Source organism: Peromyscus maniculatus, chromosome 5 (assembly GCF_049852395.1).
Source record: "Peromyscus maniculatus bairdii isolate BWxNUB_F1_BW_parent chromosome 5, HU_Pman_BW_mat_3.1, whole genome shotgun sequence".
NCBI lineage: Eukaryota > Metazoa > Chordata > Mammalia > Rodentia > Cricetidae > Peromyscus > Peromyscus maniculatus.
In genome coordinates this window covers 16016544-16088632 of record NC_134856.1, presented here as the reverse complement: position 1 = coordinate 16088632, position 72089 = coordinate 16016544, and the positions used below count along the sequence as shown (strand labels likewise).

Sequence of the window (72089 nt, the reverse complement as noted above, 5' to 3'; positions counted from 1 at the left end):
ACCAGTTTCTCCCCACCTACTCCAAACTTGTTGGGTAGAACAGAGTAATGATTCATACACTTATTACTATAACAACAAAGTGGGTCATAGATCAAATGTTCATGAATGTAGTTTTGACAGTGCTGGGCTAGTGATTTAAAGGTATATAGTTATGAATGAATGAACTGTAATTATTTTAATACTCAAAAGGACTCTGAGTCCCTAATAGCTGACTTGAAATTGTTATCAAGGTAAGGGAAAGAGGACCAATAACTGTATTCCACTGTTAAGAATATGACTGTTTTCCTTTCTGGAAAAATAGCTCCAAGAGAGGCTTTAAATGTGGAAATATCCAATTTGTTCATGGTTTCCTGTTGCTTGCCTTTGTTCTTTTAAAGGAAGATTTAATAATTTTTATTTTATATGTATGAGTGTTTTGCCTGAGTGTGTGTATGTGTACCACGTATGTGCCTGGGTCCAGAAGAGGTCAACAGCCCAGGAATTTGAGCTATAGTTGTGAGCAACCATGTGGGTGTTGGGAACTGAACCTTGGTCTTCTGGAAGAACAATAGGTGCTCTTAACCACTGAGCCATCTCTCTACCCGCTTGTCTCTGTACTTGAGACAGTCTCCCTCTGTAGCCCCATGGTCCTCCTGCCTCAGCCTTCTGAATGCTGGGACTCTAGGGGCATGCCCCCGTGCCCATGCAGCTATTTCAATGCAAGTGAACAAACTGCTGTTTGCATGTAGCACAGATCCAAGGAATGCACAGAGGAAAATTGTCTATACACAATGATGTGTCAATTCCCTCTCTTTCCTAGTGATCTAATCATTTATTGGCTAATGTTCTGGGAACAGAAAGCCATCGTTGCCCAAGGTTGGAAGTTATGGCAGAAACTCAAATCATCCTCCTAAAATCCTTTTAGAATAAGAAAAGTTTTGCTTTAGCCCATAGTTGGACAGCTAATAACTGCATTCCCTGCTACCCTTGCAGCAAGCTGAGAGAGGAGCTGAGTGCTAGGGCTGGCAGAACACAGTGTTAGACAGAGGGTGTGTCCTTGATATCACTGAGGTACTATTTTAGTTCTGGGCCCTACATGGGAATAAAGTGTTCTCATATTTAAACCATGGCTTTTGGAGCACTCGTGGCAGAAGGTTACATGGTTAGAGGTTGGGCCTCATGGGTCACAATGACCCTACTTCTGGCCCTAGCTCTCTGCTTCTGCATCAGTGCCCTGTGATAAGCTGCTGTTGCAGGTTTCTGCTACCATGTCCTCACCACATGAGCAGCAGGATCAGGGTCCAGTCACTTCTTGATGTCTCCACCATATGCGCTGTAAGTTAAAAATCTCCACCCACCTGCAAATCTCTCCACTGTCATTAGTCAAGTTTTGTTTGTCTGTTTTATTTGTTTTTTAATCTCTGGTCCAAGGATTATATTGACTAGTCATTGAACTTAGGCTAAAGCCCAAATCGTTTATACAGCCTTGGAGGGTCTGACTTTGCCCCGCCCCCTTCCTTCTTCTCTGCCTTTACTGTGATTCCTTCTCCATTGTCCTTTCCTCTCAGTAATGGTTGGGTTTAAATGTCGGCTCTTTGGAGAGCAAACCTGTCTGAAGACCTGCCTGAAGTCTATGTGTGTGACGTTCCTCTTCTTTGCTTTCCATCATCATCATCATCATCATTGTCATCATCACCATCATCATCATCGTCATCATCATACCTCCTCCTCCTCCTTCTTCCTTCTCCCTCCCCCTCTTCTCCTTCCTTTCTTCTCTTCCTCTTCCCCATCTCTTCCTCCTTGTCATCTAGCCCCTTTCCCCCTCCTCTCCCTCCATGTATCCTTCTTCTCTTCTTTTTCCTATCCTTTCTATTTTTCCATAATGACATCACCATCTGACAGCAGTCTGTTAGCTGATTTGCTTATGCTTTCTTCTCCAGGGAGAGTACCAGCTTCAAGATGATATGGGCTTAGCAACCCACTGACTGTGGACATGCCATCGATATACTAGGTGCTCAGTAAACATCCTCTGAATCACCAGAGGAGAGCTTTTATGAGATACATCCTGTTGTTGTCCAAACTGAACAGATAAGGAAATGGGGAAGAGGTTCACAGACTCAGAAGGGTGACCAACTCTGTCACAGGCTGGTGAAGCTCATGTATTCAGTGCGCCACTCTGCACAGTGGGGACTCTCTTTTTTCTAGATTAAATCTAGGCCTTTCTTATCTCTCGGCAGCTCATCAATATTATAGCCGTCATGAATGTTTATTAACGTGAATGTGCTAAAGGAGACGTCTGACATTATGACATGCTTGCATGTACAAATAGAAAGCAGATAGCCACAAGCAATTCTTCTCTTTTTGGCCCTTTTTGTGTCCGAATGTGGGAAAAGTTGTTTGTGTCCTCAGCTCTTGGTCAGGCTCGATGGGTAGTGACCAGGACACAGCAGTTCTGATCTTATCCTGAGAAGATCCCATGAAATATAAAGGATGAGAGATGCCAGAATTAAAATGAGTTTATTGACAGATTTCTAAGAGAAGCTAACAGATTTGGTCATGTTCCTGGCTTCCCTCGATTGGGGAAGAAGGTTTGTCCAGCCAGAGCTGTGTTTGGTTATAGATTAATAACCTAAGGTACAAATGGTTCAGAACATTACAGAAAACATAAACTACAATAGCCAACAAATGGAGCTCAAAGGTTTCTGGAATCTGCTGAGTGTTCCTGCTCAGACATTTTTGAAAGCGATGATGCAATACAGGGTTTGGAGCTTTGCAACACAAACAGCAGGTCGATTTCTGCCTGAATATCATTGCAGATTGTGCAACCATTCCACAAAGGCCAGGGGAGGAAGGCAAACAGAGAGGGCAGAGAATGGAGACTGTCAATCAAAGAATAATCCAGTAATTCCTCTGCAGCAAATGTGCCTTTGCTATTGATTCTCTACTGCCCAGGCTTGAGAGAACACAGGGCTTTGGGCTGTCTCCAGACCCCAGAGGGCTCTGATGGAGTCCAGTGACTAAGCAGAGCTTCTGGAAGGATTGAAGCTCCATGTGCACAACCAGGCATGGCAGCTTATGATTACATCCCCAGTACTGCCTAGCCTCTCAAGCAAGTTCAAGACCATTCTGGAGAATTTGGCAAGATTCTGTCTCAAAAAAGTCAAAAACTGCTGTAGCCATAGCTGCTTGGTAGATTATTTGCCTAGCAGATGTATGCCCTGGGCTCAAACAATACCCAGTACTGGAGAGAAAAATAAGCCATGTCACACTACTTAAAAGCCCCAAATGCCTTCACATGAAGATGAAACACACACACACACACACACACACACACACACACACACACACACACACACACACACACACACCTCTTCCTTGTCCCCATCTAGTCCCACACTTCCTTGTGCCCAGGGCTTCAGTCTCATGGACAGGTCATGGACACAACTCCTCAGCATACAGCCTCCTACTTCTGGGCCTTTGTACCCGCTCTTCCCTCCGCCCAGAATCTTCTTTTTCCATTCATTTCCCTATCACATCTTTTGGGTTCTGTGTAGTCATGAAGTCTATGCAGAATGGCCTCCAGCATTCCACATCTGCTTGGACCACTTCTTTCCTTTGTGTACACAGCTGGACTCTGACAGTGCCTTGTCTCATTAGTCTCTCTTTTCTACTGTCCATTCAGGGTATCGGGTTCCATAAGGTGGGCGGCAGAAGCAGACCTGTCCATTGCATCCATACCACTCAGCTCAGAGTCTTGAACAGGCTGAACTCTCCTCGGCTGTTTGAAGAAGACAGAACAGATGGAGAAAAGTGTCGGTCTCAGCTGGTTCCTGCCTTGCCTGAGAAGACACCAGGCCTCTCTCACAGTTCAGGGTAGTGACTAAATGAGAGGTGGCCTGTCCCAGGCTTTGAAATGACCTGATGAAATGACCTGGCTTGAGGGGTGGCTGGGAGAAGCAGGAGGAGGAGGTAGGAAGACATTTAGGAAAAAGCAACCGGGAGCACGGGGGTAGGGGTGAGGAGGGTGGGGGAGGGCCTCCAGTTCTCTGCATGAAAGCACGTATGATCTTAGCACCAGGGTCTACTGAATCTGAACCCTCAGAAAAGACAGAGAAGCAACTCAAAAGTGCACTGGGAGCCAGGTGGTGGTGGCACACGCCTTTAATCCCAGCACTCGGGAGGCAGAGCCAGGCGGATCTCTGTGAGTTCGAGGCCAGCCTGGGCTACCAAGTGAGTTCCAGGAAAGATGCAAAGCTACACAGAGAAACCCTGTCTCAAAAAACCAAAAAAAAAAAAAAAAAAAAAAAAAAAGTGCACTGGGTCCTCCAGTTCTCAGCAAATAGACATCGTGTAGATCACGGGCAGTAACACGGTTAATAATGACTACACGAAATTTGACTCATTCATTAGTCTTGTGGTCCCTGTACAGGTATGGCAGATGTGTGCCTAGTAGCTAGATAAGTCCCTTTTCAATCCCCCCCCCTCCCTGCTCTTTTTGAGACAGGATTTCTCTGTGTGTTCTGGAACACGCTCTGTAGACCAGGCTGGCCTTACACTCACAGAGCTATGCCTGCCTCTGTATGCCAAGTGCTGGGATTGAAGGTATGCACCACCATGCTGGGCCTCAATCTCCATTTTTAAGGGACTTTCCAGTAATGGTTCTTTTTTGTTTGTTTGTTTTTTGAGACAGGGTTTCTCTGTGTAGCCCTGGCTGTCCTGGAACTCACTCTGTAGACCAGGCTGGTCTCAAACTCACAGAAATCCGGTGTGTGTGCCACCACTGCCCGGCTCCAGTAATGGTTCTTAAGGTCTTTGTTGGTTGGTGTTTTATCAACTTGACACATGCTAGAGTTATATGGGAAGAGGGAACTTCTGCTGAGAAATACCTTCATAAGACTGGCCTGTAGGTAAGCCTGTGGGACATTTTCTTGATTAATGATTGATGTGGGAGTATCCAGCATTGTGTGTGGTGCTACTTCTGGGCAGGTGGTCTTGGGTTGTAGAAGAAAGCAGGCTGAGGCCAGGCAGTGGTGGCACACGCCTTTAATCCCAGTATTCAGGAGGCAGAGGAAGTTGGATCTCTGAGTTTGAGACCAGCCTAGGTCTATAGAGTGAGTTCCAGGACAGCTGGGTCTATGCAGAGAAACCCTGTCTTGAAAAACCAAAAATAAATAAGTAAATATGTAAATAAAATTAAATAATAAAAAAAAAAAACCAGGTGTGAACAAGCCAGTAAGCTGAGTTCTTCTGTGGCTTCTGCTTCAGTTCCTGCCCTGTGTTTCTCCCTGACTTCCCTTTATGATGAAGGGAAATAAGCCCTTTGGGTGAAATAAGCAATTTTCTTCCCAAGTTGCTTTTGGTCATGGTTTTTTATCACAGCAATCGAAAACAAACTAGTCCAGGATCCTTGGAGGTGATGGTTTTGGCCTATGATACATGTAAGATGAAGTTACCAGATGGGCCTATGGAGCTCTGGCAGCCAAGCTGTGATTTTAAGGATAAAGTTCTCACTTGATTATTGTTTGTTTGGAGACCTGGTGTCTTCAGGCTAGTGTCTTTCAGACACTGTAGACAATGGCTATCTCACTGACATGTGAGAAAACAGACCATAGAGCACTATTTTACTCTCCTGTCTTCTTAGTATGTTGGGAGCCTTTTTTTTTTTTGGATGATAGATTTGATGAAACATATTTTTTTTAAAAAAAAAAATCCATCAAAATTCTCTCCTAGGATATTTTAAAAATTGTTTGGGTTGTGACTCTTTGAAAAAACGTTCTGTGATAATTTGTGTTAACTCTATTAAGAAGATTTGTTGGGTGTTTCCTTTGCTCTGACACCCGCTCTGCTCTTCTGAAATGTCTGTAAGGACACTCTGTCTGGCATCTTCCTTGGGAAGACGACTCCAGGAAGCTTCCCTGGGGAACTCAGAAGGCAAGAGGCATGCATTTGTAGTTGTAAACATTTGGTTTCTGTCAGCCTGTGGTGGCCATGCATTGTCCAACTCTGATGGCACTTAGTGACGGTAGTCAAGAAAAGCTCAGTACTAGGCCTTCGAGGAAAGGGACACTCTGGAGAAGGACCAGCCATTGAGTCTCTGAATTCAGTTTTGGCAGAGCCAGACTCAACTTTGCCAAGAACACACTGAAAGGAGACGTTTCTTAACTTTGTATTTGAACAGAACTATGGAACGCTGACAAGAGGGACAGTGTTTCTAGAAGAATCTTAGGCCGTAAGCATGACCATAAGAAATAACTTTGAGGTCTGTCTAGTCCAAAATTGTCTCAGTTTACAGCAAAACAATGCTGGGGACTGAGGGAGGATGGCCTGGTCAAGGTGTCCCAGCCAGGGAGGAGTCAGGGGTGAAGGCCTGGCCTGGGAGCTGCTGTTATTTAATCCCATCTCCACGGCTGTGATCAAAGAACACAGTTTCTCTCACACATAAAGCAATAACCCGGCCTTAATAAAAAGTTGGGTAGGTGACTAATGGACTATGTCTACCATGAAGTGGGTATCCTTAGTCAACCGCCAAGCCCTGTTCATGCATAAGCTTTTATGTCTGGGTGACAAGCTCTCATTTGAATGTACAAGTGAGTGCACAGACCCCTGTGGAAAAATCATTAACTGAGCTGCGGTGGGACCCACAGGTGGCCAGACCACATGTCTGTGCCACTGCTGGAAGTGATGGAGAGTACCAGCGCTCACTCCCCACCATGAGCATCTGTCTCAGACACCCGCACTTGGGTCCCTTCTGTGAGGTGCAAGGACAAACCGTATGTGTTGACGACCCTCTGCCTACCTGGCGCTCTCTCTCTCTCTCTCTCTCTCTCTCTCTCTCTCTCTCTCTCTCTCTCTCTCTCCCCCTCGGCGCATGCGTCATGGGTATGTTTGAGCATGGGCATGCACTCACGCGCAGTGAGAAGTGGAGACGGCTGTAGTTCATTTTCAGAGGCTTGTTACTACAGTCAACCCTTCTTCCTCTGTCTTTGTTGTTTTCTTTTGGGGCTCTCTTTCCTCTTTCCCCTCCCCCCATTTTTTCTCCCTGATGCCTCCCTTTCTTTGGCAAGATCTTGCTACTCAGTCCAGTAGAGCTTTAAACCGCTAATTCTCCTGCCTCCGTCTCTTGAGTCCTCAGATCACTGGTGTACACAGTACACCACACCACAGCTGGTTTGGTCAGAGGGTTTTTTTTGTCATCGTTGTTTGCTTTTTGTTTTATTTAGAAATCTATTTTTTTTAAGGCACATTTAAAAAAAAAACCTGGTTATCTTCTCCTCTGAAATGAATCTTGGGTTTTATTTGGTCTGGAAACCAATATTTTATTAGATACTGCAAACCAATGTATCTAAGCACAGTTGTAAATACACTATGATGGATGTGGTAAGGGACTTTTAATTTTTTAATATGTTTCATGGAACTGGCTCTCCAACCCAGGGCCTAGCTCATGTTGGGCAAGCATTTTGCTCCTGATGCCCATGTCTAGCCTGACAAAGGGCTCTAAGGAAGAAAAGGGGCTATCCAAAGAAGAACTGTCAGTTGATGTGGCAAGAAGACTAAACCCTGGTCTAAATACTTGTGCCTCATGATTTGGGGCACACAGCATTTATTTGTGCAGGTTGGAGTCACCTCTGTATGCCCCCCTTTCAGCAATGGGGAGGGCCTTTCCCCATGTGGGTCTTGAAGACATGGAGCTCCCAGGTCCCGTTCAGTCACACAGATCCACCAACCCAAGGGGGCCTTCCAGAACCTCTTTAAAACCCAAGGCCAGGCTTCCACTTTCTCTCCCCACTCTGAACGTTCCAAAGGAAGCCTGCCACCACCCGAAGTCCAGGGGCTGGAGTTCTTTATGCCCTGATTTTGCTCCCATGTCAAACTCTTAACCTTCTGAATGTACAAAGAGGTTTTTATTTTAAATCCATGGCACAAACGACCTCTTCAGATTCATAATGAGGCACGCATTGAATGGAACACAGCTCAAGGTGAGTCATTCATTAATCATAAACAAAACAGCCCCTGATCAAGGACACATCGGCACACACTGTAAAAAGAGGCCGCTTGCCCAATCCCTTTATTTAATATTAACTACATTATGTTTTTCATGTGAGTCCTGAGAAGGTGATTTTTCTCACCTTATTTGTAGGCAGTCCAGTGTGAATAGATAATTACTTCCTCAGTGTTGTTCCCCCTCAAGGTCCACTGTGTTCAACAAGACGCTATCAAATCTGGCCTCTTGTGGGGAGGTGGAGGATGAGGGGCCCTGCGCCTGGAGCCGGAGACTTCAAGCTGGAATCCACCAAGCATAAAAACACCACCAACAAGAGTATTACAAATGACATGAATAATATTTGTGATTAATAACAGCTAACCAGAGTCTCATGATCCAAGAAATGCATGATTACTTTATTACAGATATCTGATATGTTAATTATCTTCAAAAATTTCACCAGTGTTCTCTGTTTGGGCAGAAATTTGAGCAGGGGAAGAGGAAATTTGAACTTTTATGTAAGTTGGAAACAAAGCATTCAGGAGATTGGACTTTAGAAGACCTGGGAATGGTATTTGGTATTTAATTCTGTTGGATGAGAAGGAAATTAATTCACACGAACAGAATTCAGTGTGAAGGCTGAAATTCGAGTCTAGGAGAACTTGGCTGTCATCATTAGAAGCTCGTCTTTACCTTTCTGGACCAAAATGCTGTAGGTGCTAAAGTGGGAGGGTAAAGGGATGAGATTGGCAAGGTTTGCTGGGGTGCCATTCAAGAGGGCAATGTATTGCTATTTGCCTAAGATCAACCCTGCCAGGAGGATTTTCTCCTTTCTCCCGGGAGCTTTCCCACACCAGCTCCTTTCCCAGACAAGTTACCACTGAGGCATCATGTAGCATACCAGCGGGGATGGTGGGCGTGGGGGTGGGGCCACCCAACTACTAATACTGATGGATCAGCTGAGCCAGTAGTTACCAGAGATCCCAAAGGGGGGTGGGATCCTGGCTGCAGGGAGCCAGCCCTCTGGCTGTGGGGTTATCTGCTTATCCACAGCTATTCTCTCAGATGAACCTTCTAGAAGTTTACAGTCAAGAGTGGCAGTTCAGTGAAGGCGGCAAACAAAACAGACTCAAAATATTTCCCAGATTGCCAGTAAGGCACTGGAAGGGCAGTGCCCATCCTCGGCCCCAGCTGCCAGGGTGGGCACTTGGGTTTCTCTCTTCTGTCTACTAAAAAGGGTTAGGCCATCTCTGTATTTTAGATCTTAGAGAGAAAGAAGTCAAGCCACACACGGGACACACGGGACAGCTGCTCCAGGGGACAGTGATAAAGGTGAGCTTGGACTCCCCAGGTGTTTAGAGTCTTAGATTTAGGATACTGTTCCACAGTAAACCAGAGAGCCTCTCACAGCAGAGCAAGAACTCAAAGAGAACATTCTACCTGCCACAGCTTAAGTCCGTGAAGACCCACTCCATAGCTCCATCATTCACCAGTCAGCGCCCTCGAACTATGTGGATTCAGCACAGGCCCACTTACTGACAAAACACTAGATCTGACCATTTTTGAGCTCCTTCTTTGGTTCAGCCTTCTAAGCACCTGGAAAGGGGACAAAGCCACCTTCTCCTGTCTGCAGTGTGTGCAGACCCAAGATGAAATGGGGAAGTCAACAATCTACCACTGAACACAGTGCTCACAGTGTCCAGACTAGTGTCGGGGACCCTTGATCTTCATCAGCTGCCTGTCTTGGCTGAGAGTCAGTAGGAGACTGGGGGGGGGCGGGGTGCACCCCTGGTCTTGTCTGTGGGAGCGTTTCCAGAGAAGATTAATGGAGTCAAGGAGACATACTTTGAAAGTGAGTGGCGCCACCTATGGCCTGGGGCTTTGGAGGAAATAGGAGAGTTGGGGTTGGGGGAGGAGAAAGCCACACAGAGTCGCGACCCCCCTTCCCCCCCCATGCTGTGCGATGATCTGCTCCACCAATCCTTCCTTTGTGATGGACTGGAAACCCTCAAACGGTGAGCCAAGACAGTATTGACCCCTCCCCCATACACATTGTGAACCTGACTCTGGCAGATCCTTAAGTCACGGGAGCTGTGAAGGTAGCTAGCAAGGGCCTTAATCTGCAGGGCACCTGCTGTGTCCCTGCCACAGCGACAGCATTTCAAGGTCATGTTTCCCCAAATGTGAAAGGTGGAAAACAGTAACCCTTTGTTCATGGAAGGCCGTGTGAAAGACGGGACAGTCACAGAAGGGTTTCAGCACAGAGCTGGGCCCACAGTGAGGCCTGCTGGAACCTCATTGGTTACCACTGTCATCCTCACTACTAATCACTAGCTAGCTATTGTTATTACTATTGTTAGTGTTTCCGCTGTGGCTGTTTCTTTCTTTCAGCCTTGCTGAGGAGCTCCTCTGCTTGCCATCTGATACAAGGACAGCTACAAACATCCCAATCTGCTCAAGTGACTGGGAGCCTCCTGAAGGATGGATGAATACTTCTCAAACATTTCAAGGGTAGGGAAAAGCAGCTGCTGGTCTTCTCTGTGTTTTCTCTTTTCCTCTCAAATCTGCAGCTCTTTGCGCAAACTCTGCACGTAGTAGGTGAGTTCTAGTGACTTCTGTGAGCTGGGTGAAGCTGAGACCAGGTTGAGTAACAGCACCCTTTCTCAGCAGATGCGAGGGAGTGGAGACTGGTCGCCAGCATTCGCTGAGGGGCAGCTGGAAGCCCCGAGGGAGTCAGTAAGCACCCCCTCCAGTTGTTGCGGGCAGCAGCCTGTGTACTGCAGGCAGCTTTGATTGAAAAGTTAATCAGCAGGCTGCAGGTGCTATCAATAAAGAGGAGAAAGACTGATTTGAATACTTGACAAAGTTTTTTTTCAAAGCCTTAAACCCCAAATGCTTGAAAATGCAGAGACAGCAAGTCAAGCGACAATCAAAGATGGGTCGAGGCAGAGTTTTATGAGAATAACAACATTTTCAAGAAAACTATCTCCTTGGGAGCAAAGTCTTAGTTCTGCACAAGGACTTAAAAAAGAAGATTTGGGGCTGGAGAGACAGCTTTACAGTTAAGAGTGCACACAGTGCTTGCAGAGGACCTGGGTTCAGTTTGCAGGACCCACACGGGCTGCTCACAACCTCCTGTAACTCCAAGGGGTTCTGGGGGATCTGATGCCCTCTCCTGGCTCCTACAGGCATCTGCACACACATGGTACACATACACAAACTCAGGTGCATGTTTGCACGCACACACACACACACACACACACACACACACACACACACACACGCACACACTACATCTGTGTGAAAAGAAAGAAGAAAAAGAAGGAAGATGAATCAGAAGAGGTTGAGACTTGCTGATTGGTTTGTGAATGCGGGGCAGTCCCCAGCACTGTGACAGTCCCCAGCACTGTGAATTCGGGGCAGTCCCCAGCACTGTGAATGCAGGGCAGTCCCCAGCACTGTTGGAGGCTCTATGACACTTCCCATTTCACTGCTACACTGTGTATCAGACTCTAAGACAGTCTGGGGTCTCAGAGAAGGCAATGGAGCTGCCTCCTTGAGTCGGATCATAATATCGCGGAGATAAGAGACAAGTAGGCATGCCATGGGGATCAGTCTGGGTGGGTAGCAGAGATTCGGCAAGATTCCCTGGAGGGAGAATGTTCACACCGACACTGGAGAAATGATCTGTGAGCTGGAGGAACACTGGAGTCATCAAAGTCTCACCCTTTTCTGCTGCTTTGTAATACCTTCTGGAGTGCTGGGATCACAGGCATGCCCCCCCCCCCCCATGCCAATAAGATGAAAACAGAGTAAACATTCTGTTTCTCCACTGCCCACTTGTCCTCGGGAAGGCTATGTTAGCCTTCAGTCAATTGGTAGGGTGGAGTTATCATAATAAGGAGTGGTAGAGTGCTGCCCACGGCCTGGCTCTGTGCCAACTAGTCCTCAGACAGTCCCCATTTGCTTTCCCCCAATACTCTTGATGGCATCAATGTCCCTGTATTTCATTTTACAAATGAGAGATCTGAGGGGAGAGTGATTTTTTTCTAGGGTCACACAGCCAGAAGTGTGGAGCTGGGCTTGGAAGCGTTTGAACCAACCTGTTGCATTGCCTGAAGACTATGCAAACATATTTCACATCTGCAGACGCAGGACAGTGAAAACCTAAGCCCCACCACATTAGGGAATATACTTGCCTAGAGATCTAACTCTGGTCAGGTGTTTAGTTAGCGCAGTCCCTGTGCAGTGGTTCCCTACTGCGTTTTAACAGAGATTCCTTCCGGTTGTTATATCTGTGTGTGTGTGTGTGTGTGTGTGTGTGTGTGTGTGTGTGTGTGTGTGTGTGTAGGACAACCTTAGGTGATTTTCCTCAGGCACCATCCACCGTTTGCTTGGGACAGGCCTGGAAGTCTGCTAAAGATACTGGTATAGCTGGCCACTGAGCTCTGGCATCCTTCTGTCTTTGCCCATCTCAAAATATCTGGGATTATGAGCATGTACTTGGCTTTTTAGATAGAGTCTGGGCATAAAAACTCAGGTTCTCACACTTGCAAGGCAAGTACTTTCCAGATGGAGCCATCTCTAGTACCCTCCTCCACACATACACACCTTTTGAGACCGTCTTACAATGTAGCCCAGGCTGGCCTTAAACTTTTAGCTCTTCTGCCTTGGCACCCTGAATTTATAGGCAGGTGCTACCACATGCATCAAGATGCAGTTTTAAAAGCAGAGTATCTTCTGAGTCAAGACAAAAAACGGGGACCTAGTAAATGGCAGGTGTTGCTACTACAGTGAGTGATGCTATTGTCTGTCCCCTGAGCTTTCTTCTCGGTTTCCTTTCTCAGTTTCACTAAAGCCTCTCCACCCACCCTTGTTCCCTTCCCTACCACTTCTGCCATCACATGCATGTTTAGGGGTACCTCTCTGCCCTGACTGTGCTGTCCCCTCACTTGGGGGTGCATCTCTTCATTTTTGCCCAGCAGATGCTTCTTGCTCATAATAATAGCCAGCTTAAAAACTGCTGTTTGGAGCTGGCTCAGTGGTTAAGAGCACTGGCTGCTCTTCCAGGGGACCCAGGTTCAATTCTCAGCGCCCACATGGCTGTTCATAACTGTCTGTAACTCCAGTTCCAAGGGATCTGACACCCTCATAGAGACAAAGATGCAGGCAAAGCACCAATGCACATGGATTAGATACCAATAAATCATTTTACTGGAAGGAAGGAAGGAAGGAAGAAGGAAGGAAGGAAGGAAGCAAAGAGAAAGAAAGAGAGAGAGAGAGGGAGGGAGGGAGGGAGGGAGGGAGGGAGGGAGGAAGGGAGGAAAAAGAAAGGAAGAAGAAAAAAGAAAACTGCTGCTCCATTCTTCCATGATGCTGGTCAGACTGTTTACTGCCTTGCCTGGCCCTGTAATCAGAATGCTTTGATTTCTCTCAAAAGGCTCCAGGCTTTGATTACACCTTGATTAGCCCTGACTAATTTCTCTCCAATGATTCAGAGATGTAAACAAGAGCATTTCCCCCCAACTCAGCTTGAGGGCTGGAAGTTCGGTGGTCTCTCCGTCCCTCCCGAGTCTTTACCGTACTCAGTGCCCGCTAGGCACAAAGCCATTGATCAATCTCAGCGGCAGATTGTTTTGTGAGAATCCCACTTTCAGATCCACATCTTTTCTGCACAGAGGTTGTCTAATACACTGTGAGCTGCTGGCTGAGTCCTTACCAGGAGCAAACTGACCTGGGGTCCATCGCCTTTCATTGAACGTGGCGCTGGATGGGATCAGAAGGGATTTGAACCGCAACAGACAGAGGGAAAGGAGTGAGGGGCATGGCCTGACAACAGTCCTGTGGATATGTTCAGACAGAACCACCGTGATACTGGTCCCCAAGCAACCATTACCCTGTACCTAGGACCAAGGCTGCTGGGGCACTCGCCAACTGGTTGGCTGGTTAAGCTGGGTGGTGTGGGCACCAACTTGGACCCCCAGAACATCCTTTAGTGAGTGCATCTCATCCCACTCCCCAGCCCGGGGAGAGCTGACAGGATCACACATTCCATCAGGCACTGCAGCAGCCCCCAAATCACTCCCCTTCAAAAGCAGCTTTTGATTGATTCCTCAGTCACCAAACAGGAAAGACACAGCTGTCACGGAGCTGTGAGCAGCAATTAGCAGTGGGAAGGAGAAACTCAGAGGCTGGGAATTTGGGTTCTGGTCTGGAAGCAGGAGTCGAAAGCGTTCTCCGCGTAACTGCCCCAAACTGCTTGGCAGGTGACCTCGCTTACAGACAGGAAGGAAGGGGGGATTTGGGGACAACAGGCCAACACAATTCAGAGATGCTTTACTGAGACTTACCTGAATTAGAGGTTTTATGTGTATCCCCTGGTCTTCAAATCGGGCCTCAGAGGGGAGGGAGATCATCTCCATTTTCCTGACAAGGAAACAGAGGGTCAAGGAGGTTAAGCCTTTTGCCCAAAGTTAAACAGCAAGGAAGAGGTGGTGTAGGGATTTGAGGGCAAATCTTGATTTCTTCTCTTCTATCCTTCCCTCTTGCCTCCTTTCCTGTCCTCACCTCCCCCACCCCTTTTGAGACAAGGTCTCCTGTAGCTGAGGATGACCTTGAACTCTTGATCTCCCTGTCTCTACCTCCTGAATACTGGGATTCCAGTCCAGCAGCACCAAACCTGGGTTGATGACGGGTCTCTGTTCCCAGTGCACAAGCACTCAGAAACCATCTTCTACCATCTGGTGGTACCCGGAGAGCTCAAGCTGGAGATAATAGAAAATTCATCAAGTCCTGCTTCCGGTGTGAACTTTTCCCTTTCCGCCCTCATCGTCCTCTTTCCGCACTAGCAAGCATGAGAACGAGCTTCTGCTGAGTGCTGTGTAGCCTGGGGATGTTGGAGAGCCTCCATCTACCCTCTGGCCGCATGGAATTTCTCCAAAGTGCTTTTAGTCACTTCTCCCTTTGCGTGCTTTCTTGGAGGGTTGTTGTTGCTTGTATGTCTTGTTTTTCAAAGCAGGAAAACTCTTAGCCATCAGTCAGCACTAGCACAGAACTGATATTATTTCTTCCCTTTTTTACCTGGTTAAAGGCCTCCATCGGTACACATCATCTTGCACTATCACAGACTTTTGGTAGCTATTGTGGTTTTTTTTTTTCCCCTTGAAAATATTGACCAAGGACCTCGATTGTAACATTGGCATTACACACATATGTATTTTATAGGTTTCACATAGATTTATGTAGTCTGAGGTTTCTAATAACCAGTGGCATTCTGTCACACAGAGTGATTCTGTCTGGTGTGGAGGTCGGGCCCACTTTTCAGACAACACGAAGCTAATGGTGCTAAGCAGTAAACACTTTTCCATTCCTGAAGGCAGTAATGTCTTTCCCCAGACTCCTTTTATGTGCCCTTCCCACCTAATTTTAAAGAGTTGGTGCTGGGCATTTCAATGAGCTGACTTCCACCATGTTAAACCGTTCTTTGATTCTCTTTATTAAGCCGGACACCAGCAGGCACCAAAACCTTCTGATGTCCAGGATGTTTGTTTTACGACTGTACCCTCAAAATGCCTCTGTAAATTGTTCTAAAGTCCCATTTTAAAAACGAGAACAGCAAGGCTTCGGAATGTGAGTGACTTGCTAATTTCATATAGCCAGTAACTGTGGAGGGATTTGAGAGCCAAGCTACCTGGTCCCAGAGTGTGCCTATCATCCCTTAAATCTGAGAGCGACTGATACAGGAAGAGCCTGTTGCTCAGACCGTTACTAACTATTCACCCTTCTCTTCTCTCATTTCTAGAAACCCCTATGAAACTCAACACCATACTCAAGCCTTTCTTATTTCTAGTCCTTTTTAAAGGAGCTGGAGGTAATCTCCCTCTTTGAAGGAGATGCCTGGTGTGTTCCACCAAGGTTGCTGAAGTTGCCTGGTATCAGTGCTTCAAAGGATTCCCGAGTATGCTGGCCACTGGGCTGGGCTTCCTTGTCCCCACAGGTAAGGGAGCACCTGAAGTCAAGAAAGACACTGAACAGGTATGGATTGCCAAGTCAGTGGAGCACTCCCCAGAAAATAAACAGGATGGGTAGCAAGCCAGGGAGGGGGAGCACTTGGTTTTGATGGGATGAGCAGTTACTGACTGTTTTCCTAGCAGGGGGAAGTCCCTGTGGAGTCTTTCTCAGATCCTTTCAGTGTTAGAGGGCAGATATTCTTTCTTCTTTCCATTTTTGAGGCCCAATTTTCTCTAAAATTTGCTCTATGCAGATAATCACAACATATCTATCTTGGTTAGTGTTCTATTGTTGTGACAAGACACTATGACCACAGCAACTCTTATTAAAGAAAACATTTAATTGGGGTGGCTCACTTAGAGTTCAGAGGTCAGTCTATTATCATCATGGCGGGACACTGTGGCGTGTAAGCAGACATGGTGCTGGCTACATCTTGATCAGAAGGCAACAGGAAGTGAACTGTCTCACTGGGAGTAGCTTGAGCATATATGAGACCTCAAAGCCTGCCCCCAAAGTGACACACTTCCTCCAAAAAGGCCACACCTGTTCCAACAAATCCACACAGCCCATTGGTGCCACTCCCATTGGGGGCCATTTTCTTTCAGATCACCACAATATCCAAAGCTGTTTTCACTGAAAGAAAACATTTCCTCCCTTGTCCCAATTTGGGAAGGGGGCTGGGATGGGGATGGGGGTTGGGAGATTTCACTAGTCACTTGTGCAGGGTGAGGAGACCTGGCACAGGGTGCTTCAACTTACCTCACCCACGCAGGGACCTCCTCCCCCTCGGGTGGATGAGAACTCTAGTTCTGGCCTGGGTATGGCCTACACCTGGCTCTCTCTTCTCTGTCCACAAAACAGAACCTCTGACCATAGACCTAGTCCTCTGACTTGTCTCTTCAGATCCAGCGGATCTCCCACAGAGCCTGAAATGCCTGAGGCTAGCAAACAGGGAAGGAAGCCCAACCTCAGTTTCCCCCAAACCCCAGGAGATTTTCAGATACCCTTCCATAGTGAGTTTTGTCCCATGCTTTAAGGGGACTGACTCTGGGTATCCAGGGAATGGACTTAGACCCACCCCTATCTCCATTCCCTCCCACCCACCCATAAATCAGTGGAAAAGACCTCAAAAGGCAACTTGTTTGGTCTTATTTGATTGATTTCTTCCGTCTTTTATTTTCTCTGGGCGCTCTGGCCCTTGCCCCGGGCCCCTTCTTTATCTCTGCTCTAAGCAAGCTTTCACTAACACTCTGGCTTTCTCTCTGGAGTTCTCCTCCCTGATATGTGGCTTCTTGCCTGCTATGTGACTGACCTCCACGTTGACTTGACTCGAAGGGAATGGTTTTATTTCACTTCATTCTTCTCCTGCCATGGTGGTGGAGCGTTACATCTTGCTGTCTTGGAGATTTCTTTTTTCAACTCCAATAAAATTGTCCTCAGGCTTCCTTCTGAGCTTGTTCAAGAATTCCTGAGGGAGGACCCCCAACTTACTTCCCTGGTGATATTTAACAGGTCTGTCAGGACACCTCCAGCTTGCTGTTAATGAAATCTTATGGTAAGTGGAAAATTAAAGGAAAAACCCCAAAGCTGGACAAAGGGAAAGTTTGATGGCTGAGACTGAAGTTTACCAATGGGAAAAGCCTCTGAACTTGAAGGGCTAGGAAGGCAAAGGAAGCAGGCGATGGCCTTCCTTCTCCAATTAGGGCTCTAGGATGGCTGGAAGGCCCAGGGGAGTAAAGGGTTAAAGGCCTAGGCAGCAGGTACAGGTGGTGGGGATGCCATCTTCTACCCCACCCCTAGACAAGGAAACAGTGGGCTTGTCCATCCCCAAGGTCCCCGTACCCCTCTTATTTGGTCTTCAGTTAGTAGCTAATTTGATCTTCTGGGGTGAAGGTGAGGATTGGAACCTATGCCACCCCGTCTTCTACAGTGAAGCCTTTTTCTGGCCTCCAGCCCTTGGTTCCTCCACAGAGTCAGAGGGCGCATGACCTCAACCTCTCAGGTGCCTGCAGAGCACTGTTACTTGTGGTTCCTCTGCTCATAGCCCACAAAGTGCTAGAATTTGCCTGTGGCCCCACGTTTCCCACTTGGGAGAAGAGGTCGGAGGATGATGCTCAGAGTGCTTTCAGGTTCACCCGCCAGGATTTGAGGTCCAGGATCCCTGAGGCTCCCCTCTGCTACCTCCACAGCTGGTAGTGTCTCCCTAAGGCAAATCCAGGATGTGGGCTCCGAGTCTCAGGCTTCCATCACTGGGGCAGGGGAGTCAGGGAATCAGTCCCAGAGGCTGTGCGTACCTGCGGATCATCGGGGCAGAGGGCAGGGCTACACTGAAGGGTAGTAGTTCTATGTTGCCTTTCAGATTGAAAACTAAAGTGACCTAGCCATGCTGGCTCAAGACCATGTCCTTACTTTTAGACTCTAGTCTGAAAGGTGCTGTGCACTTTGAAGGGGCCGACAGCCCTCTTTTCGAGGGGCTGTCCTGGAAGCCGTGAGAGCTGGGCAGCATTCTCTGTCCTTAAGATGCCAGTTTCCACCTTTTCCCACGATACGGCAAGCAAATGGCATCAAATTGGGCATGGTTGTTCACACTGCCATCCCAGCACTTGGGAGACTGAGGCAAGAAGTTCCAGGCTTGCCTGCCTTATGCAGTCTAAGTGACTCATCCATGTGGAGGAGAAGCTGAGCTGTGAGTCTGTAGAGGCCAGCCATGTGGGTCATCCTTACGGCACTACCTAAACCGGCCTAGTTCACATGTCACGAGACCTGTGTGTCATGTGTAGTCCTGGTGTCCATTCTGATTCCATGGGTGTGTAGGTGGAGGGGTGTCTGCGTTTCCACCAAGCTCCAGGCTGAGGCAGGGGCTGCTGCTCCTCAGACCACACATTGAGCACCAGGAGCCAAGGCTAGCGGTTACAGTTAAGTTCAGCTAAGGAGGTGGGACCTTGTGGAACTCTGCCCAGAAAACTGTAATTATTCACACGTATCTCCTAAATGCTGGGATTATAATCCAAGCCTTCTCTCTAACCACATCTTAAGTCCTGTCAAGCAGATGGATCTCACCTGTTTCTTCAAGTTTCTGATAAAGTGCGCGCTTAAGGCTACTTTGGTTTCTCCTGCAGATGTTTGGTTTCACTGGCAGATGTTGGCATGCTCAGCTTTCTTGTGCTTCAAGTCCATTATCCACAGACAGAGTGAGCAGGCAGTTATCCTCACCAAAGCATCAGACTTCACATCCCGCCTACTGCTTTCTGTTCTGCTCAACTTGGAAAAGTCTTCAAGTCTACATGGTATCTTTTTTCTCCTCCACCTTCCTGCCGCTGTTGGCAATTGTCTACATAGCACATATGGTGCCATGGGATCCAGTTACCAGAAAGTGGTGTAGCCTGAACACACACACACACACACACACACACACACACACACACACACACACACACACACACCAATATGAGAAGATACTTTGCTCCAAGAATGGATAACCTTAAACATTAATAAGTAGAAAATCTGTGAAATCAAAGCATTTTTTTCTTTTTTGTATAATAGCCTTTCATTCTTTTTATGATTTTGTCTTTGAAAGCTCTTTCTACAGATGACAGATGATATTGTTCTTCCATCCTGCTGCAGACAGAATTCAGGGAGGAAGGGGGAAACTATTGTGGAACCTCCACTCTGCACCACGGTTTTTATAATTAATATATACAACTGAGCAGAGAAAGGTACGTTATAATGAAGTGCAATTAGGAGGTGTTCGTTCTTTCCCCACACATGATGACTGTAATTTCCTTGGCTGTTTAGAAGTCAACCATTATCATTACATTTTGCACATATCTTTTCTTATTTTTTGCCCCTGAATTTGTTTATTTTCAATATAAAAAAATAAACAAACCAAGATGTAGAGAATTTGATATTTGGATGGCATTGTCTTGTGCTTATCGCTCCTGGTGATCATCAAACCTGACACCATTTATGGAATTTCTTGCATTGGCTTGGCTTCCGATGTTTAATTAATGGACCTTTAAAAATAGCTCCAAATAAAACTGTAATTTCAATTTACAAAAAAAAAAAAAAAAAAAAAAAGCCTGGGTTGGATGACAACATTACATTTTCCTTCCATGTGGAAAGGAACCAATCTGATTTTATAGTTATCTGTCATCTTGGACTTTAATTATAACTCTCTCGTACAAACTGACATTTACACATGTGTGCGGGGCTGCCCTAGCTTCGTGCTCTTCATTTTCTTTCTTTTTTGTCTGATTCTCCTCAACCTGAACAGAAAAATAAGGGTTGAGAGAATCCAGCCATCATGTGCAGGAAGGTGGCATATGATGGGTTGAAGTTGGGACCCTTTGAGGTCTCACTTTTCACTTCCTCTGCCCTTTATGGGGCTGGAAGAGTCGGGCACCTTAGCATCTGTATAAAGTGTCTAAACCATTTGGAATTGTGGAAAAACTCACTTTGAGCATTGAAGAACCACCATCCTGTAGAGAAGAGAGCAGTCCTCAAGTACAAGAGACGTTTAATAAAAATGTGTGGCCTTGAGGGGAGGAGCTTTACTGGGATGAGAGCGGGAATAGACACAATTATAGAGCAGGATCTCTGACAGCAACTGCAAAGGCATAATTTTTACTCAACATCTCTTAAGCATCCTGAGACTTGAAGATAGTGGTGGCATTGAGTCTCATGTACTGGGTTTTATTTTGGGCATTTGTTCAAAAGCACACATTGCAAAGGATGGCTATTGTCTTTAAGGTCAAGTTTGATAATTTGGAAACTGCTATCAGGGAGGTGGCTAGGTCACAGACATGGTCTGTTCTTCCATGCCTGGAGAACCGGAAGCCACAGGAAGAACACAGAAAAAGATGGACATTTCCTTTTATTCTACATATGTAATGTGTTTGATTAAATTGGCAATGTCATTAACAATCTGGACTAGGGCTTGTTAGCCTACAAAGAGAAGTCAAAACAGAGGAAAGACTCTTGGATGGCGTTGGAATGAGACCTGCTTCTTGCTTCAAGCTTGCCTCTGGCTGCCAGACAGTTCCAGTCCAGAGAGGGAGCAGCTTGCAGATCCTGGGGAGCCTTGACTCCTTTTCCCTGTTTCCCTAGTCCCTGCTCTTGCCACCAAGGCAGAGAATGGAAACAAACAAACAAAAAAAGGCTAAAAAGGGCAGCATTACGTCCCACTCCGCACAGCTCTGTTTCCAACCCTAGGCGATTTCCTTCTACCCAGGGACAGTCTTCTCAGCATCTAAGCCGAGACTTAATTAACTTTCCTTTATGCCATTCTACTTTTGAGCATGCAAAGTTAGCATGAAACCACTTCTCTGCTCAGCTCTGATCTCTCACTATGTGTGTGAGCCAGGCAGGCCTTTTGAAATCTTTACAATGATTTCTGACTTTCATGAGAATCTGAGGCTAAAAGGTTTGACGGACATTTGTGTCCTGGTCTTTTCCCTTAGATTTTCCCCTGCTTTGAGATTTTTCTCACTGTGCACCTCAAGATGCCTTGAACTCAGGATCTTCTTGCCTCCTTCTTCAAGGTTGAGATTACAGGTGTGAGCCACCACACCTGGCTTCCTTCAGATTTTTCAACTTGTTTCTCCTGGTTTGTGTGCCCAGCTCTGCGGTAGGCTGCAGGGAGTGCGGAACATAGGACACGGGTCTCCTTCTCCTGTTCAGTTACAGATTCTCAGCCTGGACCACGTTCAGATCTGATTTGCCCACGAGTTTCCCAAGTGACTTTCACAGAGGTTTAACTGTTCCTCCCGTTGCTCCCGATTGTCAAGGACAGGGGCCTCCACTTGGTTGTCAAGAAAAGAAAGCAAAATCGAGTGTGGCCTAATGCCAAGAAGCCAGATCACAATTCAAGGTGTGCCCACTCAGGACTGTCCACCCTGGAGCCAGATGGTTCACCGAATGAAGTCTGGCTACCTGTCTTCACAACAAGGTGTGACGGGCTGGGAGCAGTGATGAAGATCTGATGAAAGATTACGGTAGTCATATCACCACATAATAAGTGTGTGTGTGTGTGTGTGTGTGTGTGTGTGTGTGTGTGTGTGAAAGAGAGAGAGAGAGAGAGAGGGAGAGAGAGAGAGAGAGAGAGAGGGAGAGAGAGAGAGAGGAGAAGGGCACATGTTTATTGCTCCTCATTTTAGCCTCTACCAGGTGAGGATGACTCCAGCCAGAGACAGCCTAACGTGGGACCGGAACAGTTGCAGAGAGCCCTGTTCTCAGGAGGACCCTCCATTTGGGCTCATCTTGCTGTGGCCATCCTGAAGTTCTTTAGCTTTCAACTCTGGGCTCTACAGATCACGGAGCCCTTTTATCTCCAGTCCACAAAGTGAACTGTGGCTTTTGATGGTGGCAGGCTCTGGAGGGAAATCCTGCAGATACTGTGGGTGTCCTCTGATTCTCCTCCAGTCCCACATCTGGATCAGGCATTCACTTTCTGCTCAAGGTAAACTTCAAGGATCAATGGCTGGTGATCTCCTGGCCGGATATTGTGGGCAGTTGCTTTGTTTTTGACTCTTATGGGAAACTCTAGCATTTATTTAATTAAACCAATCCCACACACACCCTTCCCCTCAGTCAACATTGCATTGCCGTACGGTTTCAAAGTGCGCTGACAACAGGCATGACTGTCTGCTATGGGCTACTACACGAATGTAGCTTTTTATGGTCCCATGGTCCCATGGTCCCACAGGGTTCTTTTGGTTATTCAGGATCACTCTACAGCTAGTCAGCCCTTAAGACTTCTTTTCAAAACTGAGTCCCAGGAGACAGTCCTACATTACCTTTTTTTTTTTTTTGCCAGTCTAAGATGGTTCTGAACATGCCCTTTGAACCGAAATATCCCTTCTTCTGGCTCTGATGCACCCCTGGCATGATTCTGTCAGTTCTATACCTGCCCAGCATCAATTCAGTTTTTCTATTTCTTCTTTTAATGTCAGGCTATGCCCAGTGACTGACAATTATAATTACTCCCTGGAGAGCCTCATATTAATAGCAGCCATTGATCTAACACTGATGATTCCGAGCATTTTTATTCCCTAACTTCAGATGGGAGACTTTAGCTCCTCCAAGCTTGGATTCTGTGGCTTGCCACGAAGATCCAAGACCAGGCTCCAAAACAATAGGTAACCTTCCTCTCCAGATCAGCCCCCTGCACAGCCCCCTCTCCTCAAGATTTTTTTCTCTTCTTGATCAACATATTATTATTTTAAAAAATCCATTTTGACTTTCTCTTGCCAGAAAAGGCTCTCTAACCCCCCTGCTGCACAGCAGGAAGCTCCTTTCAGACAAGCTCAGATTGCTGGGTGGAGGAGACCACAATTATACCCCCTTTCAATGACATGTCTGGGGTTGTGGTGGCTCCAGACAAAGAAGCCGAAATGTACGAAAGTTTCTGTGTCTTCAAGACAGAACCTAAAAATACCTGCCTGAGATGCAGATTGGGAACTATTTCCAACAACAGGGCTCCAAGCTTTCCCCGCTGGGAGCCTGAGAGCCTGTGAGTTCTTTTCAGTGGGCTGTCGAAGGAACCTGGTGATCATGGGAGTGATGCACGGAGACCAAGGAGGCTGGAAGACTCCCCCAGAGGCACCTTAGCCTCCTATTTCACCTGCTGTGCCGGGAGACAGGCTTCCCTGGGTCTGTGGGCGGCCAAGGATACCACGAAGAGGACAGGCTCTCTAGGGACTTGCATGGTTGCTGTTGGACCTGCAGACAGAAACCGGTCTGTCACCAGACGTTGAAGAAGAGAGACATGTGAGCAGCTCTGGGAGGACGCTTGGAAATTTTGGAGTTATTCCCTTTGCTTGGTGCTTCAGTTATGTAGAGTCCCCACTCAGTGGGCGTGGCCTCGGTGCTCTCTTCCTGTGATGGAGAACTTCCTGCCTGCAGTGGCATCCCACCAACCCGCCTGTGCCCACTGTCCTTCAAAGTTATTTCATGTTCAAAATTGACCTGTCCCTAGTATTTATGGGCCCTAGAGCATTCTTCTCATTTCTCTTTTGTATTTTAATAGACTCTTGGAGAGTTGCTCATAGCCTTCTACAGAGCTTGTCTTCCTTAGGTCAAGGTCACTGTTTCCTTCAAACTTTCCTTCTGTGGCCTTGGCTCTCCTCTATGTGTCCCTCTTGAGAAGTCTGTCTAAGACCCTCTCAATGATGGAAGAGAGAGCATGGCTTCTGCTGTGGGCCTCTAAGAGGGCATTCCAAGGATGTTTAAAGGCACTCTCATGGGATGGTGTTGAGTACATTCCACCTGATACTTGGAGATTGACAGGGGCCAGCTGAGCAGACCAGGGCTTGTCTTGAGATGATAAACTTGAAGCTTATGATGTCACCCTGTGCAGGAGTGTCTCTCGGCACTTTAGGTCAACCTCTCTGTTGCAGAAGAACTCTGTCTGTGACAAGGATGCATTCCTAGAAGGACAAGGAAGAGTGCCTCCCAATTTGCAGAACTGTGTGAAAATGAACCATGCCTTAAGGGGGAGAGCAGAAGAGACCACACTCACTTAGAACTTTTCTTCACTCTTTTAAAGGGGGTGTAGGACACCTGTAGGAGCCCCATTGAAAAAAGAGGGTTAGTAATGACAGCAGAAAGTCTGGGCCAAGAAAGCTGTGTGCTTTGCACAAAGATAATTTCCTTGGTCTTTTCTCTCTCTCTCTCTCTCTTTTTTTTTGTTATCTTTTCCTTCAAAACAAGTTGTTTTGTCTTTTTTTTTTTTAATTAAAAAATTTCACCCTCCATAAGGAAAGTTGAAAGTGAAGGATTAGAAATGACCAAATGTCATCATCTAACTTCAACACCCGCTTACTGAGCAAGTGCACCTCTGTTTCTCTTCAGACGTGTACACACCTGTGTACATATTGACACACACACTGACACACACACATGCACACATACACACATTGACACACACACAAGCACACATACTCAGAGACACATATGCACATATCGACACACAGACACATAGACAGACAGACACAGACACACACACACACACACACACACACACACACACACACACACACTATACCTCTAAGTGGTTTTCAGACATTGCAATACATTCCTTTTCCCATTTACATCTTTTAGTGTATCACCCAGGGTATAAGAGGATCCTTTCTTAGTCCGTACACCCCATAACATCTCTGAAATAATACCATTGAACAATGTCCATCCTCAAATTTTAAAAGTATTGGAAGCAAAAATGTTGTTTCAATTTTTTTTCAATCCAAGGTTCAGTCAGGTCCCTTGTATTTCACAGGGTCTCCTGTTTTCTCTCCCGATGCAGATGTTTACCCTGTCTTCTGGACTTAGTTATGTCACGTCATTTGCAGAGTCTCGGCAGAATCCTGTGGAGCAAGCCACATTCTGAATTTCTCTGATTAATCTTTTCACACGTACAGTATGGTTAAGTAGTTTGTGCAAGAATGCAAACCCTCCTCATAGGATCACATAGACTTTTTCCGTCTGCTTTTGCATGTTGCTTTTGGCTTTGTTATAATATATAATATATATTTTTTAGTCGTCTTTCTATGCCCACCCTCCCCTGTCCCGCAACAGCAATGAGGACTTGAACACCCACAGCAAAGCACTCGTTTCGTGTGTAAGAGAAGATGGCTAATCATGAGCAGCTTCTATAGAATTCCAAAGTTTCGAAAAGACTCCAAGGAAAGCAACTATAAATGGATTGTACTAATATGTGTCTGGAGATAAAGCCCTAGTCATCAGTCTCATGTTACCATGATTAAGACGGTCAAAAAGCATGGATTGAAGTACATCCATGTGACAATAAGTTGTCCTATAAAAATCTGCTCATCTGAGAAATGGGGAGCAGCATGGTACTTGACCAGCTTTGTACTGCAGACTGCGTAGGCTGGTTTGCATCCTCCTCCTCCTCAGTGCTGCTCAACATCTCCCGGGGATCTTGGGGTTCCCAGGATAGGTGGCACCCTACCAGAAGCTCCAGGAGGGGTCTATTCGTGGCCTTCTGCTCCCCCTCCTCTCTCTCTCTCTCTCTCTCTCTCTCTCTCTCTCTCTCTCTCTCTCTCTCTCTCTCTCTCTCATCAAGCCCCAGCTTGGGCTCCCCTAAGCCTGTCACCCTCAATGCACTCTTGTAGCTATGGCTGACAGAAGCTGTACCAGTGTCTTGCTGTCTTCGTCCCCCCTTTTAATCTTGTCACTGCATCAACTGATGGATCCAGAGTCGTGTCCCCCCCTCCCCGTCCACTCTTGGCGTGTGCTCTTTTCCCAACCCAGGCTTCCCACTGGCACCAGTTCATACTCATGGCTCCTTGAAGAGTGGAGTCATACTCACCTGAGACCCAGACTCATTTGAACATAACACAAACTAGCCAAGACCAGCTCTGACGGGATGTCCCTCAGTGGGATTCATTTCTCCGGGGTTTATATCCTTCCCCTTCAGTGGCAGACACAGACGGAAGTCAGATGAACACCTGTGTGTTGCAGAACTTTACGGCCAGGCATGTTTGTCATGTCCTCACACACAATGCATGTTTTTGTCCTTGTGGTAGATGCATATCAAAACAATGAGCCTTGTCACGTTCCAAGAAAGACTCATTGTTGCAGTATCGCTCAAGTCATTGGGACAAGAACCTTTATGTCTTGGGGACTTTGTGGAACACCTGCCACTACACTCCTGCCTGGCAGTGTCATTTGTTTCAGAAGTTGTGTGATTGGAGGATGCTAGTCCTGAGATCCCTGGATGTGGGTGTGGCTTACTGTTTTCTGTCAGCCGCTTGATTCTGAAACCCCAACAGACAGTACGTGGGTAAATTACTTCTTATTTGGAGATTAAAAGCAGCCTTGGGGCTTGGTTGTCTAATGGTTTTGCCCTACTGATGAGTCATGGAAAAGAAACCATTGTTATTTCATAAATACGCTTTTATTTTGGAATCTCCCACCAAGAGTCTAGAGAGTCTCTGCTGTTCTATTAAAGATGAAGATGTCATTGGATTCAACACACCTTTATGAGCAGCATCTGGATGACAGTCACTAATCCAGATCTACTGGTGTCCTAAAGAGACAAAATCCTTGTTCTTTTCTTTTAATATTACCTTGGAAGTGTAAGTAGAGACATAATTGTGAATTGCTGCTTGTACTCACCAGTCTGCATCCTTTAAGTGTGGCTGAGTTCTTCTCCTCAAGAGTCCCGCTGACAATGTCTGGAAGGATTTTAGGAAGTAGAGGGATACCCAAGAAGTGTGCAAAAACGCCATCTCCGGGAAAACACGGAGACAGTGGCTGGTGTCAATTGCAGTCAGTCTAAACATTCCCTGCAGTCCTAATGAACCACATCTGCTTTGCCCTGCCTTCAGGCTGAGTCAGCCCAGCCATGACCAAAGCCACTTAGAGCTCTGCATGATCACATGACATGTGACTGCATCTTGGCCTGTGATAAATAATCATGTCCGTTGACCTGTGAGAGTCTGTGACATATTTTTTAGTGTGTGTATTGAGTCACTACCACAGCATCAAATCAAAGTGGGTGAATATTAGTACATTACTACTGCCATTACACACACACACACACACACACACACACACAGAGAGAGAGAGAGAGAGAGAGAGAGAGAGAGAGAGAGAGAGAGAGAGAGAGAGAGAGAAAAGGAAAGGAAGGGATGGAGAGAGGGAGGAAAAAGCTGTGTGGAGGGATGGAAGGGAAGAAGATGGATAGATCGATCATCTGGTCCATATCAGCTTCCCTGTGCCAGCCCCCTCCCCACTGCCCCAGGCAGGGCGGGCAGATTTGGGTTTTCATGATGCTCTAGACCTCTGGGAGTGAGTTCATCTGGTTGAGTCAGTGACTGGCTTAGGGGTAGGAGCACTCCTGAAAGCTATGGTTTGAACTTCTGTTGAGACTACTCTCCACGGTCATCTATTGATGGCTTCTGGAAGGAGGGCCTTTGGATCCTGATTGGCATTAGATAAGGTCTTAAAGGTGGGGGCCTCATGACAGCATTGATAGATAGTGTGTAAGAAAAGAGAGCCTCCACTGGACTAGCTTGCTCTGTCTCGTTATGTGATACTTTCTGGCATATTATGGTACAGCATGGAGCTCTCACAAGACCATGGCACCACATTGTTAAGTGTTCAGAGCTACAAGCTATTAAGACCTCTTTTCTTTAAAAGTTATCCAGTGTTTGGTATCCAGTTATAACAACAGAAAGCATACCAAGACATTAGGTTTGAGTGATGTCTTCAGTCAGCTGCTGTGAACCTGGAACACAGCTTAAGCTTGGTAAGGCCCTTTGCTGTAGCCTTTACTGCTTGATGGTCCAGCCCTCTTCATCCACAGAGAGCATTCCACTCAATCCTTTTGTCTTAGTTTGCTCTTAATTGCCACCATAAAACACCAAGACCCAAAGTAACTTGAGGAGGAAAGAGTTCCTGTCAGCTTAGTGTTGTCCCTCATGAATGAATGCTAGAACAGGAAGTCCAGGTGGAAACTGAAGCAGAGGCCGTGGAGAAACCAGCTGACTGGCTGGCTCCTCCTGCCTTGGTCAGTTTACTGTCTTATACATATCAGGACCACCTGCTGAGAGACGGCATCACCCACAGTGGGCCAGGCCCTCCCACATCTATCATTAATTAAGAATGGCCCACAGGTCAAGTCTGATGGAGGCTCTTTCTCAATCACGATTTCCTCTTCCCAGATGATGAAGAAAGTGTGGAGTTGACAAAAAACTAACCAGCACACCTTTCTACAATCTTAAAGACGGGCTTCACAAAGCCCATTTTGCCACCAAGACTCGGTGCTCGCCCTTGCTTGGCTTGTGAGTCTTCTGAGGGTAAAACAGTGCCACCCGGACAAGGTCCTCAGCTCAGGGGTTGGGCCACAGCAAACACCGGGGATTTTAATTCGTTATGTTTTAAGATGAGGCCTGGGGCTGGAGAGATGGCTCAGAGGTTAAGAGCACTGACTGCTCTTCCAGAGGTCCTGAGTTCAATTCCCAGCACCCACATGGTGGCTCACAACCATCTGTAACGAGATCTGATGCCCTCTTCTGGCCTGTAGTCATATATGTTGTATACATAATAAATAAATAAATCTTTTTTAAAAAAAAAAGATGAGGCCTGTGTGGTATGTTCCAGGCACCATCCTAAACATTGTAGACCTAACTTAGGTCCACGAGGGAGGCATAGTCTCATCTTCATGCGGTAGACGTGGAAGTGAGGCGCAGAGAAGACTGTGAGTCTACCCACTGTGGCAGAGCTGCTTAGTTCTAAAGCTAGGAGATGAGCCCAGGCAGTCTGGCTCCCAGACTGTACTCTCCAGCCCTGTACTAAACTGTCACTTGTTTACAGGTCAGCTGTCACCCTCTTGCTCATGACGCTCTTAAGCAGGGAAATGGTCTATTTCTCTTGGCAAGCTTGTAGCCTCTCCCTCCCTCTCGCCCTCCTGTTCCTGCTACCACTGCCAGAACTGGGTTGGAGGGAGAGGGGAGGGGTGTGTTTGTTGTTGAATGAGGGAATAATCTTAAGAGGTGACACATGGTTTGATGGAGAAGCGACCAGAAAGCCTTGGGAGGGCCACATGGGAAGCTTATGCACTAGAAATGTTGACACTCGTCAGAGAAAGTACCTCAGCCACTTCAGTGGAGGCAAAGGGTTCCAGCTACATTTCTTCACAAAGTCTGGGGACAAGGCTTTCGTCTACCGTAAACAGGAGTCAGTGTGCAGGTTGGCCTGTGTCAGCAACAGGTTCACACCACTTACTCCCTACCCAACACTGCGCTACGCCTTCCTCAGCTCTTAGTTTCCCAATTTCCTCCTCTCTGCAACCATTCATTTTCTAGCTGGATCCCCATCTGACACCCAAGTAAACTGAGTGCTGGGGGGTCACAGCCACAGGGTCACAAGCGAGAGGTTGGGATTTGTGTTCACAGCGTTAGATGCGGAGTTCCTTTGCGGTGCTCAGTGGGGTGAGGGTCTGATTTGGGATGGCCTAGGAAGCTCAGACTCTTGCCAAGAGCCTTTCTCTGGGGATTTCTCCTCATGTATAAGGTCCAGGTCTCCTGGCAGGGTGCAGCCAAGAGGAGAGTCAAACCAAGGGAAAGAGGCCGTTTGTCTCCTGACACACTTCCTCGCACGTCACCTGTTGAGCGCTCCGAGAACCCTCAGCTAAATACCGACATGGAGGAGAAAGCAACCTCTGTTTACACTCTCTAAATCAGTTCTTCCACTTTATTCCAGAGTTCTGCATAGCATTTCTTCCTCCCCAGACCTCCCCCCCCCCACCCCCTGGCTTTTGTTTGTTCACTTGCTTTTGAGACAAGGTCTCCCTGTACAGCCTAGGCTGGCCTATAACTCTTGAGCCTCTTGCCTCTTCCTCCCCAAGGGCTTCGATCACAGGTGGGCACCACACCAGGCTTTCTTTTTATTTTCCCCCTCTTACTGCTCAAAAATCTGCCATGTTGCTGAGGTAGTTCTGCAGACCACATCATAAAAGTTGTCTTTGATGTCAACAGCAGGCAGATATTGCTGTGTGTGTGTGTGTGTGTGTGTGTGTGTTGTTGTTGTTGTTGTTGTTGTTGTTTTGTTTTATTGATGGGGGAGGGGAAATTGGGAGTGGTTAGGAAGTCACTCTGGGTCAGTCTGGATGCCTCAGGTTTCCTCTGGCTGGCCACTTCACAAATCCCCAAGTCCCATGAAACAGCATCAGCAACGATAACTGGGAAAGCGGAGAGCTCAGGATGAGAAAGAAGAACCCAGAAAGATTTTCAAAAAAGCAACTGTGTTAAAAAAAAAAAATCTTATGAAAAGTTCAAAGCCACATTCATGAGGCTTTTTCATCAATCTTTGAAAAATCATTGGTGAGAAAGGAGGATGGGAAGGAAAGGGGAAGAAGAATCTGGGCTGGCAGAATCTGGAAGTTTTCCCCTCTGTAGAAATGTCACCAGCCTTCATGCTCCCAGAGTCTTGATCGAAGTTCGTCTTGTCAAGGGCTCATTAGTATTCATCATTAATTCATATTTTCAAAGCAACAAAGGAGCAAACAGTAGCAGGAAGAATGAGGAGGTGTCAGATCCTGGGAGTGACATTTCAGCACAGTGTTCCCACTGAGGTTAGTGGAGTGTTGTGCTGTCTCGAAAGCCAATCCAAACACAAGGAGGAGAGAGCGGGTTCTCCCACCTTCCCACTCACAACCCGCTTTCATCTGGAAAGCGACTTTCCCTCCCTTCCGGCTTCACCAACCAAGAAGCCTCACGGGACGGACACGGCATTAGGAAGCTCATGCTTTGTGCTAGGTACATAGCAACCTTGTGAGACCATGGCTGCATGGTTCACATCGTAAAGACAAGGTGGCCCGACACGGAAGGGTCACCCAGAGGTTGGGTGCTGTGGCAGGGACTCAGACCCAGGCAGTCTGGTTCTAGAACCTGTTTTCACGGGGACACTCCCACAAAAGGACATCTGCCATCTGCTGGCCTATCACATGCCAACCCTTCTCCAGACATGAGGACAAGTGGGTTCTTCATGGTCAGTCAAGGTGTAGACACTGAGGCAAGACCTTCGTTCAGCTTCATGATTCTGTGAGCTGCCTGCCCTGGCCAGGAGGTGGTAAGCAAGACTGGTGTGGTCTCCTACCGAGAGAGAAGTTCTGAACTCTCTCAAAACGAATGGCTGTGTGCAGAGGTCACGTGAAAGGAACGACATTTCCGATTTGAGATAATATACATGTATGTAGGTAGGCTAACTGACCTACTGACCCTCTCTTCCTCTGTCTCCTTCCTCTCCCACCCTCCCGCGTGTCTCCCTTCCACCTAGCCTTAAACAATGTACATTTCAACATGGAACACACACACACACACACACACACACACACACACACACACACACACACACACCACCCCGCTCTTTCCATTCTCTTATTCTTCATTAACAAGTCCTGCAGTCAACCTTGCCTGGTTTCCTAGGCCTCGTCAAGCTCCGGGGTACTAGCAGAGTACCAGGATGAATCCATGAAGGTCCTTGTCTGGGGTTTTGTGGGGCAGTGGAGGGAGAGTGTGGTGCTTCCAGACACACAAGGGGAAAACCGCTACAGGACACAAGAGCTGCCATTTACCAGTGCTGCGGGCATTTCAAGCATATCCTTAACCCTTTGTTAGCTACTGTTATTTACTTTTTATTTTTTGTGAGGAGGGGTCTGACTATGTAGCCCAGGCTGGCCTTGAACTCCTTTAATCTCTACCTCTGTCTGAGATTACACAAGAGGTTCTACCACACTCAGCTCCTGCGATCCCCATTTTATGCCCAGCCACAAGGCATAAGGAAATTAAATGAAGATGCCTATGGACTCCCAGCTAGCGTTACCAGGTCAGGAATCTTGCTCCAGGCTCGTAACCTTTCTGTTTTACAAGCAAATCATCCTAAGGGAAGAGAGCAGTGGATGTATGAATCAGCCGCACATGAGGTTGACAGATGAACTGGATCTTTGAGGAGAAGCAGAAGATAACCAGGCAGGGGAAAGAGAAGCCTTGCAAGGAGGACAGTGCCCGCAAGGGCCCAGGGGTGTGGAAGTCACCCAGAGGGTGGATAACAGTGGAGAAGGCAGGGCACCGTGAGGCTACGTGTGGGGTTAGAGGGCCAAACCAAACTGTTTTAAACAGAAGCACCTTGGGCTACTCTGTGGACCACAGGGAACTGCTAAAGGTTCCACACACAATGTATACTCCGTGAACTCTGATGAGAGCATTCTGTCAATGATTAAAAAAAAAAAAAGAAAAAAAAAAGTATGGCTCCTTACAGAAAATTCTTTTGGTATTAATTTTAATTCTTTGAGGATAGTTTTTCTTCAGTTTCCCGGAAGAACCTGAGTCTACTAAAAGGGGCATAAAGCTGAGAAAAGGAAATGTCTTGGGGTCTGTCAGTCTGAACCCTGGACCATATAGACCTGTGGGATGAGTGTGAAGGTGGTGTATGTATGTAATCAGATGGGCTCCCTCCTGGCTCGACCTCAGAGGGAAGCCTGCAGGTTCACAGTCCTCACTTGTGTGATCTCTTCTTGTTTGCCGCGGGCTCCTTTCTCCCCTAGACGGACAGCAGGCCAGGGAGAAAGAAGTCTGCCACAGTGTAGCAGAGGATGGGTCAGGACTGCTGTGTGGAGGCCAGTGATGGGCAGGGAAGGCAGAGAGATGTCTGTTGTTTGGAGGTCCTTGAGGTGACCTCCGGGTGGATTTGTTAGTTTCTGCTAACCTAATTCTGACTGATTTGAGGAGACTGTCGCAATCTCCTAGTGGCTGTAGGAGGGCTGAGGGCTGAAGGCAATACTTCACCAAGCAACTGTTGAAACCGATCCAGAACTCTGATGCAAATGGACACATATTGGCCTCCATTTTTAAACTGTGTACCTCATATATGATGCTGTGCATGTTGTGTGGGGTGGGAGGGTGGGGGAGAGCAACTGGGGACTCCTGATGGTTCCCTGATCCGGTCCCAGACAGGGAAGCAGGACACTCTGTGCTCAACACACAGTAACACAGAATGATCGCACTTCTATGGTTCCATAGCACAGATTACAGGTGGGAGTGAATAGACCATGCCACGCGAATCTTTATATGTGATCTCACCAGGCCACGCTTAAAACTATTCTGACCAATGAGTGCGATTTGCTAACTTGGCCTTAGGTTTTGAAGCCTAATCTTAATCAGACCTTTAGTTACGGCAGTCTCAGCCGTTCTGTGTAGAAGATTTTGTGCGTGCACTATGCAGTCAAAACTTGCACACACTTCATAAAGATTGCCATCCAGGGCTCTGCTGTGAGCAGCATGCCTGAGTTAAACCGGGACATTTTATTCCAGCCACACCTCGATGGGGACAGACACCCAGCCGGCACTGGTGTTAAAGGGAAAACTGACTTTTTACAATTCACTGTACACTTCCTGAACTCGGAACATTTTTAGATATAAACGGACCAAGGGCAAATTCTCCAAGGGTCACATTCGCAGGTGTCATTGCTGTTCTTGTTTGTTAGGCCATCCCATAATGTCTTGGGAGTGGCAAGAAGACAAACAAACCTACAGACAAACAGAAACTCTTGGCCCTTGGAGGAGTTGGAGGCACAAGCTGAGGAAGGATCCAGGAGGGGGTAAGGAGGTGAGGGTGGGGTTATGTCTTCCCAGAGGGTGACCAGGAAGCAAGTGGAATAAAATATACTTATTTGGGGCCTAATCATTTTTGTTTGATGAAAAATAATCCTGCCCACCAGCAGAGTGAAAGAGACGCATATTGACAGAGAAACAGACATAGAGAAGGGATAGGAGAGAGAGAAGGAAGGATAGAAGGGAGAGAGGGAGGGAGGAAGGGAGGGAGGGAGGAGACCCGAATGGGAAATTTTAGACTGAATATAAAGAAGCTGTTAACATTTAACTGACTAACCTGCAAAAAGACGGCTTCATGCCGTTTAACCCGAGGAGCTCCCCGGGGCTTCCGCTCGCCCTGTCTGGCCCCTCTGTGTTCACTGAGGCCGGGTCCACAGCATGCGCTGTGCGGGCAGCACTGGCCCTCCATCACTGTCTGGGGGTGTTTGTGCTGGGAGCCTCTGAATGTGGCTCAAGCTCCCCAAGGGGCATCTTTCCTCGGAGCCTCTGACCTCCGCAGAGAAACAAAACTCGCAGGCCGAGAAGTAGCTATTTAAACATCCTTTGATTTCCCCCTCGTCATTTAGTAAATGCACTAAATGAAGCTGCAGATGTTTTACTGTCAACACAGCGCTGTGTTATGGTGTGTTATTTGCCTGATAGAAACATTTTCTATACTGTAAATAAACAGTTTTGTTAATTAGTTAATGAATTATTTTTTAATGCTCCATTAGGCTTTAGAAAAAAAATAGCACAAGCAATTGAAAGTTCTCATTTTTAATAAACAGGCCTGGTAGTAAATACAGAATGTCTAATATCTACTGAGATGTAGTTCTTGGCCTGGAATAACTACATCCCTAGCTCTCCATTTTAAGGTGTTGTGCGCTTCAGGGGACTATTTTAGGTGTGCAATTAAAGTTCATCAGTAGTGTCCAAGCCAAGAACAGAGTATCGGCGCAGACAGAAGAAAGCTTGGAGTCTGCCCACTTTTATATTTTAATTTTTCTAAAGCAGGGAGGTGCTTTAAGCAAGTAGTAGGGCAATAGAGAATTCTATACTTAGAGATCAAGTCAGCCCTGAGAAATGCCAGAATTTTAGCAACAAAACAAACCGGCAAGTCTTCTCCATTCTCCAGAGTTGGGCTGTTCTCCTCTAAACAAGGTCGGAAGGCTCTTCGCTGGAGTGTCTCGGTCCAGCAGTAGATTGGAAAAATGTCCAAGCAGGGGACGAGAGTTCTCTCCCGGATGAGTGCATTTCAATAGTCACTGTGTTTCATCCGATGCAGCTGGTTACATTTTTAATAGGCAGATGGCTAATTTTACAGTTCCAAGCCAATCTCTCATTGGATAGCATCCAGAAAGCCCGTGGTAGGGTAATGCCCAGCAAAAAGTTCAACAGGACACTTGGGGGGAACATATGCTAATGTCAGCCCTTTTACTTAAGCGTCTTTAGAAAGAATATTCAGGGCTAAGCTGGGAGATTTTCATGGACGGGAGCCTAACACCAGATGGGTGGCCAGCTAGGACATCCTTAGGGCCTAAGCAAATGCTCTTAATCAGGTTTGGATGGTCAGAGAATCAAACCAGTCACTATTGAGTCATTAAAAAAAAAAAGAAAGAAAGAAAAAGAACACAAAACAAACCAGAGGTGTAGTGGTTTGTATGCATGACCCAGCTCACCAGAGAAGCCATTTTCTCCTGTTGGCAGTGGATGGTGTCATAAAAGCCCCGAGTCCTGGGGCCACCTCTGCAGCTGCTCTTTCCTGTGTCCCTTCCTATATGACACGTCTGAAGTTGGGATGGTCCCCCCCCCCCCAGGGCCTGATAAGTGACAGGCCCCTTCCTCAAGGGTCAATGAGGAAGACTGTCCATCGAAATTCAGCTTTCCTCTTTTTAAACTGTTTGGAAATCTTGGTCTCCAAAGCAATGGCTATTTAGACATCTTAATTAAAAGGGAATTGGAAATATCTCCCGTTTTGCAGGGCATGTAATCAAGCATTTCTTATTCTCTGAAGAAGGACTTTGGTTTCCCTTGTCACAAAAGGCTTTGAAATGTCCTAAAAACAATCTCCCCCGCAGCTCAGAGTGGGGGTGAGGGTGGGAGGGAGTTTTAAAAAAAGGAATCAAAGCAAAAAACAACAAACATTTTCTGGGGGGGTGATAAAAGTCTTGGATGCAAAGTCTCCTTACAGCCCCCCTCCCCGTGACGAATCGCCATAGGGTGACTGGAGAAGGGATTTAAGACCCACAATGGCAAACGCTGTTGTTTAAATGAAGCAAATGTTGTTTACCTCTAAGCAAAATAAAAGATGAGGATCAGAAGAAAGAGGGGATCAAAAGAGCTTTCTCCAAACAGATTTATAAAAGAGAGTGATTTTTAAATGATTTCAACTCCTACTTTATAAAAATATTTTATGAGCCACTTTTCGGAAAATAACATGCTTCATGCTTCTGAAGAGTTTTCCTCCTCAGATGGCCTCCTGGAAATGGAGACATGACTTTTATCCCCTGGGTTGCCTAGGAAGGACCTTATTTAAAACAATGCAACAGAGTTCTAAAAGCCAGTAAGGGCCCAAGGAAACCGGGCCTGCCCCCCTCACCCCCCAAGAAAATAACCTTCAAACCTCCAATGAATCTGTAACCGCTTCTATCCGAGTTTCTTTCAGGACCTGGAAAGCGGTGCATTTTCTTTCACTGAACAGGTTGTGAAAAGAGTTTTCTTGCAGAGTTTTTGTTTTATAATCAAAATAATTCAAGGGAAGTGAAATGACTTTTCTTTTGAGATTTTTTTTTCTCTCTTTCTCCTGGTCAAAGTAGGAGAAAGAGAGAGAGAGAAAAAAAAATCTAACCAAATGTGACTTGCAGACAAAAGTTATAAACAATAGGGAAACCTCAAAGATAGTTATAAATTATTCTGTCACTAAATTCAAGTAGTGATAGAAAGAAGTGTCTAAAAAATGTAAAATGAGTACTGGCCAAAATCAGAGTACTAGAGAAACTTCTCTCTGGTATAAATATCCACAAATACATTGTAATGTTCTATTTTTAAAATGTATTTTTAAGAAACTTTATATTAATAGAAAAAAAAAAACTTTGAAAGGGGAAAAAATCCACAAGAGGAGCAGAACTGAGGGCAGTTTTGAAAGTACAGGCCGACCGTCTCCCACTTGGCTTTCTTCTGCAGTCCTCAAGGTATTTCAAACTCGAACATTAAAACTGCAGAATAATTTGCAAATGAATGCAGTTGCAGTGTGAAAATATAACTCACAGCTGAATGTGGGTTATTCAGACAAATGGCTGCTTTGTTCGAGAAGGGGAAGTAGAGTTCTCTGTTAATTTATTACAAACTGCAGCATTTCATCCCTGATGTCCAGGCAACAATGTTTTTTATTTCAAGTAATTTATAAGCACTTCCCAGAGCACTTAGCAGCCATGTCCTTGGCTGTTTGGCTCCCAGAAACGGAGTGTATATGTATTTACTGTGGGAATTTGTTTTTAATAAAACTGTTGTAAGGCATTTTTATTCCTTTGCTTTGTTACATTAAAACATTCTCTGCATAAGTAATGTATTTTATTCCATGCTGAGAGGCAGCAGATCACAGCCGGCAACTGTATGGGGAGGAGGGTTGAGAGAGGAAGGATGGGAGAGGTAATGTTTAAAGGGAACCAGACCGTTTTCTGCTGTTAGGTGTGGCCTCTTCTTGGACTCTTAGGGATGCAGCAATTAGATGACCACCAGCTTCTTGGAAGTTTCCAGAAGTCTCAGAATGCTAACACTCCAAACTAAAATTGATCTTTATTTAAATCTTTGAGGGAAACCTACTGATACTGAGGTTTCTTGTGGGCACATAGATATTTACAACTTTATTTTATATTTAACTTCATTTTGGAGACAAGGCTTTGTTTTGTTTCCTAGGGTGATCTGGACTTGTGATCTTCCTGCCTCAGCCTTCTTAGCAGTGCCTAGGACCATGGGTGTGCGTCATCACACCTAACACAGCTTCTGTGAAACAGGATGACATTGAAAGACATGTGGAATCATCTAGAATGGTCTTGCTCCAGAGGAAGCTGTCCACCGTTGTCAAGTGTCTTCCTGGAGAGTCTAGCTCCCTGGTGGCCTTTAATCAACTCCCCTTTTTCAAGAAGGGATGAGTAACTGAAAGCAGGGCTTGTCTGCTCTTGTGAGTATCTAACCACCTTTCATGGAGTTTCAGCAGCCTTGAAACCTCAACGGAGAAAAGAATGTGAGCTGTGTCCTAAAAGCTGGCGCTAGAGGAAGTTGATAGGTCATTTCAACAGGCCTGTGTGTACAGCCATGGGAACACTCTCTCTATAAAATGTGTCATATGGTAGTTTGTGAGCTCAATCAGTGGAATCTTGGGCTTTAACATAAAGATTGTAACATGTCTTGAGGCCTCCTGATGTACAGATTGCATAAAGTTGGTAGATAATTTCCACATGTATGTGCTTGCAATGACAGACAAACTACATGATGTCGTTTCATCACATGATGTTTGCTAATAAACATAACTGATGAAATCTTTGCCTTCAGAGCAAAGACTGTAAGAGACCTTGTAGCCTGCTGAGGTCTAAGAGTTATGTAAAATGCAGCCTCATAATTACCTAGACACATCTGAGAAGTTCTTTATAATTTTAAAATTGCTTTGACTTTTAAAAAGAAATTTGATGAGCAATTACTCTGTAACAATAGATTTTTAAAACTTATTATTTCAAAAAACAACGAGAGAACTGTTTGAACAAATTACCTTTAGGAGAACCTAACTTCCTGCACCCAGCTCATTCTGGCCACTAACTTTCCTTGGAATGAGGAGTAAAGTGAAGTCGCGATCACTGTGTTAATCGGCCATAAGATGGTATTTATTATCTGTAAAGGAGCCTGTGGGCCAAAGAACTGGAAGAAACCAGGCAGCAGGTCCCTGGGTTTGCTCTTCCCTTTGCATGCCGGTCACTCATGGAGAAGCACTAAGCATGTGTCCTCCTATGCTTCCTGTTCTCTTATTAAAAGTCAACTTAACTTTAAAATTTTAGCTTCAAGATGCTTTCCTGACGTTAGTGCCCGAGTCCTGATCTCTTTGGCCTTCTGTCCTGGTGACCACGTGCACGTACATATTTAGAAGTTTCTCACGATTGAGAAGACCTACGGGCAACCCACCTCTTGACGATCTCACTTGACAAGTGGCCAGGTTTATGGAGAAGAGAAAAAGCCCAGGTGCTGGAAACGACCCCAGAGCTGGCTGTAGGTGCAGGATGGCTGGGCTCAGCGGGTGGTGGTGGTCCTCAGTAGCTTCCTGTTCTGAGAGGGTTCTTAGGAGATCCAATCCGTGATCCACTCCAGGACCTTCTAACAACCTTAGTCCCTTGACTAAAAAAAGTGTCAAATATTTTTCCCTTAGTAAATAAATTAGCTTAAGAACTGATAGAAGAAAATAGTGTTCACTTTTTTTTTCTTTTTTCTTTTGGGAGAGAAAGAAAAAAAAACATTAAAAGATAACACATCAATTCATGATTTGGCAGTGACAGCTGAGCATATTTAGCTGACATTGGAAACAATTATCTATCAATCAAACCATCTTCGATTGAAAATTTGCCTAAACAAATATTTACCATGTATAATGAATCTCAGCATTTCTGGAGGGTCTGCTTGTTAGCCTTCTAAATGAACAGATCTCTGATATTACTTGTTTCTGCCAAGCTGATTTTTAGACTCCATTTAAAACATGTCCATAACATAAGCTATGGTGGTTAACCCACGTGTCACAGAATCCTTGGGAAGGAAACATACTTAGTGCCCGGAAGGGAAGGACAAGATGGCCAAGAGATCAAAATTCTGTTTCCCAAATGAACACTAAATCCAAGGCAACCGAAGTAAGCAGGCACTTGAGCTAAAAGCATTTTCCATCTGATTAGCAAGCCCTGTCCCTTCTCTCTTGGGTGTTTCGGTGAGGATCCTCCAGAGCAGGTACACAGTGTCCTTGTGAGCAGGTGACATGCTCTGAAGACATACTACCCAAGCCCCTGCCCCAAGATCTGCCTCCTACCATCTGTGACATTGGGCAATGGCTTTATCACCCATGTGACTCTGTTTCCCCGTTTATAAGTTTGGGATAAGCACGACAGTCCCCACCTCATAGGCGTTTCATCATATTTTCTATGCATTATCAAGGTTTGCCATACAGCAAATGCCTTTTGATAGTGCCAAGGCTGAGTCTGGGCTAATGAGTTTGTTGAATCCCATAGCACTCATATTGAACCTCAGCTTAAGTTTGGACCAATAGGGGTATACTTTCTGCCCACTTTTCTCTCATTCAAAGTGTCCCTTCACTTTGAACTGGACAAGTTCCTCGTTGGTTCTGTCTCCCTGGGTCTCTGGCTTTCTCTCTCTCTCTCTTTTTTTTTTTATCTCTCCTCCCTGTCCCCAACTCCTCGAGTTATCTCCCAACACCCTCATTGCTCCACCATGAGACCCATTTTTATCTGTCGGTTAGCGTATATTCATGTGTCTCTCCTTTAGCAAGGCTCAGTCGTCAGTGATGGTCCTTAGAAATGACAGCAAGGCAGGACTTCCAGGTGTTAAGGAGGTCTAGGGAGATATTCTGGAGGAAATTGGGAAATCCAGGCTTAGATGCCCCCTAAATAGGCTATTAGGTCCAGGGACCTCAACACTGCTCAGAGCTGCATAGGCAAAGTGCTCCTTTGGGGATGAGTGCTTCTGTTTCTAATCAAAGCTAGCAGGGATGAAGGTCAAATGTAGACCAGGACCAGATCTGGGGACCCCAGTCTCAGAGCCTTGCTCTTTTGTAGTTTCTTTGTTTCTTTTGATCTTCTGACAGGTTTCCCTGGTCTCTGCCATTATCTACACCTGTTAGATTTATACTCTGGCGAAAAGAGCTAATCCGGTTTAATGCAGCACTTCCCTGAGGGATTTGGGTTTTGATAAGGTTCAAAAGAGTTCCTCCAGATTTTAGGACCAGGAAAAGAAACTGGCAGAATATTGGTATTATAACTACCCAAACTGGTATTAGCTATTGGGAGGTTCCCATACATGTCTGGTCCTCCTCAAAGAGTTGAGGTCTTCCTTCCATCTTTCACTGCTTGTCTCTAAGCCCTTGGGCTGCAGACCCTTTTGTTTAGTAAATGTTCATTCTGAAATAAATGCCTGACCTAGAAACCCAAAGTAACCAAGGCCACCACTACCTAGATACTATATGCCTCCCAGAAAAGGCAGGTTGGATTCATATGGCTCATTAAGACATAAGAGCAGATTTTTACTTTTTAACTTCTAGTTTTGTATTTGTGTACTTTGCTTAATGAACATAACAGTGAAATAAACGCACCTCTATTGGGATGCAAGCCCAACACTTTAGATGCTGTGTGATCAAGTAGGAGACACTGGTTGCTACAGTGTGTTACACTGTGGAACAGTTGTTAAACTGCAAGACGCATCAATTCATGGACAACAGGTAAGCCAGAAATGAGTCGTACCAAGGATGCCAGGAGAAATAACCCAAGGAGACAGAGACAGGCACACACATCGAGAGGCAGAGGCAGAGGCAGAGGCAGGGCATATCTCATTGTATACTTGAGTCTTTAAAGAAATCTAGATTTTTTTCTTCTATAACAAGTTCATTTAGAACTGGCAGAAATGCCATTCTGGGAGCAAACATATGGGATTCTTGGTACAACAACATGGGGACGTGAGGGAATTTAAGACTCCCTGTCCAATAGATTGTTTTTTTACAGGTAGGAAAATCAGTGTTTGAGAACTTAAGCATGTTTCTGTGATCATCAGCAAGATTCTTGGATGATAATCTGGCTATTTCAGTTTTCAAAGAAATAACTAACTATTTCTTTATATCAAAAAATATTCACAAAGTCCACCAATTAAAAAAAAGTGTTTCCATTTGTATTACAACTGTATCCTTTGTTAGAAATCTGTTCTTGTTATTGCTACAAAACAAATTCCTTTCCTACATTTATAGGCAGACTTTTCTTTCCCTCTTGCCAACTCCCAAATAACCTACACAGAGGCTTAATATTAATTATAAAGCCTCGGCCAATAGCTCAGGCTTATTACTAGCTCTTACAACTTAAATTAACCCATTTCTATTAATCTACATTCTGCCATGTGGTGTTACCTTTCTTTCATCTTGTACCTCCTGTTTCCTCTCTATGTCTCACTGGTGACTCCTCTGACTCTGCCCTTCTTCTTCTCAGTGTCCTTAGTGTGGTTCTCCCACGTAATTTATCCTGTCCAGCTATTGACCAGTCAGCTTCTTTATTAACCCAGTCACAGTGACACATATTTACACAGTGTAAAGGGATATTCCACATACATTCAAATTCAAGTACCACCTATCTTCTTGGTTGTCTTTAGGAAATATATATATATATTTCATAGTAAATAATATAAACAATAGGGTAAAGTTTAGGCAAGAGTACAATAGAGAAAGCCAATGATTTCCATGACTGCCTCAGTCAGATGTGACCATGGGTACTAAACAAGTCAGTTTTCCCATCTGTAAATGGAGGCAACGATAGCACTTGTACTAGGTTCTCGGGATGCAGGCAGAAACACATAAAAAGAGCCCAGCAAATAGTTAACATCTCGAAATGAAATTTTGCATCCTTATGTCAGCTCTCAGCTATCTGTGTGCCAGTAAATGCTGGGAAATGGAAGGAGCAATTATCTTACCTTAGGTGGCTTCTTTGAGTGAGAACCACTCTCCTCTGTCATTAGGAGGAATTCCCTCAAGACCTTCTCATGCATGAGTGGAACCATAATTTAGCAAGGCTGGATACCCTTTAAAAAGAAGATGGTGGTCAGGGCTCTCTAAGCAGAGTCACTGCTAATGCACACACCTCATCAGATGATGGAGGATGTATTGGAGTATGCATACAATTCATCAGAAAGACATTTTGTTTTGCCTTCTCTCAGAAAGAGAACTTGGATGTTTACTAGGACATGATGCACTCTGGCCGAAAAGGTGAGTGTTTGCCTTACAGGATATCTTTTTATTTTTATTATTTTTTTAATTTTTTATTTTAAGGAGAGGACACTAAGGAATTTACCTGAGGTTTGGTTGAAGACGGACTTCTGACTTAGTTTTGTTCTATTGTGCCCCTTTCTCAAACTACCTTCCTTTAGTCACCCAAGGGAAAAGCCCAGGACTTTCCCTGTAGCCCTGATTCTAGACACTTTCTAGTTAGAGTGCACCCACTGAGACATCAGCGGCCTTCTGCTCGTCCTCAGTGGCTCTGTTCTTGGTTACTGCCATCCTCCTCCTGCACAAGAACAGATTAGAAGCATCCTTTCTCTCATATTTGTACGTGCTTTGAAAAAATGGTGGTATTATGTCTCCAAATCAAGTCCAGAGATCTTAGAGCATCCTTTTCTGTCCTCCATGAAGACTTCCCCATGCCATTTCACCCATGTTCTAAGGAGGAGTCCCAAATGCCAGTATCAAGGTCTGGAGAGAGGATGCTTCTTCGTCTCCTGGGCCAAGCACTCCAGCAGGGAAGGGATGGACAGTTCTGGGCCATCACAGGGGAGGGATCCAGCTCAAGAAGTCAGTGCTGGTCATGGTGATTGGTGCCACAATACGCCATGCCGGACACTTCCTTGTCCATGACACTCCAGGATGGACAATGTGCTCTGCTTCCCTTTTAACGTAGCTCTATCAGTCTGCACTGGGGACTTCTAAAACTTCATTAACTAGTAATCCTTCAGGGCCAGCAAGGGCACCTCCACCACCCCAGGAATATCCAATTAGCAAATCATGATCCAGCCTTCCTGTGAAAGAAGTCAGGTGCATTAGCCATGGTGTCTCCAATTAGAGTGTTTATTCATGAAAGCCTGGGCTAAACTGGCCCTGGTAGTGCCTTCTGCCCAGAACCCTGGCCAGATTAAGCCCTGGTCCATTCCCTTCCCAGCCCTCCAGCCCCCAGGCTTCCCCCACAGTCTGCCTAAATCACAAGGCATTCAGCTAGCAGCAGGATGGAAGAGTAAGATTCTTCAGGTTTGGTCATGCCTGACATTTGTTCCATGTTTTGTGTTCCTTTTGGGGGGTGGAAAAATAAACGAGTTGCCCCCAAGCATGGCTGTGATTTAGTTAGTATTTATCAATCTCACTTTGGCAGTAAATCTGGCATTTATCAGACTCCGAGAATGCCCCAGGTGCTGGGATCTCACTCCTTCCCCTTCCTGCGTTCTCTCCTCACTTACAATCAGTTATATTTTAACTGCATAAAAAATTCGCAACAAAAAAATTCACCTACTTTTGCACTTAACTGGATCCCTCACCGCTGGAAGCCCAGCATCCTCTTTTACAAACAAAGGGTGGTAACCATATTAGGGTTGGTTGCTTTTTATAAGCATCCTCATTTTTGTATGTCCAAGCATAGAACTTTACTATAAAAATGCTTATGGACATGCAGCAAGCATGGAGCAGAGAAACCAGGGGACCTGAGAAAAATAGTCTCATTATTAAAAGACAAAACAAAACAAAACAAAACAAAACAAAACAAAACAAAACAAAAAACAAGAAAGGAAAAGATATTCAAATGCATTCAAAAGAACAGCAGTTGCCCTCTGTTTACTCATTAGAGAATATCCCAACTTCTGGAGCATGTTGGGACAGGGCATTTTAGGTCTGCTAGAGTTTGAATTTCCATGCAATACAAGCTTCAGACGTGTAGCCTCTCTCTGGCTGGCAGGGAGGCCATGCCCCTCCCTCTTTTTCTTTTACATGTTGTATGAGGAATGAGGCAGCAAGTCTCCCCACCAAAACTTGTGTCAGGCTGCAGCAAAAACACAGTCTGTCTGTTTATATTTCTAGAGCCAAACACGGTGTTATCTCTAATTCTGATTAGCATCTACTTGGCTCCTTTTTTGAAGTATCCTCGGAGGAAGTGCTTCAGATAGACATCTCTGAGTTCTTACAGGCAGTGTGTACTCAAGCATCAGGGATCGGATGGTCAGAATGGGGCTTGAAAACACAACTGTGACCGAAATTCACGTGGCACAGTTGAACAAATTCTGTGTTCAAAGATAACCATACATAACCACCTCCTAGGGCTCTGCCTGCTTGTTCCTGGGTAAGTACGCCTCGACCGACTCCACGGAGGAAACATGACAGGATGGCACTGCCTCTGAGAATCGATTCTCGGTCCCACATCACAATGGCCTCATGGCAGCCTCAAAGTGAATATTTGTGTCATGGAAATCAGATGCCTATAAGCCTGCCTCCTCTTTCTCCTCTCCCAGGCTAGCTAAGCATTAACCAACAGTTGAATCTGCAGCTTAGGTCACTCCCTGACCCCTCCTTTACCTGGCCTGGCTCGTCAATGCCTAGTTGGTACAAGTGACCTTACACACACTGGACCCATAGTCCACCCTGTATCAAGTCCTTTATGGTTGCACAATACTTTTGCCCTTTATTTGTGGCCATTTTTCTAAATCATATATAACACATTGTCTTTCAAACAGGCATCCTGAGACTATTTCAACATTTTCTTGAGAAATAGGTATCAACATTACTGGGTGCTCTAATGATATCCTCAGGAGATGTGAAGGTAGCTGCCAGTTTCTCACAAATCAACAGCTCAGATAGCTATGAAATTTTTGTTCTTTCAGCTTTGTTGGCTTTCTTAAACATCTTTCTTGATTAGTGAAAAGATGTCAGCTGTTATTTATACTTTAAATTATACAAATAATCTAAGGCTACATGTTCACAGTGAATGATTTAAGCAACACATTGGTTATAACGGGGATATCTCCCTCTGTTTTCTAGACCCTAATGATAAAGAAGCCTTTATTACACTTTGCTATATTTCCTTCATGATCATGGGTATACATTTTTAAATGCTGTTATTTATAACAGTACCTTTTTATATCATATAGACTCAAATTTTGTGTAAATGGGAATCACATTATAGAAGGGCCCTTCCAATTCTTCATAATATAAGATTCTTTACAATAACTGAAGCAGGATTCCAAAGCCTTAGTTTAACCAGTCCCCCACTGGTAGGCACTTTGTTTAGTTCCTTCTTAAAAAAATTTTAAAATATTTGCTGCAAAATGAGCCATTTAATATACCTCTTCACACCCTTCTGTGAACATGCATTTGCAATTATATAAGACAAAATTTCACAAAGAATATTCGAGACATAGCTTAGTTGTCATTTTTAAATTTCTTTTGTTTTACTAATAATATCCAGCAAGTTGATTAAATTGTGCCAACATCTTTAAATGTTGTATCTATTAGTAAATCTTTAATATGAATAAATAATTGCTATTACTTACACGATACAAGGATATTGAGACAACTCTCCTTTGGATAAATAAATCCAGTGAATTTCTTCCATCGGTGTATTAGTTATCTTTTCTGTTGCTGTGACAAAACGCCCCAGCAAAATAACTTTACGGGGGAAGGGTTTGTTCTGGCTCCTAATTTCAGGTTGTAATCTATCGGAAGTCACAGTAGCAGAGACTTGAAGTCGTTGGTCATATTATATCCACAGTTAAGAAACAGTGATAGTTCTGTGTTCAGCCCATTTTGTCCTTTTTATACAGTCCAGAATTCCAATCCAGGGAATTGTTCCACCTATAGTGGATAGGTCTTCCCATTCCAACTGCTGTAGCCATGATGATCCCCAATATGTATGCCAAAAGTCAACTCGCAGATGATTCTAGAGCTCCTCAAGTTGGCAACTGGGATTACCCATCACATTTGGAGAAGAGATGGGGAAACACCTTGCATGTTCATCTCCTCCTTGAGGTAGTTTCAATTCCCTCCAAGTAACCCTCTTTACTTCTCCATGCTTGAAGGCTTTCTCCAATACCCCTAAAAGTCCTCTTGATGTGAAGTAGACTCAAAGTGATAGGAAATCAACGGTTTTCAGAAGCAGGTTGAAAACAATAACTGAAGATGATGTATCAATACCTTTCTCCCAAACTCCTTGGGTGGGATCATCCTGAGATCGGCGTTTCCCCATTCCTTGGCATTGCCTCCCAGCACTGAGCCAGTGATGGTAGAGGGTATACAAAACACCATGCACTGGCAGCTGTCCCTTCCCAGGCTTGTTTCCCTAGTTCTTTGCAGACACTTCTGCACCTCTCTGATAAAATACCTGCACCCGGACCAGTCATCTTGGTTGCTTTTGGAGGAACCTAAACCAAGATGGTTTTTTCCCTCTATGTAGGAGCATCATGTTGTGCTTGACTCAGAAACAAGATGTTGCTAAGCACACAAGATACTTTCCCTCATTCTTTGTAAGACCCAGGGATCTTTTTTATGAGCTATACAGGGTACATCCAACTGTCTTGATTTGATCAGTAGACTGTGCTGATAGAATAATAGTATGCGGCATTTGATAGACATTCTTTCAGGGTGAAAATCCAGACATCCTCACATTGTACTTCTGCTGTATACACACAGAGTAAGTCCCCATGGCTTGAGACACCATACTTGCATTTGGAGTTTGGAGAACTTGTGTGACCTGGCAAAATCAGTAAATTTGAATCAGGGAGACTTGAGAATGTGAAGCCTGGGGACTGCATGGACCAGGAAGTGCAGAACGAGGCAGCACACACACACACACACACACACACACACACACACTATGCCAGGCTCACTGAACCACTCTTGGTAGACAGACACAGGCTGCCTCATAAGGCAATGTTTGCCTGCTGGAGCCCGAGGATGAGGACTGGCACAAAGACACATCACATCATCCCTGGGCTGAGGTCAGAATGCCCCAGAGTTGCTCTCTGGATGCTCAGAGGAGGGCCTGTGAATTGTTTTGGAATCGTGAGAGAACCTTGTGGCTTCTTGGAGTTGATAAAACATTTGGTGAAGTCTGGCCCTTTTCTACTGCTGGGGTTTGGACCAATCAGTGGAACTGACAACTTCTCTGTCACCCCACTTTGGATTCTTTTCCTTATCTCTTTACCTTTTGCTTTAAACAGCTCTTAGAGGTGACAAATGGTCCCTAGATTAACCACTATAATAACAATGAACCTGAAGGAAAACCCCCAAACAAACAGCACAAAAACTCAGGTAAAGAGAATGAGGGGATTATTACATTCAGATACAGAAACTGAGGCATGGTGAGGTTTAGTAACTGGCCAAAGCCACATATTTAGGTGGGGCCAGACTTGGCATTTTATCCCAGGGGATCTGGTTTCAGAGCCCATGTTTTTCACCTCATGAAGTACTCAGGCTTGGGGATTAGACCCTTTCTATTTTTTTTTTTATTTTACTTTATTGATTCTTTGTGGATTTCACATCATGCATTCCAACCTACTTATCTCCCTGTCCCTTTAAAGTCCTCCCTCTGCCCCTGCAACTTCCCCCACAAAACAAAACCAAATTTAAAAGAACAATAAAAAAACAAACAAAATAAAGAAACAAAACAAAACAAAAATAAAAACAAAAACAAAAAACAAACAAAAAAGAGAAAAATCTTGTCGTGGAAGCTGTAGTGCGACTCATTGAGTCACACTTCTACCCTTTAGTCCATACTTCTGTACTTGCAGGTGTTCGTTGCCACAAGTCACTAGTCTGGCTTGAGCCTCTGCCTTCTGCTCCACCACCGATAATGGGCTCTCCCTGGGGCTCCTCTTGGACAGCCTGTTGTTGACCTGTGTCATGGAGATCCTGCTGTTTTGGATCTGTAGGTTCGTCCTCTTCATATGCTCCAACAGTTCACAGATTTGGTGGATCTTGAGGTGGGGACCCTTCCTATTTTGTTGACTTAGATCACTTAGTTGTGTGATCTATGTGAGTCATTAAAGGAGTTTGAGCCTGAGGATGATAATACCTCCTAGGGATGTAAGACTTGCAGGGGTGAAGAAGGGTCAGCCATGGCAGGTAGGAGAAAAGGCAGACAGGAATTTGCAGGAGCTATTGTTATTATTGCCTCCTAATCTCCCTCTCCCTCCCTCCCTCCCTCCCTCCCTCCCTCCCTCCCTCCCTCCCTCCCTCCCTCCCTCCCTCCCTCCCTCTCTCCCTCCTTCCCTCCGTCTTCCCCTCTCTTCCCCTGCCTCCCCCTCTCTCTGTCTCTCTGTCTCTGTCTCTGTCTCTTATGCACACACACACACACACACACACACACACACACACACAGGCACATTACGCCAGGCTCACTGAATCACTCTTGGTGGACACACACTCAGCCTTCCAGCTATCTGCACTGTTCTTACCCTCTCCTTCTGGTGAACTAACCACGTTTTCAGGCCCAGTGTAGAGATTCCCTTGTGGTAAATAAACATGTTCAACTCTTCAGAGTTACACCTTCATCAGCAAGTCTCTCTAGCAGGGGATGGAGTTCTGCGTAAGAACATAAAGTCTAGCGATGGACTATGGGGCTTTAAGAGATGACTCCTATGGTGGACATGGATGCGGTGCCTGTTTATGTATGCATAAAATAAGGAAAGTGTGTCTATCTCATGAGATCGTCATGAGGCTTAAGCAAGACATAGTATGCTCACAGTTGAAATGGAGCTGAAATGTAGAGATGTTCAGTAAACCGTATCATATCATTTAGCCCTCTGAGCCTAGCTGCTGCATTATTTAATATCGAGTATTGATGCACTTATGGTTTTTATTTCCACAAGGCCACAACATCTTCAAACTAAGAATAGAATCTGTTATTTCTTTTTATTTTTGTGCTTGCTCCAATGTCAGATACATAGTAATTGATTTGACACTGGATGGACAGATGGCTGAGTGGGTGTTGATTGTACAGGGAAAGCGGTGGTGGTGGGGGGTAAGTGTTGCTAAGCTCAGTGGTTGGGGCAAAGGCCTGGACCTGTCAGATCAGCAGTAGGAGAACATGCAGGGCCAAGAGACGGGCTCTAACTTCTTCCCTTTGGACTGAGATGGCAAAGACAAACCAAACCACAGCAAAACCAGCTGACAAGTGGCTCTACATTGGGTAGAGAGATGACTTCCAGCACATTTCACTTCTTCTGATTCACAGAAACACCAACACATCATGAGAACCGCTTCCCTAGCTAAGATAGGAAATCCCCTTCTCAGGAATGTCTGGACAAAGCTAGGTGACCTGGGCTTGTACCGGGAGGGAAGAAGACAATGTAGGAGCTGGAGTTGAGGTTAGTCCTGACTTTTCTTGGGAAGGAGCCTCTAGTTGAGGATCTAAGGGCCTTCCCAATGGGATAGAGGCACATTAGGACAGAACCAGCAAGAGTCTTGGCAGTCAGTCTTGGTCCTCAAGGGCTCCTACTGGATTCCTCATCCAATCCTTCCCAGTAATTCCTGGCACCTTGACTCAACAGGTTGACCATCTCAGTTTACTCAGGTGAGTATCTGGAAAGTCCTAATCTCTGATGTCATCAATGATCCCCTTTGCCTTTGCCTGAAGCCAAGCATAAGGAAAAGGACCCATGCTCACAAATACTTTGCTGTGTGCAATTTTAGGTCACATCTATCCCATCAACAAAGTTTCTATTTACCTTTTTTCTGCACTCATCCCATGAAAAACCAACCATGATGTATTAGAACATCTGCCCTCTGGAAGGATGTCTTCTTCAACAACTCTCTTTAAGGTCCAGGATCTTGCCTGCATTATTAGGAAGCCATTTTATGCATATTTAAATTAGACAGCCTGCACTCTGATGCCTTAGGTGTGTGCCTTCCTCAGCCCTGGCCACTTCGTGTCTCCATTTTCAGCTAGGGGAGAACCTTTCAACTTTCCTTCCCTGTAACTACCTTTTCCTTCCTTCCTTCCTTCCTTCCTTCCTTCCTTCCTTCCTTCCTTCCTTCCTTCCTTCCTTCCTTCCTTCCTTCCTCCCTTCCTTCCTTCCTTCCTTCCTTCTTCCCTCCCTCTCTCCCTCCCTCCCTTCCTCCCCTTAGCAACAGAGCTGTTCTCACTTTGCATGCTGGGAAAGACCAAGTGACTTCTTTGTCCCTAGGGGCAGACAGCACCTCATCCAGCCCACCTGTTCCTTCCCAGTGGCCCCTGAGGCCTCAGAGTTGGGTGTCCCCGCACATTTTGACTTAGAGAACAAAAGAAACTATTGAAATGTCATATGTCAGCCACTTCCTCCTATTCTATTAAAACACTTTTCTCTCTCTCTCCAGAAACACTCTGGGTGGAAAAAAAAGAAAAAGGAGAAAACAGCATTGGGGGAAACAATTCAGAAAAAAAAATTTTTTTAAGAAGGGGGAAAAAAGACCCAGCAAGTCCAAGCCCACTTCGGGGAGTTGAAACATCTGCACTTTCTCAGCAGTTTGAAAGGAAACAAAAAATTGCCAAGTGGTATAAAATTTGAAGAAAAATTACCCAAAGGAGGAATGGACGTTAAGCACGCTTCAGTTCCCCACTATGGGCTGCCATTTGAAGCACTTTCTTCTCCGCTCTTTCTCCCCGATTCACAGTGTGTCTAAAGAGGTGAATTGGGCGCACAAAACCCAACCTCCTCTTGCCAGGGTGGGTATGAAATATGAAGGCCAGACGATTGTCTGGGCTCAGTGCGTTGGAATAACATTGGTTAAATTATGGATAGTTTTTGAATAGTGTCACTTTTTTTCCTCTGCAGATGGTTGTTCACACAAGGAGCCGGGTCTGCATAATTGTATCAGTAATCAGCAGTAAGGCAATTAGTTGTGTAAGTGTGCTATAATCATTCTAACAGAAGAGATGACGAAAAGACAAAAAAGGGAGGGGGGACCAACACGTCTTTTCTGAATCCATCAACTGACAGCCATAATTAGATATATATAATTGAAAATTCCACAGTAGGGGGGCCAGATTAGACAAATGAATTTTCTCTGCGGCCTTACGCATTTTTGTCTTTGGCTGAGCATCCCCCCAGGAGAGGCAGAAAACTCGTCATTCCAAAAGAGTGCGTACTGTACTCCCAATTGTTCTAGACCCATGATGTCAGCATAGCATTTTTTTTTTGGTTTTGGTGTGGGGGTGTGGGCAGGGGGCTGAGGTTATGGTGGTGTGAGGACAGTGCATGGGCTGATAGCAGTCACACCGCTTTGAATATCATTGTCAGCACTGTCGTTTGGAATCTGTTCTCAGCCGGTCAAATGTCCATCTTTTGGTTTATAGTGAAATTCTGGGTGGGTTGATTTGACCTGGTAGACAGGCATTATAGCAACTATCATACTTTTAGGGGTCCACGAAAATGTTTTAAGTTCTTTATGCATCAAAAGAAAAATGTCAGAGTGATAATGAGTCCAACCTAGTTTGGGATCCCTGTGTGCCGGTCGGTGTGGTTGTACAATACAATCTTTAGCGCACTTCTGTGAAGAGAGTTTTTGTGGAAGCTGCCAGGCTCCAGGATCATCCTGGGCTGAGGTGCAGTCTCCTCAGGAAGCAAGAATGATGGCGTTTAAGGGAGCTCCTTTACAACGGGACAGTTCACTCTCAGCTTTCATAGGAAAGAGGGGGCTCTATTTAACCAAAGCCTGATTATCAAAACCTATAATTACATTTGGTTAAAAATTCTTAAGTGCCTATGAGTTTGTGGAAACTGTGCAGAAAAGCTTAGCACCGAATTAATCAGACTATAGGTCTCCCATCAGACCGAAATCTTCTTTTTAAATTGGAAGTGCATCCCCCAGCCTCCCCCTCTCTTCTTTTGAATTCACCAATTCTTCTATAATTTAATTGGACAAATCTGAACTGTGATTTTTCCCCCTCCCGAAGAGGGGCACATTGCGGCCAAGGCTTTGTTAATTAAGCTCTTTAAATGCCCCCAGCTGTGCAATAAGTTTTCAAAGCAACACAACTGCAAATTTATTTTTTTTTAACATTTTGTGGCTAGTTTTCAATCATGTATTATTCCCCCCTCCTTGTTCTGAGGATGGGAAAAACAGGAAAAATCTCAGGGAGAGTTCCCATGCATTGTGGAATCTTGGACAGACAGTCAAATTGGAGGTGCCATTAAGTGGTGTCTAATTGGAGCCTGTTTAATGGGGGGGGGTGCACAGGGGACAATTCTTTGGGCTTGTAGGCAGTGTGGGCATATGCACGCTGTCTAGAAATTACTTACAAGCGTACCAGGAAAGCAAAACTCCCACTGGGGTCTGAAGACGGCACTTCTCCATACAGACAGAGGAGGCTTTTGGGGTGAGTGGACTGAGCCAGGTCCTGGGGATGGTCTCTAGTCTTTTTAGGGTACTGGTGTCCCCCTAAGTATAGCCCATGTTCCTGGTTCTTCACACTCAAGCTTAGCTGGGGAGATCTGAAGGAAAAATGCTGGAGTGAGTTTGCAGTTTGCAGTTTCTCTGCCCTTCACAAAGGACTACCTATGAGGCTACATCTTAGATGCCTTCGTGTAAGACGCTGAAGGACAAGCCATCTGCTGCCAAGGCTGAAGACCCGAGTTCAATCCCTGGGGCCCATGTGGTGCATGGTGAGAACTGACTCCCGCAAGTGGTCCTCTGATCTTTACAGGTGTAGCGCGTGAACACCCACACCTATCTATCTACCAACCCCACACAATAAATAAATTAAAATGTGATTAAATTTTTTTAAAAAAGATGCTAATAAATGACATCGTAGTTAAGAAACAAGTGGTGCCCAGTTTAAAAGGGTGAAGACCTCGGCTAAAAGGTCATTGATAGTCCTGTTCATCCATATTTCAATTCGTTTTTAAATGCTTTCCCGCTCTTTTAAAATTGAGTCTAACCAATGCAGAGTACAGGGAATACCTGTTTTGAGTGGCAGTCGAAAGCCAGTGTATCATTCGCCTCAAACTTCGGCCCTCTGCACAAGTGTCTGTGTCGATGGGGACCAAGTCATTCATCTTGGGTACCTGTGCCTCCCTGGTGTCAGCTTGAAGAAGAGAGAAACTTCGCTGTAGTAAGTAATTGTCCACTAATATGATCATTTTTTTTTTTTGTTTTTTTGTTTTTTTGTTTTTCGAGACAGGGTTTCTCTGTGTAGCTTTGCGCCTTTCCTGGAGCTCACTTGGTAGCCCAGGCTGGCCTCGAACTCACAGAGATCCGCCTGGCTCTGCCTCCCGAGTGCTGGGATTAAAGGCGTGCGCCATAATATGATCATTTTAAAACCTGTCGCCCAGACATATTTTTTATGAAACTGGCCTTGGAGTAGAGTCACCTAGTCCTGGGACATGAGGTCAATACCCTTTATGGCATGACCTGTAGAGGTCAATTACATGGCCCACTGTAGGCCAAGATTTTTGTTCACCTAAAGGATGAGGCTGCATCTGGGTGCTGGAGGCTGAGTCTGAAGGATAGGAACTGAGTCTAGGGCATGGTGTCTGGGTGCTGGAGGCTGAGTCTTGCTCTTTGGTTTGCCAACCATTGAAGATGCTGTGGCTCGGCTGCATGTCTGTGATCTGAATTTCACAGGATGGCCATGTGCACTGAGTGGAATAAACTGGGGGGGGGGGACAGTTCCAGCAGAATGGCCACTTGCCAACTTTGTGCTAACTACACTTGGCCAAAGCAAAGAGAAGACATAGTTGCTATTGATATGTTGAGGGCAGGACAGTATATCCTGTCCCCTGGTCCCATATGCCTCTTGCCCTGTCTGTCCCCACGGCATAACATTCTGGTGGCTGTCCATCTGGAAAGCAAACCTTCTCTGTGATCTCTTGGATGCCCGGTTCTTCTTCCTGTGACAAGAGACCCATTTGCTGCTCTTTGTCATCCCCAAAGGCTCATAAACACATGGCTTCACTGATGCTCCCAAGATCCCAAGCTGGACCTGTGAAGCAGAGAGAATCCGGAGATGCTTATCAAAATCAGGTGTATCAGTAGCTCACCGAGAGAGCTCCCCATGGGATGAGGCCTCAGAGGGCAGTGTCCCACTGCTCCTATACTCCTGCCTCTGTTGACCCTGGGCAGGCTTCTCTCGGCTGAGTGCTGTCCCTGTGAACACATCTCCCCTTAGCATGTCTGTCTGTTTTCAAAGTGAGGTGTAAAACCCCCGGTAAGCCCCTAAACAGAATGCGATTTTCATCTTCAAAGCCTCATCCTAGCACAGAGTCCCTGGCCCTGAGCTCCTGTCCACATTCCTCTACCTGTAGACACTGCACACTTTTCCATAGCTGCTTCGTTTCTAGTGCCCCAGTGAGGCACAGTGTCCGGGGCCTCTGCTTCCTCAGTTATAAGCGGAGACAATAAGACTTTTGCCTTCTGGATGTCCCAATGTCTTTATTAATGTATTTGGATGTATAGACCACTTCAGCTGTCACATGACTTCCGGAGGGAATCTCAGTGTGTCAGCCCCTCCAGAGCTCTGCTGCCTTTTCGAGACAGGGTTTCTGTGTGTAGTTTTGGGGCCTGTCCTGGATCTTGCTCTGTAGACCAGGCTGGCCTCAAACTCACAGAGATCCATCTGGCTCTGCCTCCCTAATGCTGGGATTAAAGGCGTGCACCACCGCCCGGCCTCTCACCACATTCTTAGAGAGTTATATCCCCAGACATCAGCAGGCACAGCTCTTCTTCCCTCCTTCCCAGCCAGGGAACATGGACCGCCCCTTTCTGCCTCCCGAACACGACTTTGTTGAGGGTAACTGTCAAGAAACAGTTCCTTCAGCTTAATGATGGAGCATCTCCTTCCCGAGATGGAAGAGGACTTTTAACCCCTTTCTCCCTGAGACCCTGATGGAAGTGGCAGCTGCTACTGCTTGTTCTTTGGATTGTCTTCCTTTGGTCTCTACTCAATGACAAATAAGCTCTGCATTGGAGTTGTCCATCATCCGACTTCCTCTGGAGCAGCTTGGGGGAATCCAGAATTGAGTCTCTCAGCTGCCAGAGGTGAGAACTACCATCTGGGGATGGGGAAAAGTGTCCTATCCCCCTCCATCTTCAGGCTTTGAGTGCCATGCTGCCTACCCTGTAAGGTCCTCTGTCGCCAGCTTGTTTGGGTTTTGTCTTAGCTTTCGTTAAACTACATGCAATCTGCTTATGTCGTCATCGAGCTATGAGGGGTTCTGAGACTCAACACCAACATGCTGCCTGTACTTTATTAGGTTTATGGATGGCCAGGCCCCGGGACGACGACAGCTTGGCTGCCCTGCTGCTGCCCAGCTTACTGTAACTGACCCCTCAAGAAGTACAGGAGTCTGCTGGCTTCATGCTTAGGAGTCAAGGTCAGAGGACCAAGCAAGTCCTGGGCTGTGCATTTTTGGAGAAGGACCTGACTGGTTCTCAGAATGCAGGTGAATTTGACACACATAACACTTTTAGTAAAACTTAGATTTCAGCATTTTAATGGGAGTCCTGTGATCTTCAGCTAGACACAGTGTCTATGACTCCTTTCTGCTTTAAATCTGTCCTGCTTCATCCTCTGTGTTAACCTGTTTAGTCCCTGGGATTATTGCCCTGGCAGCCTAGTGCATCCTTTTTAAGTGTGGAAATGCCTCCTAGGAATCTAGAACATGGAATTTAGAACCAGGAAAGAAAGTCATAATTTTCCAAGCAGGGACTCTGAGGCAAAGAGAAAAAACAAGAACTGTTACTTACCTACAGTGAGCTGGCGGTCACATCTTCCGTGGCACAGTCTCAAGTGACATTATTTCTTTGGACATACTTTAAGAACCTACAGAGGCAGTGTTTACTAAGGTGTCAGTTTCTCATCTGCAGACCCACTTGACAGTTGACACTCACTGTGGCCTCTGAAAGGTCTCTTATCCAACGGAAGGACTTTTCACTGGTTTAGAAGAGCGAGATGGCCGGGTGGTAGTGGTGCACAACTCTAATTCCAGCACTCAGGAGGCAGAGGCCAGCAGACCTCTGTGAGTTCGAAGCCAGCCTGGTCTACAGAAAGAGTTCTAGAAGAACTAGATGGAAGGCACTGGTGGGCATTGCAGCTATGAAGATCTTGGGGTGGGCAAGGATGAAGGGGTTGGCAGCGCTGACTCCAGTCTTCCTATTGTCCCCCTGGCCATGGCCTAACAGTCCCCCTTCCACCCCTAGTTCGCTCCAGGCTGGACATTTCTAACTTCGCTGCTCCGCCGAGCTTCACACCTCTCCCCTGCTTTCTCCTGCCTTCTTCCCCTTAACGCTACTTCAGGGTAAGCAAAGAAATTCTGTTTGTCCTCAGCAACAAAACATCCTTCTGTTCCCATGACCTGCCTCCATCAATGTCAATGGAAGAATATGGCAAACAGCAATGAATGTTTTGTCTTCCTAAACACATCCTCTCTTTGGTTCTCACTACCACTTCTGCAAAAGCTAGGCATTCTGGGTAACCATGGCAGCATGATGGTGAGAATACGGACAGATCCAAACACTAAGTCACAGTGTGTGAACACTACAGAGGGCCTTCTCAGCCTCACCCAAGCTCCTTCCCTCTTTACTATGTGAGGCCCCTGGATGGAGGTGGCAGGGTTGAATTCATGGATTTGCTAGCACCGATTCCAGAACCTTCTTCCCTCCAGATTCTTCTGGGATCTAGTAACTTAGAGGTGGCAATTTTGGCTAAACACCCTCTTTTCAGAACAGAATTCCTCCGCAGGAAGCTTCGCAGTACTTAGAAGGACACTCCTAATGATGAGGCCTCCCCAGCTTCTCCTCATTTGGGCCTCATTGGAATTCAGGCCCTGTGCTTCCCACCCGGCAGCGGTCTCTTTTCTCCCCATCTTTAATTAGTACTGTCATCTTTAATCCTCTGGAAAGAAGAGAGGAGGGAATGAATGTCTTAGCAACAGGCATGTTTCTGAGACTCCAATTCTGACGAACTCCCCAGAGTTACGACATATATGATGAGCACATCTACGTACATTTTCCTATTAACTTAGAGCAGAGAATGTTAGTCTTTTCCTCCTCAAGGGGCTGCTTTAATGCTATTTTTGGTCCCCATGAACAAGGTGTTTTAAACTGTGTTGTCAGGCTGTTAGATGGCTTCATGGTGAAGTGTCCCAGGAACTCACCCCCTTTGGATTGGTCCAGGCATCTTAAATATTGTGGTTGCCAATACAGGAGGGCAGTCACCATCCCAAATGGTGTCTCCTCAAATCCTCCTATGGATTAATTTGCTGGGTGGCCTGAAATAGGTCAAAAGGTTTTGGCCAGGGAGTAGAATTCTAGAAATAATCACCCTATAACCACTCTAAATCAATCATAATTAATGCACTTGCCTGGTCCTGTCATCTGATTGCTGGCTAGAGGGTGAAATAAAGAGACCCTTTCTAATACAATTTGAAAAGAGATCAAATCTGTCATTTCATCTAATAATTGAGCCAAATGAGAAAAGAGAGAGGTTAAAGTTCACTGGGTGACCTTATGTAAACCCAATAATGCATAATTCATTTCCTTTTTATGGAATTTAAAAGCTGCTGTAAATGGGCAGGATGGAGGCTCTGCTTCCCATGGCTTCTGCCAGGCTGCTTGTGTTTAGTCCTAGAGAGCCGTACCAACTTCCCAGCAGCGGATTCCAACTGAATAATCCCCAAACCTTCAATATGGGCCGGCATCTAATTCGTCCTCCCAAGCGTGTGGAGTTAATAACTGAATAAATCACTGACAGCACTCTCTGAATGATATAAAACCTGTAATTTATTTATTGAGTGCTACAAATACAGTTAAAACATGTTTTCATGCAAAATGCTTTTCCTCTTTTTAATATTATCAAAAGGGAGAATCTAGGGTTGGCTTTGTGGTAGAGGGTGTTGCAGACAGCCCGTGTGTCCTTTCTCACTTGTGTTAGCATGTTGGGGAATTTCATCTCCAGCTTCAACATGGTTTGGGCTGAGGGGGGTGGGAATGAAGGCCAGTGTGTTTGAGGAACGCTTCCAGCAACAGCTTGGGCTCAAGTTGACCTGAGTTGGGAACTGTAGCCAGGCAGATCATCTCTATAGATCACTCAAAGATCTTACTTGGGTAGCAGCCAACCAGGGACCTGCTTTTCCAAAGAGCCTGCTTCGTTACATGGTACCATCGAGGCAGTTAGCTACTCTTGCTCCTGGGGTAAGTGGTTGATACAGAGATTGTATGCCTCTGTGGAATGAAGGTGACCTGAAGACGCCCTTAGATCTTCCAGTGGCTGCTCATGGTCCTTCAGAAGATGCAGCTTCTGAATGCTCAGTTGAAATCTTCCTCACAGGGTGGAGAATCCTGCAGGTCCCCGTGCTCCATGCTGTTGACACTCTTAACCTCAGCACAGTATTGCCTGTCTGCAGCCTCCAAATGCTCAACCTTTACAGAGCTCCCTGCCTCTCTGTTGCTGTAAGGTTGCTCTGCACCACTCTGAGGATGGGCTTTCTAACACATAGACGTGACCTGATCATTTTCTGCTAATGCACACTTTAGTGTGCCATGAGGGTGCTGAGGAGAAATTGATCTAATTCTTCTCGAGGAAGGTTTAGCATCGTGTAGCAAGATAAAAATTTCACTCACTCTTTGAGTCCCAGAGTTCTGCTGTTTAATGATTCTTTTCTAAACAATAGCTAATTTGCCTAAAATATAAAAACATAGGTATTTACAATACATATGGCACATATTATAATTGTGGAAACAGTCTAAAGGCTCATTGGGATCAAATTATTAAATAAAATGATTGTGTTCTCAAAATAAAGAAATATTCTACAGGTATGAAAAATAACAGCTTTAGCCACATCCAGAGACACCTAAGACATGTCATTAAGCAACAAAGCACAGCACAATGTAACCTGAGAAGTGTGATCTCACTCCCTTTTTAAAATGCTCTTCTGTCTAGGCAGGAAGGAGAAAAATGACTGATTTGTTGGAGTTTAGCAGAGACCAGTGTCACAGCACTCAGGAAGGCCAAGGACAGGAGCTAACAAGGAAGCCTAGGTCACAGTGAAGACAGACTTCCAGATAATGGAATGGATGACAGATTAAAAAATAAATGATGCTGGAATGTTTGATAATCTGTAATAATCCCATAAAGAAATCCACATAAAACTTTTGGACCATAAATCTTAAGACTTTAGCAAGAAAATGTATTAATTCTGTGCATTTTGTTCACATATGTACATGCATCCTGACACAGGCACTTATGTGTCACACACACATATGCAAATACAGAGAGATTTACCATCACTGAAATTAGAATCTTCAGTATGCTATGAAATACCTTAGACAAAGTTGAAAGATAAGCCACAGACTGCAAGAATATGTTAGGGTAAATATCGCCAGGAAATGATGTGTAAAAGCATGAAGTGGGTTCAGCAACTACCTTGGTGCAAAGCATTTTTTTTGGCATGCCCTTGAGGAAACCCTGGGTTCTTCCTCAACACACAAGGAAAACAGCTCAGTAGAAAAACAAATCACGAGGGAAGGGGACTGACAGTTCTTAGAGGAAGGAATCTAGATGACCAGAGAACCAGTGATCTTGATGTCTTTAGTGAGAAGAGGATTGTACATTAAAAAAAAAAAGTCCTCACTGTATTAATTCCCATGGCACAGTGATTTTAAAGAAAGGGAATCGTGGCAGTATTCAGTGCTGGTGGCTCTGTGGAGAGACAGCCAACGGAGGAGCTCCATGTCATAAAGCCGTCCTAGGATCACCACGTACTGCAGCCCCGTGGCTATCCCTTTTTGTGCTGACTTAAAGAGATTCTGGTCTGGGGAAGTGGTTCAGTAGATCAATGCCCCTGCCACTGAGCCTGACTACCCGAGTTCCATTTCTGTCAACCACGTGGTGGAAGGAGAGAACCAGCCTCGCCAAGCTGTACTCCACACGTGCGCTGTGGCATGTGTGGCCCTCACAAGAAAAGAAAAAATTCAAAATGAGAGATTCCTATCTATAGCACAAGGAGACAGACATGGGGAGGTTCGTAGTTCATGAGAACGAATGGGAAGTCTCCTGAGTGCACCGGCCCCTGGGTGTTGTACTTATTAGGGAGGGCCACAGACTCTGGGCAGACCACTGGGGCTCAAACCCAGGCTTCTCACTTGCAAACTCTGCAACCAGGGACAGTAGCTTACCTGTTCTGCACACTGCTTTGCTCACCAGCAAGACGGGAACAAATACCAAACAGGCTGTTACAACTTTTCATGAGCCAAGGTTAGACCACTTTGAAAGGAGACTGGGATGCAGTTAAGACATTAACACAAGAGAGGCAAAACCAAAGATCAGAGATTGTTGTGCATCAGAAGTTAACTAACAAATGGTTCGAGGAAAAAGCATGCTCAATGGCCTCACATGGTGCAGTGGGAAAAGTACGCCACCTTTGAAAAACACACAGCAGCACTATTTGGGGCCATAGTAATAGCTATAAGACAGAAATGTTGGAATCTGCATAACAGATTAAGAGCTCTGTTCAGTACGGGGAAGAAATAGGGAAGCATAGGAAAGGGTGAGCCAAGCGTAGTGGCTCACACCTCTAGGCTCAGCTACTTGAGAAACTGAGACAGGAGGATTACAGCTTCTAGACCTGCTTGGACTACTTTGTGAGGTCAAGGCCTGCCTAGGAAACTTAGCCAGATTCTGTCTTAAGAGAATAATTTTAAAATGCTGGGAGGCAGGAGAGAAGGATCAGCAGTCAGGAGCACACGCTGCTCTTCCAGAAGATCAGGGTTCAATACCAGCATCTGCATGGCAGCTCTATGATTGGAATCTATGATTCCAGTTCCAATGCCTTTTCCTGCCCTCTGTGGGCACCAGGAACACACAGCGGGCACAGATGTGAATGCAGCAAGACACCCATCTGCATAAAAATATAAATAAATTGGAAATGTTTCAATCCTGTGGTTGTAACTCAGCAGTAGAGCACTGACCTGGTGGGTATAAGGGCCTGGGTTCAGCCATCAGGATAGAAAGAGGGTATTGACTTAGGTCTATTGATATTGTTTTGGAGAGAGAGAGAGAGAGAGAGAGAGAGAGAGAGAGAGAGAGAGAGAGAGAGAGAGAGAGAGAGAGAGAGAGAAAGAGAGAGATATGAGAGAGAGAGGGGGAGGGAGGAAAAAGGGAGGAGAGAGAGAAGAGAGAGGGAGTAGAGATAAAGAAGAGAGAGAGGAGAGAGAGGAGAGAGAGAGCACTAAAGTAAAAATGTGAATGAATTAGTAATTATAACCTCCCAGTAGTGAGTATACAAGAGTCTGTTGTGCTATTTTTCTAAGCATGTAATGACAGCTTTTTACTCTGTGAATTTTTTTGAGACCCTCCTTTAGTCTAGGCTGACTTTGTCCTCCTGCCTCCACCTCCCGAGTCCTTTGTTTTGAAATAATTATATACTACCCTCCGTTTTGAGAATTACAGTATTTTTGTATCTTTTTTTTTTTTTTTTTTTGAGATTGGCTCTTTTCTCTCATCATAACGGTCCAGAAACTCATGCAGGTTGTAAAGTTCACTGTCCACCTTCCTGGCCGAGTATTCCATGACCTTAGCACACCAGCTCGTGATCACTCTCGCTCAGTTTCTCCAGCTTTCAAACACCTTGAGTGAAGCTGCTGGAGACATTCATGCCCAGGCCCTGTGTAAACGGGAGTGCCAATCTGGAGCATGGCACTGCTTGGCCATCCAGATAGTGTATAACAGTTGTGTGTTTAGTCTTCATAGAAACTGTCAAGCTGTGTTTCAGAGTTGTGCATGCCACATCCCACCCACAGCATGCGTCATCTAGTCTCTCTGCATCCTCATCCCCATTTAGTGTCCTCACCTGGGCTCACTATAGCGTTCTTATGGGATGATGGCTATTGTCTCTCTGATGCCTAAGGATGCTGGATGGCATCTTGGTGCTCCTCTGGCAGTATCCATCTTCTGGTAAAGGGCTTCTTCAGGCCTTTACACAACGCTGTGTAATGTTTTTCTGTTGTATGTTGAGAGTTCTTTATGTAGTTGATTTATTACCACTTTTCAGAGAGATGGTTTGCAAAATCTTCTCCAAGTATGTGAATTGACTTTTCATTCTCTTAATGAGATCTTTCTCAAAATTTTTTTTTTTTAATTTATGACTCATGTTTCACTGTCAAGTTTAAAGTTTCTATGCCTGTCCAAAGATCCCAAAAAATTATAGCCTACTTATTTAAAGAAAAGATTTATAATCTTACATTTATGTATATAAATTTATTAATCAATTCATTCATAAAGTCAATTTATTAATGGGCTTATAGAATTGTGTTTCGTTGATATATCACAATTTACTCTTCACCACTGGGGAGGTTTTAGTAGGTTCACAAGATTGCACAATCACCACTATTCAACTTTCAGAACTCAAGTTCCGGAACATTTTCATGACCCTAAAGTGGAGCCGTGTGCGCATTAGCAGCTGCTTTCTACTATCTCCACCTGCCTCTTCCAGCTACTGGTCACTCTCTGGACTCCTCTACTAGGAAGAATCATGTGACATGTGACCTTCATGCCTCATTTCTTCCATTCAATGTAATGGTTTGGGTTATTATCTATATCATGGCATTTATCCTTTCTAATGTCTGAATAACATTCTTTGATATGGAAATACCACACTCATTTAACTATCCATTAATTGACGGACATTTGGGTTGCTTCCGGTGTTTGTTTCTGATGAAATGCAACTGTTAATGTATGTACAAGTCTTTTATAAATGCATGCTTTTAATTCTCTAGGATACGTATGTATGAGTAAGATTGCCCAGGGACAACTTTCGACTATTCATCCATCATAGCACAGTTTTCCTCAGTGACAGGCCACTTTACATTCACTCAACAACCTAAGCTCCGACTTGCAACACCCTTCTTGAAATGTGTCATTTTCTAAAATTTGAAATGACGTTTTTATTTAACTCTGAGTGGGTGTACTCACACGCGGTGGCAGGCACTCAGCACAGCTGTGTGGAGGTCCGAGGACAACTTTGGGGAGTCGGTTCTCTCCTTCTGCTATGCGGATCCTGGGGTTCTCAGGCTGTCAGGCTTTGGAACAGACACCTTACCCGCTAAGTCCTCCCACTAGCCCTATTTTCCAGAAGAAATTTTAAAAGACTGTTCACCCTAGTTTGGTTTTCTGTTGCTGTGATAAACCCCGTGACCAAAGGCAACTCGGGGAGGACAGGGTTTCTTTCATCTTACCTGCTGTAGTCCACCATCCAGGAGGCCAAGGCAGGAAACCCAGGCAGGAACTCAAGCTGTGCATTTTGTGTTTCTTTTTGCTCCGCTTGCTCTTTTTCATTGTAGACCTGCATGAGAGTGATCATTAATAACCACAGTACAGAATCAATATTAGGCTGCCTTGAAATCTTTGGCAAATGAAATTATTCCCAAACTCCTCAATTTAGCCCAAGGCAAATTCCCAGGATGAGGGCAAAAAGCAGCCACATTCTTTGCTGAACTATCACGAGGATCATCTCTAGCCCAGTTGCTAATATAGTTTACCTCTGAAACTTCTTGAGCTGGACCTACATAGTCTACTTGCTCTCAGTACTACTGGCTTCCAAGCTCCTACTAGAATGGTCCATTAATCTGCACTTACAGTATTCAACTCCCTTTCTATTCACAAATCCCAAATTCTTCTGCATTCCCCCCAAAAAACAGCGTGGTTAGGCCAGCCAGAGCAATACCTCATTCCTGATACTAACTTCTGTTTCAATTACTTTTCAATTGTGATACAACCCAATTACCAAGGCGACTTATGGAAGAGTTTGTTGGGGGATTATAGTTGCGGAGATTGAGTCCATGACTACCATGGTGGGGAGCATCAGAGCAGGGATGCAGGAATGCGGCTGCAGCAGTAACCATTGAGAGCTTACATCTTACCTGCAGAAGGGATGGGGAGAGGAAGAGGATCATGGGCTTTTGAAACCCTAAAGCTCACCCCCAGTGACATACCACCTCCAACAAGGCTACACCCCCTAATCCTTCCCAAATAGTTCTACCAACTGGGGACCAAATATTCAAATACATGAGCCTATGGGGGTCATTCTTATTCAAACCACCATAGGTTCCTTTGAATTCAAATTTTGTTTATCATAAAAGTAGTGTTAAAAGTTCGTTCTTTTGTGTGTGGATATCCAGCTCTTATAATACTGATTAAAAGAATGTTTTTCTTCTTCAAATGCTTTTGGCACCTTTATCAAAATAGTTTGGCTATGGGATGCATGAATTCACCTTTCTTCTTCTTCTTCTTCTTCTTCTTCTTCTTCTTCTTCTTCTTCTTCTTCTTCTTCTTCTTCTTTTCTTCTTCTTCTTCTTTTTAAAATTCTGATTGGACATCAGAGGGCCTGGGAGTTGAACCCAGGTTCTCTGGAACATCAGCATCAGTCAGTGCTCTTAACCACTGTGCCACGTCTCTCTTCTCCTTAGGCCCTTATGACTCTTCCCCCTTACCTTTTAAGAGGTCACATAAAATGGCAGGAAGCACTTCCTCCTTCGGGCCCTATAATCCAAGGTAATGGGTGGAGCAAATACCACTACAATAGTATCTTTGCACAGCAATAGAATCCTGACTAAGACATGTGTAGATGTAGATGTAGATGTAGATGTAGATGTAGATGATGTAGATGTAGATGTAGATGTAGATGTAGATGTAGATGTAGATGTAGATGTAGATGTAGATGTAGATGTAGATGTAGATGTAGATGTATGTACACATGAGTGCAGGTGCCCATGGATGTCAGAAGAAGGTGTTGGATTCCCTGAAGCTGAAGCTACAGGTAATTGTGATCCATCTGTCATGGGTACCAGGAATCTAGTTGGGGTCTTCTGGAAGAATACTCTTAACTTCTGAGCCATCTCTCTATGCCCAGTGTTCAATGTTTTTAGCTGAGTTTATTCCTGAGAACTTTACTTCCTCTTATACTATTATACCTGGAATTGCTAATTTCATTCTCATATCATGTTCACTTTTAGTGTATAGAAATACACTGTTTTAATGTATTAATCTCACTTCTTGCAAATGTACAAAACTATGCATTAGCCTTTTTTTCTTTGTCTTCTTTGATTTTTTATCTATGCAAAGTTATATAATCTACACAGATGTACTTTTTACATTTTCCATTCCAACCTGTTTGTTTTGATCTTTGGCCAGTTGTCTGTATTAGAGCCTCCAGCTAATGTTGAATGGAAGGAGTGGGAATGTGTCCCCTGCCCTGTGCTGACATTAACAGTGGAATTCCACCATCAGGGATGATGTTAGCTGGTGGCTTTCCATGGTAGCCTTGTAAGGTTAAAGAAGTTGCTTTCTATTCTCAGTTTGCTGCGGATATTCACTGTGGCAGGGTGCTGGATATTGTGGAATGCTTTTAGCATCAATTTAGGTGACCATGTGAGTTTCACCCTTATCCCACATGATATATGAAAATTTTGCGTTCATATGGCTTTATTCCCACTTCTCATTTTTAAAATTTTTCTCATAAATTACATCTTCATATATTGTTTTCTCATGTTTGGATTTTCACAATTATTGCATTATGGAGTTGTTGTATTTTGTTGTTGTTGTTGTTGTATTTTTAAGTCACAATGAACAAGAATTTTATACAACAAAAATATTTATGCTCTCCTTTTTAGTTATCTATGTAACCACTTCTCTGGTGCTCTGTCTACTGTCACTGAAGTAACTGATTCTCTCTTAATTATGCTGGAAGGACAGCTTTAGTATTTCTTATAAGGTACGAGTATTAGCAAAAAGATCTGATGTTTTTATTTACTTTATGACATATATTTAAAAATTGCCTTAATTTTCTCTTTCTCTAAGAAGGGTAGTTTTGCCAGATTAAAAACAAAACAAAGCACCTGGTGGACAGGTATTTTTCTTTTGGAAGTTTGAAAATGTCTTTCTGATGCTTTCTGACCCCCACAATTTCTGATAAGAAACTGCCTATTAATCTTCTCCGGGTTCTCTGTACGTGATTAATAGCTCCTCTCTGCTTTCCTGAGCCTCTCTTTGTCTCTGAATTTTGACAGTCTGACTCTGATGTGTGTAGGTGTGAATTTCTTCGTATCCAATGTGAAATTTTCTGAGCTTTTCGAATGTTGAGGAATCATTTCTTCAAATATTCTCCCATCCCTTTCCGGTCCCCTCAGCAGGACTGCAGCTCTGTGTTTGGACTCTTGATGATCCCCACAGGTTTCTGGTGCAATGCTCTTTCTAGTCTAACTGTCTTTCTATTCTGGGCTAGTGAATTTTTCATCTTAGCTTTTATACTTTTCAATTACAAAATTTCTGCTTGATTGCTTTTTATAATTTGCATATGGTATTGCTTATTTTTTTGATTACGCATTTTTCAAATATATTCCTTTAGCTCTCTGAACATATTTAAAACAGCTTATTTAAAATCTTTGTCTTTTGCATATAAATCTTAGCTTTCTCAATTATAGTCTATAAAGATTTCTTTCTTATACATAGGAGATTTTTTTGCAGGCGATTTATGCATTTTTATGTGTGTGTATGTGTGTGTGTGTGTAAAACTGAAAAGAATATATTTCTAGTAAACAGATTCTTTTCTTTCCCTGAGTTCCTTATTGTTTCTTTTTGTAGTTGTTATTGTGAATTTAGATGTTGTGAACCAATTCTGTGAAATCTATATCTTTGTTATGTATAGTCAATAAAGTCTCTACTCAGCTCCTTAATTAGCTAACGATTGGACAGAAATTTCCCTAGAAGCCTGGAGCTTATAAGTCTCTATTTTTGCTTAATGGTTGTGTATGGTTATTGGGGGATGTCTTCAATAGTCAACTAGCTGGTATAAAATTGTACTTTAGCCTTCAATTCTTGCTTGAGTTGAAATGTGATCGGGAGCTTTTCAATGGGTAGTTTAGTTAATTGTTGACCTCAACTACTAACCACTGCTCGCTGCCTCAGGCAGCCATGGTATACATTTCTGTTTCTATACTGTTGACTTGTGTTTGCTGGTATTTATTCTCTTAACAGCTTTTGCACCCATATTCATGGAGGATGCTGATCTGTGGCTTCCTCTTCTTTCCACTCTCTTTGGTTTGGTTATCAGGGTAATACTAATGTTATATGGTGAATTTTATTGATAGAATTTTTATCATTTCCTTTCCTGGAAGAGACAGGGTAGAATTGCTGTTGATTCTTTAAATGTGTGCTGGTGTTTTCCAGAGTTACACTCAGAACTTAGAGTTTTGAAATCATCAGTTCAATTTCCTTGATAACTGTCATCAGTCTGTTCAAATCATCTGTCCTGTTAGATCACCCATGGTGGTTCCCATTTTTTGTGGAATTGCCCCATTTTATATCAGTTGTCAAGTTCGCATGGGTATGGCTGTTTCATAGCACTTTCTTCCTATCCTCCTTACATGATCCCTGCAGCATCCAGTGGATCATGTCTGATTTGGGCCATTTGTGTCTTCTTATTGTTACTTTTGTCCACGCTTGTCAATTTGTATCAGTCTTTTCAATCTGTTTAAGTGACTTTCAACCTACTCTTCTGTTTTTAATTTCAATTAGTTTGTTCTTACTATGATTTCTCTCATTATGCTGTTGCCTTTGCTAGGGTTTTTATTGCTGTGATAAAACACTGTGGTCAAAAGCAGCTTGGGGAGGAGAGAGCTGATTTCACTTTACTTTTCCAGGTCGCAGCAGCCTGTTCTGAACGAAGTTGGGGCAGCAGGAACCTGAGGCAGGAACTGAAGCAGTAGACATGCCTGCTGGCTTGCTGCTTGGAGCTTGCTCTGTCTGATTTCTTATACAACCTAGGACCACTTTCCAGAGATGGCACTACCTTCCATCTCAAACATTCATCAAGATCATGTCTTACAGTGAAGCCTTGTCTATAGGCAATCTGATACAGGCATTTTTACAAATGAGGTTCCCTCCTCCTAAATAACTCTAGTTTTTGTTAATATGGTAACAAACAAACAAACAAACAAAACCCCCAAAACCAAAAAAAAAAAAAAACAAAACACCAACACCAACAAAAACACAGGACTGCTGTTTTGTTTCATTTTGCTAATCTTTCCCTAGGTACTTGAAAGTAGAAGCTAAAATTGTTTACTTTAGATTCTTTTCTTCTTCTATATAACATTAATGCTGAAAGCACCCCTTACACCAGTACATTATCTGCTTCCATTAATTTGCTATGTTTTATTTTATTTCATTCAGTTCAATGTATTTTTTATTTCCCATAAGATTTCTTGCATAATTCATAGACTATTTAGAAGTAAGCTTTTTAGTTTACAAATGTTTGAAGATTTTAATTTTTATCTTTTTGTTCTTGCTTTACAACTTAATTCCATGGCAGTAGGGAACATGTTCTGTATGAGTTTGGAAACTGACTTTGATCAAGGGTGTCATCAGTCTTGGTATATGTTCGTTGTCTATGTGAAAGGATCTGTGTCTTGCTATGTGGCATGTTACAAATGCGTATTAGCTGTGTTACCACCATCGACATTCAGTTACGATACTTTTGCCTTCTTACTGATTTTTATTTATGAGTCATTTCTTTGAGTTTATTATATGTACTTGAATATGTTTTATCTCTTTTTTTCAGAGTTTGACAAATCTGTTTTTCATTTATTTTATTTATTTGACATCCAGACCTCATTTTCCCTCCCTCTTTTCCTCCCATCCCCTCCCTACCTTCCTTCCTCTCCCCTCAATCCATTCCTCCTCTGTTTCTGTTCAGAAAGGAGTAGGTCTCCCATGGGTGTCAGGCATAGCATATCAAGTTGCAGTAAGACTAAGCACCTCCCCTTGTATTAAGGCAACCCAGTATGAAGAATAGGTTCCCAAAAGTGAGCCAAAGGGGACAGCCCCTGCCCCTGCTGTTAGGAGTCCCACAAGTAGACTAAGTTACACAACAGTCACATATATGTAGAGGGCCTAGGTCAGTCACATGCAGACTCCTTGGTTGTTGGTTCAGACTCTGTGAGTTCCTGTGACCCCAGGTTGGTTGTTTCTGTGGGTTTTCTTGTGATGTCCTTGACCCCTCTGGCTCCTACAATCCTTTCTCCCTCTCTTCAGCAGGATTTACCCAACTCGGCCTAATGTTTGGCTCTGGGTTTATACATCTGTTTGCACCAGTTACTGAATGAAGGTTCTCTGATAACAATTGGGGTAGTCACCAATATTATCACAAGAGATGGCCAGTTCAAGCTACATGTCCACCATTGTTAGGAGTGTTAGCTGGGGTCATCCTTGTAGATTTGAGAGAGTTTCCCTTGCATCAGATTTCTACTTGACCCTGAAAGGTGCCCCCCTTTTCCAGTTTTCTCTTTCAGTACTTTCCTCCTCCATCCATTGCCTAACCTGACCCCAGTCCACCCAGGGTGGAGGCCCACAGAGGCCCCCAGTAAGACCTTACTCAAGGTCAGAGAATCTGAACTTGCTTTTCTCAGTAGGGCCAAAGGTGTGGTTACCAGGTGTTTTGAAGAGTCTGCACTTTCCTCTACATTGTGCTTTGATCTTGGAAGGGGGAGGTCCATTAGAATAAAACTCTGGGTGACTGGGTATTGGCCCAGGGCCCTTCCAAAGCTATCCTGTGTCCCTATATTTCTCTTCATCTACATCTATATTTCTATCTAATACTTCCTCATTTCTCTCTCCTCCCCAAAACAACCCTTTGACAGGTCAGAGCTAAACTCTGACAACTCAGGAGATCTCTGATTTCTTCTATTTCCCCTTACCAGGGAGATCCATGTGTTCCCTCCTTGGGCTCTCCTTGTTACCTAGCCTCTCTAGATCTGTGAATTATAGCATGGTTATCTTTACTTTACAGCTAATATCCACTTATCAGTGAGTATACACCATGTTTATCTTTCTGGGTCTTGATTACCTCACTCAGAATGATTTTTTCCAGTTCCATCCATTTGCCTTCAACTTTCCTTGTGTCATTGTTTTTAACAGCTGAGTAATACTCCATTGTGTAAATGTACCACATTTTCTTTATCCATTCTTCAGTTGAGGTGCATCTAGGTTGTTTCCAGGTTTTGGCTATTACAAATAAAGCTGCTATGAACATAGTTGAGGAAGTGTCCATGTGGTATGATTGAATCTCTTTGGGTATATGACCAAGAGTGGTTTAGTTGGGTCTTGAGGTAGATTGATTTCCAATTTTTTGAGAAACCACCCTATTGATTTTTAAAGTGGCTGTACAAGTTTTCACTCCCACCAGCAGTGGAGGAGTGTTCCCCTTACTCTACATCCTTTCCAACATAGACATATTTTTGATCTTAGCCATTCTGACAGGTATAAGATGGTATCTCAGAATCATTTTGATTTGCATTTCCCTGATGACTAAGGATGTTAAACAATTGTTTAAGTGTCTTTTGACCATTTGAGATTTCTGCTTTGATCTTGAAAGGGGGGGTCCATTAGAATAAAACTCTGGGTGACTGGGTATTGGCGCAGGGCCCTTCCAAAGCTACCCTGTGTCTCTATTTTTCTCTCCATCTCCATCTATATTTCTATCTAATACTTCCTCATTTCTCTCTCCTCCCCAAAACAACCCTTTGACAGATCAGAGCTGGACTCTGACAACTCAAGAGATCTCTGATTTCTTCTGTTTCCCCTTACCAGGGAGATCCATGTGTTCCCTCCTTGGGCTCTCCTTGTTACCTAGCCTCTCTAGATCTGTGCATTATAGCTTCTATATTCTATATTCAGAATATATAGAATTATATTCTTCTGCTGAGAATTCTTTGTTTAGGTCTGGACTCATTTTTTTAGTTGGATTATTTGGTATTTTGATGTCTAGTTTCTTGAGTTTTTTTTAAATATATATTTTGGAGATCAGCCCTCTGTCAGATGTGGGATGAAGATTTTTTTCCATTCTATAAACTCCCATTTTGTCCTATTGACAGTGTCCTTTGCCTTACATTAGTTTTTCAGTTTCATGATGTCCTATTATTAATTGTTGATCTTGCTGTCTGTGCTTCTGATGTTCTATTCAGGAAGTTGTGTCCTGTAGCATTTTGTTCAATGTTATTTCCCACTTTCTCTTCTATCAGGTTCAATGTAACCGGATTTATGTTGAGGTCTTTGATCCATTTGGATTTGAATTTTGTATAGGGTGATATATATGAATCTATTTGCATTCTTCTACACACTGATATCCAGTTATGCCAGCACCATTTGTTGAAGAAGCTTTCTTTTTTCCATTGTGTAATTTTGGCTTCTTTGTCAAAAATCAGGTGTTCATAAGTG

The 72089-nt window shown here is 44.7% G+C and overlaps 2 long non-coding RNA genes across 3 annotated transcripts; one reads left to right on the top strand and one right to left on the bottom strand.

The window, feature by feature from the left end:
* Positions 1-33705: 33705 nt before the first annotated feature.
* On the top strand, positions 33706-53964 carry LOC143273249 (uncharacterized). Its single transcript, XR_013051168.1, has 4 exons — positions 33706-34088; positions 37996-38260; positions 51203-51551; positions 51661-53964. It is a non-coding gene; the product is annotated as an uncharacterized LOC143273249 (long non-coding RNA).
* Positions 38936-70614, bottom strand: LOC121829343 (uncharacterized). Of its 2 annotated transcripts, XR_013051170.1 has the most exons (7): positions 70571-70614; positions 64058-64164; positions 54682-54809; positions 53789-53912; positions 50575-50681; positions 42793-42900; positions 38936-39462 (listed from the first exon to the last, which is right to left on the bottom strand). It is a non-coding gene; the product is annotated as an uncharacterized LOC121829343 (long non-coding RNA). The 2 variants fall into 2 exon arrangements; XR_013051169.1 differs by lacking the exon at positions 54682-54809.
* Positions 70615-72089: the final 1475 nt, after the last annotated feature.